The sequence below is a fragment of the Coregonus lavaretus genome (genome assembly GCF_964263955.1).
Source record: "Coregonus lavaretus genome assembly, contig: HAP1_SCAFFOLD_2152, whole genome shotgun sequence".
Taxonomy (NCBI): Eukaryota; Metazoa; Chordata; class Actinopteri; order Salmoniformes; family Salmonidae; genus Coregonus; species Coregonus lavaretus.
Window position 1 is genome coordinate 7,600 of NW_028163091.1, and position 71,846 is coordinate 79,445.

General features: G+C 43.2%; 4 protein-coding genes across 6 annotated transcripts in view; 3 read left to right on the plus strand and 1 right to left on the minus strand.

The window, feature by feature from the left end:
• The window catches only part of LOC311118492 (F-actin-capping protein subunit alpha-1-like), a 6,851-nt gene extending 1,275 nt beyond the window's left edge, over window positions 1–5,576 (minus strand). Inside the window, exons 1-10 of the mRNA XM_084193284.1 lie at window positions 5,360–5,576; window positions 4,068–4,131; window positions 3,564–3,615; window positions 3,346–3,409; window positions 2,813–3,019; window positions 2,488–2,567; window positions 2,305–2,383; window positions 2,136–2,207; window positions 1,841–1,903; window positions 1–188 (exon numbers count right to left, since the gene is read on the minus strand). The exon at window positions 1–188 is cut by the window's left edge and continues 1,275 nt beyond it. Of these exons, the coding sequence (XP_084049410.1) occupies window positions 48–188; window positions 1,841–1,903; window positions 2,136–2,207; window positions 2,305–2,383; window positions 2,488–2,567; window positions 2,813–3,019; window positions 3,346–3,409; window positions 3,564–3,615; window positions 4,068–4,131; window positions 5,360–5,398 (861 nt within the window). The 5' untranslated portion in view covers window positions 5,399–5,576 and the 3' untranslated portion in view covers window positions 1–47. The remainder of the gene's footprint in view (window positions 189–1,840; window positions 1,904–2,135; window positions 2,208–2,304; window positions 2,384–2,487; window positions 2,568–2,812; window positions 3,020–3,345; window positions 3,410–3,563; window positions 3,616–4,067; window positions 4,132–5,359) is intronic.
• An 18,894-nt stretch (window positions 5,577–24,470) lies between these two features.
• Window positions 24,471–36,486, plus strand: LOC311118489 (acylamino-acid-releasing enzyme-like). 3 transcript variants are annotated; one of them, XM_084193281.1, is made up of 23 exons: window positions 24,471–24,786; window positions 25,662–25,791; window positions 25,883–26,009; window positions 26,097–26,184; window positions 26,407–26,482; window positions 27,095–27,186; window positions 27,319–27,396; window positions 27,508–27,645; window positions 27,759–27,850; window positions 27,958–27,998; window positions 28,092–28,213; window positions 28,341–28,401; window positions 28,503–28,600; window positions 28,692–28,743; window positions 28,900–28,988; window positions 29,162–29,300; window positions 29,402–29,485; window positions 29,706–29,786; window positions 32,654–32,742; window positions 32,984–33,174; window positions 33,750–33,852; window positions 34,011–34,117; window positions 34,834–36,486. In XM_084193281.1, exons 1-23 carry the CDS (start codon window positions 24,775–24,777, stop codon window positions 34,937–34,939), a joined length of 2,196 nt encoding a protein of 731 aa, XP_084049407.1. In that variant the 5' UTR covers window positions 24,471–24,774; the 3' UTR covers window positions 34,940–36,486. The 3 variants fall into 3 exon arrangements, with proteins under 3 accessions (XP_084049407.1, XP_084049408.1, XP_084049406.1); XM_084193282.1 differs by lacking the exon at window positions 24,471–24,786 and adding an exon at window positions 25,153–25,176; XM_084193280.1 differs by lacking the exon at window positions 24,471–24,786 and having other exon boundaries at window positions 25,541–25,791.
• A 4,558-nt stretch (window positions 36,487–41,044) lies between these two features.
• On the plus strand, window positions 41,045–44,637 carry tlr9 (toll-like receptor 9; the record flags this gene model as incomplete). The annotated part of the gene is made up of 3 exons (XM_084193279.1): window positions 41,045–43,702; window positions 43,931–44,290; window positions 44,431–44,637. 3 exons carry the CDS (start codon window positions 41,045–41,047, stop codon window positions 44,635–44,637), a joined length of 3,225 nt encoding a protein of 1,074 aa, XP_084049405.1.
• A 12,086-nt stretch (window positions 44,638–56,723) lies between these two features.
• On the plus strand, window positions 56,724–68,569 carry LOC311118487 (ERC protein 2-like; the record flags this gene model as incomplete). Its single annotated transcript, XM_084193278.1, has 3 exons — window positions 56,724–57,425; window positions 60,449–61,276; window positions 68,437–68,569. Coding segments are annotated over 3 exons (1,663 nt in total), but the record flags the coding sequence as incomplete, so codon positions are not given.
• Window positions 68,570–71,846: the final 3,277 nt, after the last annotated feature.

The following is a 71,846-nucleotide window of genomic DNA, read 5'->3' on the forward strand; positions in this document are numbered from 1 at the left end:
GTGTGTGTGTGTGTGTTGCCAGCTCAGCAGTGTCAGTCTCTGCTCCTCTATGCATTTTGCATCTCCTTGCCAATCTTGTAGCTGAGGATCTTGTTCCAGTCGATCTTGGTGCGCGTGACGGGCAGCTGGCGGCGCAGGGCCTTGAAGGTGGTGTCAGACATAGTCTGGTAGTTCTCACTGATCGCCGTCTACAGGGAGGGGAGGAGATTTTACAAGAGAAGTATATACACTGCTCAAAAAAATTAAAGGGAACACTTAAACAACACAATGTAACTCCAAGTCAATCACACTTCTGTGAAATCAAACTGTCCATTTAGGAAGCAACACTGATTGACAATAAATGTCACATGCTGTTGTGCAAATGGAATAGACAACAGGTGTAAATTATAGGCAATTAGCAAGACACCCCCAATAAAGGACTGGTTTTGCAGGTGGTGACCACAGACCACTTCTCAGTTCCTATGCTTCCTGGCTGATGTTTTGGTCACTTTTGAATGCTGGCGGTGCTTTCACTCTAGTGGTAGCATGAGACGGAGTCTACAACCCACACAAGTAGCTCAGTTAGTGCAGCTCATCCAGGATGGCACATCAATGCGAGCTGTGGCAAGAAGGTTTCCAGAGCATGGAGGCGCTACCAGGAGACAGGCCAGTACATCAGGAGACGTGGAGGAGGCCGTAGGAGGGCAACAACCCAGCAGCAGGACCGCTACCTCCGCCTTTGTGCAAGGAGGAGCAGGAGGAGCACTGCCAGAGCCCTGCAAAATGACCTCCAGCAGGCCACAAATGTGCATGTGTCTGCTCAAACGGTCAGAAACAGACTCCATGAGGGTGGTATGAGGGCCCGACGTCCACAGGTGGGGGTTGTGCTTACAGCCTAACACCGTGCAGGACGTTTGGCATTTGCCAGAGAACACCAAGATTGGCAAATTTGCCACTGGCGCCCTGTGCTCTTCACAGATGAAAGCAGGTTCACACTGAGCACATGTGACAGACGTGACAGAGTCTGGAGACGCTGTGGAGAATGTTCTGCTGCCTGCAACATCCTCCAGCATGACCGGTTTGGCGGTGGGTCAGTCATGGTGTGGGGTGGCATTTCTTTGGGGGGCCGCACAGCCCTCCATGTGCTCGCCAGAGGTAGCCTGACTGCCATTAGGTACCGAGATGAGATCCTCAGACCCCTTGTGAGACCATATACTGGTGCGGTTGGCCCTGGGTTCCTCCTAATGCAAGACAATGCTAGACCTCATGTGGCTGGAGTGTGTCAGCAGTTCCTGCAAGAGGAAGGCATTGATGCTATGGACTGGCCCGCCCGTTCCCCAGACCTGAATCCAATTGAGCACGTCTGGGACATCATGTCTCGCTCCATCCACCAACGCCACGTTGCACCACAGACTGTCCAGGAGTTGGCGGATGCTTTAGTCCAGGTCTGGGAGGAGATCCCTCAGGAGACCATCCGCCACCTCATCAGGAGCATGCCCAGGCGTTGTAGGGAGGTCATACAGGCACGTGGAGGCCACACACACTACTGAGCCTAATTTTGACTTGTTTTAAGGACATTACATCAAAGTTGAATCAGCCTGTAGTGTGGTTTTCCACTTTAATTTTGAGAGTGACTCCAAATCCAGACCTCCATGGGTTGATAAATTTGATTTCCATTGATAATTGTTGTGTGATTTTGTTGTCAGCACATTCAACTATGTAAAGAAAAAAAGTATTTAATAAGATTATTTCATTCAGATCTAGGATGTGTTGTTTAAGTGTTCCCTTTAATTTTTTGAGCAGTGTACATCCATAAAGAACAGAACACACATGTCCATTGAAAAAAGGTGATGTAAATTACCTGGTAATCATTTTCAGCATTCTCAATGATATCCACAAACTCCTTGGCAGTCTGGCTCTCATTCTGTTGGCAAATTATTTTAGAAAAAGAGTCACCTTTCTCCCACAGGTAATTGACCATAACCTGAACTGACCTAACCTGTTCAGTATACCGGTTATACAACATAATGGCAGAAGTTGTTATTTACAGTTTGCTTCCTTCTCATGTTTACATTAAAGGGATAGAGTGAAGACACTGAAGCAAAATGGGTTCTAATTGGCTGTTGCTGAATAGAATCAGTGTTATGTCCACTCACAGTCACTGTTATAGACTCCTCCACTTCCTTATGGCTGACCAACTGCACATTACCATCTTCATAGTAGTGCACCTAGAGAAAGGAGAGCGAGAGTCTGTTTAATTATTAGACTTTAGGGTGTTTATTATCTTCAGCATTTGTTTCTGTAGTAAATATCAGGATTGCCCACCTGTATCTTCAACACTCCCACTACATGAGCAGTGGACTGACCAATGGTGAACTTCCACTCTGACCTACAGCGCCCATTCCTGATAGAGAAAATGCAGAAGAAGAATGTGTGAAAGAGATTTCAAGTCACATAACATTCTGAACTTGTAAAGACCAATGTATAATGATGCAGTTGGGACTGTACCAGAAGTTTTTGGGTTGAAACTGGTGTCCCTCAATGCAGGCAATGATGGTTTGCTGGCCATCAACTGTTTTCCCATATACCTGCAGTGAATAGGGATTTCATGATTAGCCTAAAGGCAGATTAGTGGCTTGAAGTAACGACATACAGTGGCGATATCACAAGGTTCAGGGTTAACTGAGTTAGCAGCACAATTTTGTTTCTGTTCATTGATGCTAGTGTGTGTAGTATCATACAGACTCTGGGGTAGTACTCTGACGTATGTGCTGAGTGAGTGTGGTCGTGTATTCGCACAAGGTTATGAATTTGTGTGTGTGGGTGGGGTTACCGTGCAGACTCCGCTGGGGTAGTGCTCTTTAACGTAGGCGCTGAGCGCGGTGTCGCAGGCCTCTCTCCAAGCTCTCAGTGAGCTGTCTCCGTCGTATGGCTGCACATCGCTCACCTCCTTCCTTAGGTGGTCGAAGCGGAACGACACCCGGTTCCGAGGGTCTAGGAAGCGCCCCTGACCCAGATCCCCATGCTCTGTAATCAGGACCTGGAGATGGAAGAGGATTGTTAACTGTTGTTGTTGACACACGGTTTGTTTACAAGTAAACTGTACTAAACAGACTTAATTTGATAATATCAGTAAAAATTGTCCTCTGTAGCTCAGCTGGTAGAGCACGGCGCTTGTAACGCCAAGGTAGTGGGTTCGATCCCCGGGACCACCATACACAAAAAAAAGAAAAATAATGTATGCACGCATGACTGTAAGCCGCTTTGGATAAAAGCGTCTGCTAAATGGCATATTATATTATTATTAAATATAGTGTGATCATCAGACTGCGGCTCTAGATAAACTCAGCCTTATATCACTCTTACCTGTTCATCATAGCCCTCAAGTTTGGCAGGGGTGAACTGATCCATGTTGTACTGGGCAAAAGCACTGGGGAGAGAGAATACATAATGAATCATGCACAGAATTAAATAGAACATAGGATCTTTATGGAGTCATACACCAATAATGATGACTAATGATAAGTAATGACATGTGGTTGTTTCAAAATGTTGACATCACATCGTGACAGGGTGCTACTCACTGAGCCGCGCCCTCCCTGAGCAGGTTGTCATTGTTGAGGAGAATCCGCACATCTGTAACGCAAAGCATATATCAACATCAACTTGTCAGTCTGTAAACACAAAACTTAGCTTGTAAGAGTTACGCCAGCTAAGACTTTTTAGCTGTTAAAGTCAACTTTGGTTCGGTTTTGTAAATATTATTTATTTTGTCATTATCCTACATCTTAGGATCTATTCACCTGTAAATATGGACTCCTGCACTACCTTTGCCCTGCACTCTTCACATGCGAACAAACATCTTGCACTTGAAGAAGCTGTCTGCCTGCCTTCCTGCAACCCTCTAAGTCATGGGTCCACTATCTTACAATACATCAACAACTAGTTAGTCAGACAGGAAACTACACAAAACACACATTCACCTTCAGTCAGGAAACCCTTACAATCACAAACTACATGGAACCATCTAAACAACAATGTGATTGTAGGCTATTCTTTGTTCTTTGTAGCAGAAAACAAAACCTCACCGTTGAAAACTTCGTTGAACTCTCCAGGGGGTGCATGGGTAACGAAGTTAGCCGCTATGCGGACCTGTGGAGAGAGGACAAATCAGTATCCTACTAGTATCCTACATCAATTTAATTGATGATTAGATCAGGCAGAGTGGGGGAAATCGCACTGAGCTAGGAAGACTTTTCTAGGTTTTAAACCCAGTAAGCCATGCATACAGCGATTCAGACTGTATCCTGTCTATGATGTTCACAGAGAGGCCTACTTGAGGAGATTGTGAGAGTGGTGTAAGCTGATACTTTAGGCTAATGGACAACACACTGGAAAATTGCATTAGATAGCCTAAGTTCATTTATAAACACATTAAACACAAATCCTGGTCATTAGAAACCAGTGTCAGTTACAGCCACTGATTTTGACCCAATAGCTGCAATTGCATGGCCTCAAGAGATTGCTGCTTATCCAGTTTCTATGGAAACAACCAGTCTTTACTGATTCTCATGCCTGTAACCTGAGCTGCATTCCACACAGGGCATACCCCAATTTCCTCCCTGTACAGAAACAACCACTAGACACTTGTGTAGATCTGATATAGTCACTACATGGCAAAATTTCTGAGGACAAGGTGGACAAAAAAAAAATGTTTTAGTCACACACACACTGGATAGGTGCAGTAAAACGTAAATTAGGCCTAGAGGGTTGGGGGTAGGGACTAGGCCCTAGGGTTGTTGGTTTCTGGACAGGGTCATGGCACTGTACTTCAGTTAAGCACTTGCACCACTACTGTGGGGTCTACACAAAAGTGTCGGGTGTGTGTATACACGTCCTCTCTTCAGGGCATCTACAGCTAGCAGAAGCATTTGAGCTGCCACTGTATCTGTTTGACCTAGAAAACCTCTGATGTAGGTAGCTAGCTTAGCACTGCACTACTGCTGGAAATGGTATCAACGTTTTATTTTGCCTAACAGCTAGCTACTTCCTGAATTGGCCCAACAGATCTAACCATATCCAAAAAGTAGGATCATGGCTTTCCATTAAACACACTGGAACTTTGTTCCTGCACATAGCTAGATAACTACTAATAGTTACAATTTCTAGCCAGTAAAAGTTGGCCAGTGATGTTCAGGCTAACGTTAGCATAGTTAGCTAGCTACACAAGTAAATCGTCTCTTTACTGAAACAGCGCTAACGCTAGTAGCTCTAAAATATAGTACCCATTTACTGTTGACCATTCAATAATAGGTGACATACAGTAACTTCCGAATTGAATAATAGAGTAACTTGTGAATAAAAATCATAATATCGTTACCTTCTCTTCTTCTGATAGAGGCTCCTCAAAATCGGCCATCTTGGCTTGTTGTGTGACCCCACCTACCCACAGTCAGAACACTAAGCTGACTAACGCCACAATCATAACAAAACCCAGGGGGTGGAAGTGAAATTATAGTGGAATTATTTTTGCATGTACCTACTTCTCACTTGAAAGAAGTGAACCTGATGTTATTTTGTTGCTTTTCAAATGCTGTAATTCAAAGTATGCACTAGTAAGGTTCAGGTACCTACTTATTTTAACCAGCAGAGGGCGTCTGATCTGAATCACGTGCTAGAGTGTGTGTACCCCAGGGTTGCCAGCGCTTACAACATTTCTGAATACTCAAAACCAACGAACAAGGCCTGAAAACTAGCCCCCAAAATGTTTTGGCAGCAAGAGAGGGGTTGACACATTTATCCGATAGGTGCAGTGTTGCCATGTTCGCAGTTTTCTGGCTAATTGGGCTACTTTGAAAACGATGTCGAGGGTGAAAATGTATTGGTTGCGGGTGCTAGTTTTTGGGCTATTTCTAAGTTACACTGTGACCGTGATGGCACTTGACTTCCAGGCTGGCTGTTGCTAAGTGAGTGAGCGATGGGGAGGACGGTAAGAGTGTGTGTATTGGGGGTGATTCGTGCCAGAATTAAGCCTCTTGAAGCTACTGATACCTCTCACCAATTCACGTAAGGTCTTCCTAGGGCCATAAAATACCCCCATGAATTAGCATGGACTTGCTTCTTCTTCTGTGGGTTTTATGGCGGACTACATCCAAAAGATGTCCAGTTGGTGGCGGCAATACGTTTTGAAACCAAAAATAAAAATATTTAAATCCATACTTAGTGATTCTAACAATCCACCTTAATAAAAAGAGTACATTGCCAAAACAAACAAAACTCCCACTTCTTCCTTCTTTTAGTTGTCCATATCTCCCTTATTAGGCTCTAGGACAGGGGTGTCAAACGTCCGGTCCACGGGCCGGATCAGGCCCGCAAACGGGTTTAATCCGGCCCACGAGATTATTTTGAAAAAATAAAAATAAACAAATAATATTTTTTTTTTTGTAAAGTATAAAAATGCGCTGCAATTTTTCAATAAAATAAACTGCTGTTCCAATTGCGTCCACTGGATGGCGCAATAGCAATTGTGTTAAGCAAGCAAACTGTTTATACCGGGGCAGAGCAAGTAGGTCAAGCACGTGCAGCCAATGAGCTACTTTGTTTTGCCCGCGATATTTATTACGGCTTCTACTTTTAACATTATGTGCTTTGGCACCCTCATTGCCCCAATATGTCTCTGTCAAAAAAGAGAAAAGTGGACGCAGAGTGCAGAGTGTTCCAAGAAAAATGGTCATCCTATTTATAAACGGAATTGAATGGGAAAGCTGTATGTTTGGTGTGTTCAGAGCATGTTGCAGTGCTGAAATAATATAACCTTCGTCGCCACTATGTGAGTCTTCATGCCGACAAATATGACAACTTTCAAGGACAGTGGAGATGAGAGAAGGTGAATGAACTGTTTGCGGGTCTGAAGAAACAGCAGTCTGTGTTTACTCACAGCCGAGACATCAGTGACGCTGCAGTGAAAGCTAGCTACCTCATTGCTAATGAAATCGCAGTGGCTTCAAAACCATTTAGTGAGGGTGAATTTGTAAAAACATGCATGATGAAGGCAGCGGAGATTGTGTGCCCTGAAAAGCGGCAGGCTTTTGCAAATATCAGCCTGACAAGAAACACAGTTGCAGACAGGATTTCCGATCTTTCAGTGGATTTGGACAGCCAGTTGAAGCAAAAACTAAAGTCATTTATTGCGTTTTCGGTTGCAATTGATGAAAGCACGGACATTACAGATGTTGCACAACTGGCCATTTTCATCCGCGGAGTTGATGACACATTGACCGTCACCGAGGAGTTCGTGGAGTTGGTGCCGATGACAGATACAACGACAGCAGCTGATATTTTTACCGCACTCGTCGGCGCGCTGGACAGGGTCGGAGTGGACTGGTCCCGCGCTGTCAGCCTGGCTACAGATGGTGCGCCCTCAATGATCGGGAAAAAAGCAGGCATTGTGACAAAGTTCAGAGAGAAAGTGCAATCTGCAAATGGAGGACGTGATTTTTTGACTTTTCACTGTATTTTGCACCAGGAGGCTTTGTGTTGCAAGTCATTAAAGATGGATAACGTCATGAAGGTGGTCATCCAAACTGTTAATTTCATCCGATCCAGAAGCCTGAATCACCGTCAGTTTGACAGCCTTCTCAGAGAGAAAGACCACATCTATGGCCTGCCATACCACACTGAGGTAAGATGGTTAAGCCGAGGTGCTGTGCTGAGGCGTTTCTTTGATTTACGAGAAGAAATTGAACAGTTCATGGAAGAAAAGGGCAAACCAGTGTTAGAATTTCATTCCGCAGAATGGATGCAGGACCTTGCATTTATGGTGGATGTTACAGAGCACCTGAATAACTTGAACAAACAGCTGCAAGGGCGCAACAAAGTTGTCACGCAGTATTATGACAGCATACGTTCTTTCAAGTTGAAGCTGTCATTGTGGGAGACGCAACTTGCCGGTGGTGATGCAGCTCACTTCCCCTGTCTGAAAAATGTGTGCGCGACCCAACATGTGGCAGACATGAAGCGGTTCAAAGATAAAATAACGGGACTGTTACGGGAGTTTGAGCAACGCTTTCAGATTTATGTTTATATGTTTTTATGTTGATGTGCTATTGTTTTTAATGGATTTTATTTTATTTGTATATTTAACCTATTCTTGACTCTGTGGTTCTTGCACTTGTTTGGGGAACAGGATTTCATTATTTTTATCTACATTTCTGCCTGAGAAATGACACCCTGATATAGTTCTGTGATATACTTCTGTGAATCACTGAGGCATTGTGTGTTTGTGTGTTCTTTGTCCTCAGAACTTTCAAATAACTTGAGGTGTTTTATGATTAATAGTGATGTTGTGCTTTTGGACACTGTCCTCAGGCTCCAGCTTTATGTTTATATGTTTTTATGTTGATGTGCTATTGTTTTTAATTGTTTTTATTTTATTTGTATATTTAACCTATTCTTGACTCTGTGGTTCTTGCACTTGTTTGGGGAACAGGATTTCATTATTTTTATCTACATTTCTGCCTGAGAAATGACACCCTGATATAGTTCTGTGATCTGTGATATACTTCTGTGAATCACTGAGGCATTGTGTGTTTGTGTGTTCTTTGTCCTCAGAACTTTCAAATAACTTGAGGTGTTTTATGATTAATAGTGATGTTGTGCTTTTGGACACTGTCCTCAGGCTCCAGCTTTATGTTGTATGTTGATCGTATTAAAACAAAGAAAACAATCTGAAGTTGTTGTTTTTAAGTTATATATACCATGATTTTTCCGGTCCGGCCCACTTGGGAATAGATTTTCCTCCATGTGGCCCCTGAGCTAAAATGAGTTTGACACCCCTGCTCTAGGACCTGAGAAGGTAGTATGACTTTTGCTAATATTCCATGTAACTCCTTTGCTGTGAAATCTTTCAGCCCCAGGAACCGCTCTGGTGCAATCACAATGATTTACATCTTCCTAGATCTTTTCTCCACCTTGGCAGTGCCATTTATCACCATTGTGATAAAGGGCACAAAGTCCACCTTTTTAACCTTTAAAATGTCAGGATCCTCTTGATGTAAGCATGCAGTGAAGGCATATTCACTACCATGGACTCTTCTGGTGCAACATTCAAACCTTCAACCCTTTTCACAGATTCTGCAATGTTCTGTACGACCCTGACTTTGACCACCTCATTCTCCTTTACCCTTGTGGGGCATTCAGAAGACGTGGCTTCATGATTCCCACCGCAATTACAACATGTCACATTTTCTTCACTTTTATAACACTTAATATGATATTTCCCACATCTTGTACATCTCTGCTTCTCCCTTCTGCAAACACTTTCTACATGACCAAAAGCTTCTCATAAAAAATTAACATTTCACAGTGGCCTGCTGCTGAGTGGTGGGGAGGACGACGGGAGGAGTGTGTGTGTGTGTGTGTATGGGGGTTATTTGTGCCAGAATTAAGCCTTGTGATGCTACTGATACCTCTCACCAAGTCACCTAACTTCTTCCTAGCGCCATAAAATACCGCCATGAATTAACATCAAACATGGACTGTCAATAGAGACACGTTTTTTTTCTGTAAGGCGTCAAACTGCCGACGTCTTCACGTCACGTTCATATCACGTGACACGTACACGTCATGTAGACGTAGTGTTCACGTCGTGTCACGTGTCAGTTTGCTTGTAAGTTTATTATGAAAGAGCTTACCATGAACGCCAAAAAACGTCTACACGTGTTATGTGTCATGTGTTAGTTTAAGTGTCTGTTTAGTTTATTATTAAAGATCTCACCATGAACACCTTACAAACGTCTACATGTACATGATTTTGTAAAAAAAAAAAATTTTGCCAGAGTAATCTAATCAATTTCATTTGTCGATTTAGCTAAAATAGGCATATCACCTCAATACAAAAATGATTAGGCTAGTTGATATCGCAGCCAGCCACCATTACTGTGTAGATTACTATTTCTCACATCAATACAGACACAAGGGCTTCTTTGTTGGAGGTAGCCCTATTCAGAAATAAGAGGTAGCCTAGGTCTTTAGTGGCGCATTCAAAACAACTCAACTCAGCAATCTCTGAATTCCGACTTCAGTGTGTTCAAGACAACTGGGAACTCTGAAAAAAACGAGCTCAGACTGGGATTTTTTTGATTTTTTGAACGGTCATCCAACTCGGAATTCCAATTCAGAAACTCTGGCATCTTTCTCTGACCTGAAAATCACTGATGTCATGATTTGACCTCGTTTTTCCCCCAGAGTTCCCAGTTTACAGACAATCACTTTCACCATGCAATCCTTAGGCTATACATGTCTGTGGGCGGCAGGTAGCTTAGTGGTTAAGAGCGTTGTGCCAGTAACCGAAAGGTCACTGGTTCTAATCCCTGAGCCAACTAGGTGAAAAATCTGTCGATGTGCCCTTGAGCAAGGCACTTAACCCTAATTGCTCCTGTAAGTTGCTCTGGATAAGAGTGTCTGCTAAATGACTAAAATGTAAAAATGATATGTCTTATGGTTAAAAGCAGGGCTTGAATTGAGGGGGTATGTGAGGATATAGGCCTTACCCTTGTTATAGAGACGGGCAAAAAGCATATGTTACCCCTTGGAAAAAACAACGGTCCAGATTATATAAAGAGATCTAGGCTATAACAATGATGAACTCCACGATAGTCTACTAGGTTGTTTTATTAAATGCTCCGCAATTTAGAATATTAGGCTATGCCTACCACAAAATACCAAAAAGATAGAATCGGTATGGGTCTATGCATAGACCAAACAGTTTAACAGATAAGTAGCTCAGTTGGTAGAGCATGGCGCTTGCAACGCCAGGGTTGTTGGTTCGTTTCCCACAGGGGGCCAGTATGAAAATGTATGCATTCACTAACTGTAAGCCGCTCTGGATAAGAGTGTCTGCTAAATAACTCAAATGTAAAAATAAACACTTTTTATTCAGGGAATCACATTGAATTTGGCTATTAATTTCAGTGCAGTTGCGTTCTTACGCATAATCTTAGCCTAAACGGAACCGAAAACACCCCAGCCTGTTTTGATCACAGATCATGATGAAGCCAGAAAATGTCAGCTGTTTGTCATTGATTTAGCTCACAATCGCCAACAGAATTGATACACATGAAGACCTTATTTATTCTGGATTTGACAAATAGCCTGACTAGGATCCTGACTTTTCCCCACATTATATTTGTTACCAATTAGGCTAAATGTATTCGTATTAATATGCTTTTGTTTTCCTATTCATTTGCATAGGCTAACCATCGCGATTAATGTTATTTACCATCTTCTGCTTTTTATGAATAAACAGGCATCGGGGTAAAGAATATCATTTCGAACCCTTAGGTCCTGGAGAACAGGAGCAGAGTATAGGGAACAGGGTAGGAGACAGACATAAACAAGCAAACACACAGGTTACAGGTTTATCAGGTATGTAAAAATACAGTTATTGAATGACTTAACTTAAATCTTTGATTAGACATGCAATAATGTTTATGTCAGACAGAAAATAAAGGATAACTGTCTGTAATGTTTTATGTCAGTGGGGTTGATGAGGAATGTAAGGGATGGTCCCTGGAAAAGATGAGAGAGATGAGTTGTGAGAGAAACTCCAGGGTGATATCATGACCACTGGAGTCATATACCTTAACAGTACCTACCTGGAAGCGGAGGTTACTTAACGTGACCCAGTGGTTAGCCTTGAGATGGACTATTTGGAGAAACCCTTGGCCCAGTGTTGGTACTGCTGACAGCATGGCGATGCCGACCACGAGGAGGCAAATGCAAATAGGTATCATCTGAGATTTTTATATTCACCTTAACGGATGGTGACCCCAGCTAGGAGCAGCAAGGTTTCCCAGGTCTCGCCTTCCTTTCGTCTTTCTTCCAAGCCAAGTCAATCGCTCAGATGTCGAAGCATTTGATCCCCTTCTTGATTCTCCTCCGGTGGCTCTCCTTCTGTTTCTCCTGCACCTTTTCCATGTTCAGTCTTACCTAAATTGATAATATAAATAAATGCAATTATATTTCATATTATTACAAATACATCTCTTACATATCTCTTGGAGGGCCAGAAAATAAATTAACAGCGGACAATAATTTGTACCTGGTCAAAAACCTCCACATCCTTCTCATCTGGTTCGACAACTTCTAACTAGCGCTTAGCCAAGCTAAATTTGGTTAGCATCAAGCTAGCGACCTGTTACACGCTATTTTCATACAAATATTAACACTACCACATTTTATCGTGACTTCACATATATTACCTAAAGTAAACGGAGCCATTGTTAATTAAAAACACAACTAATTGGATCTAAAACTTTGTTGAAAAAAAGTACAGAAAGTTTGGGCGCCATCTTAATCCCTTCTCTTACATGTAAACCATTAGCAACCTAGCCAAACTCCATTACTTACAATGGGGAAAATACCAACCAGTTTTTCACTTGGTTAAAACTCCCTTCAATTGCCTTCAAACATCACCAAACTCATGGACTATGTAGTTAACCATGTTACCTCAATATTTTGAGAGTCATATTGCACATTACATACCTCAATTAATAGGGTAAAATGATGAGACAGAGAAACGTTCGTTTTCAGTAGTAGTCATTCTCCAAGATTGAAGAAGAAACCTCTAAGATCTCATTAACGCACTCCATTGACGTCACAGCTCCCCATAGCGGCAATAACCATATTCATACATTAAATGTAAATATCTGGGAAATAACAAAAATAAATAAAACATAAAAAATATGGCCATACACATTTGTGTGTGTCACATATACACATGGCATATGCTTGGGTACCACCTTGACATCTCTGATCTGCTTGCCTCAATAAATTAATGCTAGAACATTGGTAGCCAGGATTAGCTATTTGTAGCTAGTCTCCTAATAATTGCATAACGGTGCAAGTTAGACACATGTTATCTTTTGTTTGCATGTGAGCAGTGGTCCAGTCAACACATACCTCAGCACACATAGAAGGTTACTTTGCCTGCTTGCAAATGTGTGCTAAAAGTGGGGATGTTTCATTGTATTTCTGATTATCTTAACTCCCCACCACCAGTGAAAAGGTTATTTAAAAAAAATATATATATTTTACAGAAAACCACAGAACCACCACTGCAAAATAGGCCTACACTCAGATAAAAAGGTGCTATCTAGAACCTAAAAGGATTCTTCCACTGTCCCCATAGGAGAACCATTTTTGGTTTCAGGTAGAACCCCTCCTGTGTATAGGTAGAACCCTTTTGGCCTCCATTCCACAGAGGGTTCTACATGGAACCAAAAATACTTCTACCTGGAACCAAAAAGGGTTCTCCTTTGGTGACAGCCAAAGAACCCTGTTGGAACCTCTTTCTCAAAGAGTGTACTCAACAAGTTTAGCCTGTTAAGTTTACACCATTTCATTCTGTACTCAAACATCTGCCTGGTATTCAAGATAACACGCAACATAGTACCACCACCTTTGAAGGTTTTCGTCAACCTCTGCTAAGAATTAAATAGCAGTGTTCCAAGAACCTCCACCAGGGGTGATTGTAGTGTCCTCAAACAGACAAAAAGGAGACACAAGAGGGCACCCCACACTCATTTTATATCCCAAGGGGTCTTTATTTTCATACTGTATGCTCTCACTCTCATCACTATCTCCTTTGCCATCTACTCATGTATTTTTTTGGAACTCATATTTTAGGTGTCCAGCTTTGGCCTTGGATGGATCATGTTGCAATGAGATGGGCACAGAGGTGTGCATGTACAGTCCTTTTCAGCGTGGCGGCAAATTAGTTGAACAGGAGAAGAGGATGTGGTTGCTTGTGGAGGGAGAGCAGTGTGGGTGGTGGGTAGAACAGCTATAGTGATGCTGATTGGTTGCTCTGGCTCATCACTTCTTGACTAAAATAAGATAGATTTAGAAATTAGTTCGACCTTGCCATAGTTTTAAAAAACGCCTTCATTAACATACTCCCAGAGATAGCAAGACATTCAGTATTCACTGAATGAAGTAGCCTACCCATCCCCATTTACAATTTAATTAATCAATTCAATAAATTATACTATAGCACATTCAATGATGTTATTATTGTAGACTATAGGCTACTCCTGTATCTACCTTGTACAATACCGTAATCAATGAATGAAGTAGAGCACCCGTCCACATTTACAATTTCATTTATCAATTAGATAAATAATACTAGCACATACAGTCCCATTATTGTAGAATAGGCTACTCCTGAATCCACACTATATTACGATACCGTTATTATTTCATTGGTCTTGTCAGGCATGATTTTAAGGTCTTCGATCGAAGTTGTATGTCGTACCTCGTTCCCCTATTCAGTCCGAGTGTGAATGTGTAGGCATAGTGACAGTTGAAAAATAAACCAATAGCTTCAGCTCACAATGGCATGTAGGGGTAGTGTATTACAATGTAAAATATGTATATATCCTATAGTACCACGTGTGCATATTTTCATTTACAATTTAATTCATCCATTAAATAAATAATACTACTCCCCTATCGACACAGTAAATAATATTGCCTACGTGCTTTCGACAATACGTTATCAACTCGTTATCAATCAAAAGTTATCAATGTAAAAGTAATTATTTATTTCAAATAAACCAAATTTGCCTTTTCAACACAGTAGGCCTAAATATTTCCTAACAAAATTACAATTTAAATATAGCCATCGTATTCCTCAATCAGATCAAGGGCATCTTGGTAATTATTTTAATCGTCTCTAAGGAAACTATCTGGGGCAGACGCTCTCGAAAATCGAGTCTGCTGCTTGTAAAGAAACAAACAAATTAATGTCTGTGTCTCCGCCGAGCTCTCAAATACCATGCCTGTGTTTCACTCTATGAACCGTCACTGCTATCCGGATTCCTTGGGACGTCCCTACCCTGAACCTTAAACTATAACCCTTAACTAACACTAAACTTAACCATTTTACATTTATACTTGATTGAGGTAGGGACATCCCAAGGATTCCGAATAGCGCCGACCCTCTGGGAAAGCCTATGAACTCCTATATTTGACTGAAAGCCATGGACACAACTCTTATTGGTTGTCTGATGTAGGCTACTGGGAACTGGTAACAACACAAACTGTGATTGGCTAACAACATTTAGATCTTGTGAGATAAGATAACATACCATGACATGAGGTGTTGAGGGAAAGACAGATTACTCATAGATTGAACATAATCTTTTCTAGGCAATTAGCGATAACAGGAACTACACAAGCTGTAGGCTACACTATAGCTCAAGGTGTCTACTTCGTTCGGAATGTCAGTTTGCACAGGAAAAACTGTAAGTTTCTAAAATTAATGGTTGAGATTTAATTAATATAAATATAAACTATGCACCTTATGACTTTCATTAACACGTAGGTGTCACGCAGACGTTAGTAAGGCGTTGGTATGAGGACATGTTAGTTACACGCAGGCGTCATGCAGACGTTAGTAAGGCATTGGTATCATGTCATGTCAGTCAGACGTTCAACGGTAGGCGACAGCCTCACGGTGGTACGGTTGCCTAGACTTAATTCTGGCACATATCACCCCACATATGAGTGTGTTGAGAGCGCAGAACAGTTATTGGCTGAGTGACGTGAGCGAGAGGAGCGCGAGCAGAACGCGCGCACGTTGTGACAACTTTTTACCAGTTGTAGGTTGTAGGTAGGCTATTTAGATTGTCATTATGGAGACACCTACTTTGGACGCACTAGAGCGCATTACATAAATCCGCTCGGAGGTGGTTTAAACGGCATTCTAATGTTGACTGCTTAAAGAAAACGGTATCAAGCGAAGTGCTTTATGCGTGCTCAGTTATTGGGTCACAGGGGCTGCCCTTGTGGAAATATGAAATGGAAGTTATGGAACTCCCTCGCGTGGTTCTTTTTATGGGGGAAAGTCCTCTATGAAACTGACATTAGGCTAAATGTGGAGAATTATACATTTACCTCTGTTGGCCATCAAGTAGCCTATTAATGTATATGCCATTGTAGGCTACCATTTGATACAATAAATATGTTGAAATGACGATATCACTGGAGTCATTTCAAATCAATTTGTGCCACTTGTGTAGCCTACCTGGAGCTGGCAAACCAATTTAATACATAGCCTATAACTTCAGTTTATTGTTGTTGTAGCCTTGTGTTATTATGAACGCATTACACTGACGGTAACAGTAGTCAGATTAGGCTACAGGTAAAATAAAAAATACACTGGCTGTTGTTGACAAGCATATTCAGTTCATAAACATATTATTGATATTTAATTTAGTGAATGAAATTATGACCACATCCTCAGTAGCCTATTCCAGCAGGCTATTGGGAAAGACAAGCACTTTTTATTGCGAAATCGCCTCGCTATTCATGTTGAATAAAGTCCTCTGTTAATTTCAACTAAGCAAGCTGCTAAATCGTTCAGTTTACATCTTACCTACATCTTGTCTAGGCTACTGTGGACTATATTAGATATAGGCCTAAATGAGATGTACAGTGGGGAAAATAAGTATTTAGTCAGCCACCAATTGTGCAAGTTCTCCCACTTAAAAAGATGAGAGGCCTGTAATTTTCATCATAGGTACACGTCAACTATGACAGACAAATTGAGAAAAAAAAATCCACAAAATCACATTGTAGGATTTTTTATGAATTTATTTGCAAATTATGGTGGAAAATAAGTATTTGGTCACCTACAAACAAGCAAGATTTCTGGCTCTCACAGACCTGTAACTTCTTCTTTAAGAGGCTCCTCTGTCCTCCACTCGTTACCTGTATTAATGGCACCTGTTTGAACTTGTAATCAGTATAAAAGACACCTGTCCACAACCTCAAACAGTCACACTCCAAACTCCACTATGGCCAAGACCAAAGAGCTGTCAAAGGACACCAGAAACAAAATTGTAGACCTGCACCAGGCTGGGAAGACTGCATCTGCAATAGGTAAGCAGCTTGGTTTGAAGAAATCAACTGTGGGAGCAATTATTAGGAAATGGAAGACATACAAGACCACTGATAATCTCCCTCGATCTGGGGCTCCATGCAAGATCTCACCCCGTGGGGTCAAAATGATCACAAGAACGGTGAGCAAAAATCCCAGAACCACACGGGGGGACCTAGTGAATGACCTGCAGAGAGCTGGGACCAAAGTAACAAAGCCTACCATCAGTAGCACACTACGCCGCCAGGGACTCAAATCCTGCAGTGCCAGACGTGTCCCCCTGCTTAAGCCAGTACATGTCCAGGCCCGTCTGAAGTTTGCTAGAGTGCATTTGGATGATCCAGAAGAGGATTGGGAGAATGTCATATGGTCAGATGAAACCAAAATAGAACTTTTTGGTAAAAACTCAACTCGTCGTGTTTGGAGGACAAAGAATGCTGAGTTGCATCCAAAGAACACCATACCTACTGTGAAGCATGGGGTGGAAACATCATGCTTTGGGGCTGGTGTAGTATATGGAGAATTATGACTTTGCTAATGTTTTCAAGTGGAACCTGAGAGGATGTTTATTCAGAGGGAGTCTGTTTGTTGGAGACAGGTGATTGGACAGTAGAGGGAGCCACCCATATTTTTGTAAAGATTATAAGTATGGGCTAGAGACAAAGAACATTATAACAGACTTATTATTTTGGGACTCTGTTCTCCGGATGATCTTGACATCTGTAAATTTATGCTGAAATCTTGTGATATGAATAAAACGTATGATCAAAGCTCAGTATAAGCGGACTCCTTTGTTTCAGAGCATAATTAGCAACATTAACTCGACACTACACTGGTTTTCTGCAAAGGGACCAGGACGACTGATCCGTGTAAAGGAAAGAATGAATGGGGCCATGTATCGTGAGATTTTGAGTGAAAACCTCCTTCCATCAGCAAGGGCATTGAAGATGAAACGTGGCTGGGTCTTTCAGCATGACAATGATCCCAAACACACCGCCCGGGCAACGAAGGAGTGGCTTCGTAAGAAGCATTTCAAGGTCCTGGAGTGGCCTAGCCAGTCTCCAGATCTCAACCCCATAGAAAATCTTTGGAGGGAGTTGAAAGTCCGTGTTGCCCAGCGACACGGCCTATCAGTTTGCCTTTATCTAAGCAAACTATGGCTAAATTTAATTAGAATCATAAACCTAGATTTTGGTCTGTAGCCTGTCTATTGAAATGACAAGTCAATCTCGCAAATGGGCCAATTATAACTATTTGTAGTCTTAACATCTGGCACATAATAACATCACAATTGCCAGAAAATAGTCTAACCTTATTTTTTTTATGTTCATCCAAGTTTTTCTTACTCAGAGATTTCGAGATCCTCTGTCCAACTTCCATCACTCAAACTCTCCTGTCGGATTTATCTATAGTTATGCACAAAGGCGATTTATTTACAATTATAAACCTGGTTCGAGCCCTGAATGCTGATTGGCTGAAAGCCGTGGTATATCACGAGTATGACAAAACATTACTTTTTACTGTTCTAATTACGTTGGTAACCAGTTTATAATAGCAATAAGGCACCCCGGGGGTTTGTGGTATATGGCCAATATACCACGGCTAACGGCTGTATCCAGGCACTCCACGTTGCATCTCGCTTAAGAACAGCCCTTAGCTGTGGTATATTGGCCATATACCACACCCCCTTGTGCCTTATTGCTTAGTCATAGCAGTCAAACAAGTTAAATCGACATCCCTTGATGGAAAATTATCTGGCGAGTAATAATAAGGGAGAATTATCTTTTCTCTTGCCACATATTCAAATTCATTTATTATGTAATGTCATGGCTTGAAATTATAGTTTCTGAGGTGGAAGTTGGGAGAGTTATATTTGGGTGTTTCAGTGTAACGTAAGTGAGGGAGGCCCCGCTCTCTCGCTTTCCCAGATGTTTAGTTCATTTCATTCCGATCTCCTTTGCATTATTGTAGCCATTTTCTGTAGCCTGTCAACTATGCGTCTGTCTATCCCTGTTCTCTCCTCTCCGCACAGGCTATACAAACACCTCACACCGCGTGGCTGCTGCCACTCTAACCTGGTGGTCCCTGCACGCACGACCCACGTGGAGTTCCAGGTCTCCGGCAGCCTCTGGAACTGCCGCTCTGCGGCCAACAAGGCAGAGTTAATCTCAGCCTATGCTACCCTCCAGTCCCTCCACTTCTTGGCGCTGACGGAAACATGGATTACCACTGAAAACACTGCTACTCCTACTGGTCTCTCCTCGTCTGACCATGTGTTCTTGCATACCCCGAGAGCATCTGGTCAGCGGGGTGGTGGCACAGGAATCCTCATCTCTCCCAAGTAGACATTCTCTCTTTTTCCCCTGACCCATCTGTCTATCTCCTCATTTGAATTCCATGCTGTCACAGTCACTAGCCCATTCAAGCTTAACATCCTTATCATTTATCGCCTTCCAGGTTCCCTTGCAGAGTTCATCAATGAGCTTGACGCCTTGATAAGTTCATTTCCTGAGGATGGCTCACCCCTCACAGTTCTGGGTGACTTTAACCTCCCTACGTCTACCTTTGACTCATTTCTCTCTGCCTCCTTCTTTCCACTCCTCTCCTCTTTTTACCACACCCTCTCACCGTCCCCCCCTACTCACAAGGCAGGCAATACGCTTGACCTCATCTTTACTAGATGCTGTTCTTCTACTAATCTCACTGCAACTCCCCTCCAAGTCTCCGACCACTACTTTGTATTCTTTTCTCTCTCGCTCTCCTCCAACACTACTCACTCTGCCCCAACTCAGATGGTAATGCGCCGTCGCAACCTTCGCTCTCTCTCTCCCGCTACTCTCTCCTCTTCCATCCTATCATCTCTTCCCTCTGCTCAATCCTTCTCCCTCCAATCTCCTGATTCTGCCTCCTCAACCCTCCTCTCCTCCCTTTCTGCATCCTTTGACTCTCTATGTCCCCTATCCTCCCAGCCGGCTCGGTCCTCCCCTCCTGCTCCGTGGCTTGACGACTCATTGCGAGCTCACAGAACAGGGCTCCGGGCAGCCGAGCGGAAATGGAGGAAAACTAGACTCCCTGCGGACCTGGCATCTTTTCACTCCCTCCTCTCTACATTTTCTTCCTCTGTTTCTGCTGCTAAAGCCACTTTCTACCACTCTAAATTCCAAGCATCTGCCTCTAACCCTAGGAAGCTCTTTGCCACCTTCTCCTCCCTGCTGAATCCCCCCCCCCCCCCCCTCCCTCTCTGTAGATGAATTCGTCAACCATTTTGAAAAGAAGGTTGATGACATCCGATCCTCGTTTGTTAAGTCAAATGACACTGCTGGTCCTGCTCACACTGCCCTACCCTATGCTTTGACTTCTTTCTCCCCTCTCTCTCCAGATGAAATCTTGCGACTTGTGACGGCTGGCCGCCCAACAACCTGCACGCTTGACCCTATCCCTTCCTCTCTTCTCCAGACCATTTCCGGAGACCTTCTCCCTTACCTCACCTCGCTCATCAACTCATCCTTGACCGCTGGCTATGTCCCTTCCGTCTTCAAGAGAGCGAGAGTTGCACCCCTTCTCAAAAAACCTACACTCGATCCCTCCGATGTCAACAACTACAGACCAGTATCCCTTCTTTCTTTTCTCTCCAAAACTCTTGAGCGTGCCGTCTTTAGCCAACTCTCTTGCTATCTCTCTCAGAATGACCTTCTTGATCCAAACCAGTCAGGTTTCAAGACTGGTCATTCAACTTAGACTGTTCTTCTCTGTGTCACGGAGGCTCTCCGCACTGCTAAAGCTAACTCTCTCTCCTCTGCTCTTGTCCTTCTAGACCTGTCTGCTGCCTTTGATACTGTGAACCATCAGATCCTCCTCTCCACCCTCTCAGAGTTGGGCATCTCCGGCGCGGCTCACTCTTGGATTGTGTCCTACCTGACAGGTCGCTCCTACCAAGTGGCGTGGCGAGAATCTGTCTCCGCACCACGTGCTCTCACCACTGGTGTCCCCCAGGGCTCAGTTCTAGGCCCTCTCCTATTCTCGCTATACACCAAGTCACTTGGCTCTGTCATATCCTCACATGGCCTCTCCTATCATTGCTACACAGACGACACACAACTAATCTTCTCCTTTCCCCCTTCTGATAACCAGGTGGCGAATCGCAAGACGGAGCTGCTCTTCCTCCCGGGGAAGGACTGCCCATTCCATGATCTCGCCATCACGGTTGACAACTCCGTTGTGTCCTCCTCCCAGAGTGCAAAGAGCCTTGGCGTGACCCTGGATAACACCCTGTCGTTCTCTGCTAACATCAAGGCGGTGACCCGATCCTGTAGGTTCATGCTCTACAACATTCGGAGAGTACGACCCTGCCTTACACAGGAAGCGGCACAGGTCCTAATCCAGGCACTTGTCATCTCCCGTCTGGATTACTGCAACTCGCTGTTGGCTGGGCTCCCTGCCTGTGCCATTAAACCCCTACAACTCATCCAGAATGCTGCAGCCCATCTGGTGTTCAATCTTCCCAAGTTCTCTCAAGTCACCCCGCTCCTCCGCACACTCCACTGGCTTCCAGTTGAAGCTCGCATCTGCTACAAGACCATGGTGCTTGCCTACAGAGCTGTGAGGGGAACGGCACCTCCGTACCTTCAGGCTCTGATCAGTCCCTACACCCAAACGAGGGCATTGCGTTCATCCACCTCTGGCCTGCTGACCCTACCTCTGCGGAAGCACAGTTCCCGCTCAGCCCAGTCAAAACTGTTCGCTGCTCTGGCACCCCAATGGTGGAACAAGCTCCCTCACGACGCCAGGACAGCGGAGTCACACACCACCTTCCGGAGACACTTGAAACCCCACCTCTTTAAGGAATACCTGGGATAGGATAAAGTAATCCTTCTACCCCCCAATACCCCACCCAAAAAAAACAACATATTTTATAGTGGTTATACCACTGGCTATAAGGTGAATGCACCAATTTGTAAGACGCTCTGGATAAGAGCGTCTGCTAAATGACGTAAATGTAAATGTACATTTTGAGGAAACCCGAATTTTGCTTCTAATGTCGTTACTATGATATTCCTTAATTGGCTCGATAATGTTATGGAAAAAGGGTTTATTGTGTAAATATAGCAACTCCTCTCTTGCTGTGCAAACACAAATTGGCTTAGTTTTCAGGACTTTTGGGCGGATTTTGAGTGGTCATTGTCAGGAAATGTTATCTTGACCTGGCAACCCTGGATAGGTGTGTCTGAATGGGCTTCTTTAAGTGGTAAGGCTGAAGCAACCAATTGCAGACGAAAGTCGAGGAGTGAAGTCGGGGGAGGTGCATCTGCGACAGCCGAAAGTCGGACACTAATGTGGTCGTCCAACAGCAAAGCTCAGATGGCAGTGTTGCCATTGTTTATAATATATATATATATATATATATATATATATATATATATATATATATATATATATAATGTAGAAAGAAACATGTCTCCAACCCCATATCATAGACTCACAAACAAAAATAATATGTGTACATGTAATTTATAACCAGAGTGAGAGAGAGCCTCATATCACATTGATTTGTATCCAGTGTATGAATGACAGCAAAGTTGGTTCCCGTTTCAGTCATGTCTTTGTGTCATGTCATGTCATGTGGTCCTCTGTAGCTCAATTGGTAGAGCATGGCGCTTGTAACGCGCCGCCAGGGTAGTGGGTTTGATCCCCGGGACCACCCATAAGTAAAAATGTATGCACACATGACTGTAAGTCGCTTTGGATAAAAGCGTCTGCTAAATGGCATATTATATTATTATGTCTTTGGCAGGGGCGGTGTGTTCATTAGGGCGATATGGGCGACGCACTGCCAAACGGGAAAAGGAAGGGATTTTTTTTCTAATCAATTATATCACGGCAACAGTAGTTATCAGTGTTCTAATCTAGACGTCTGATCTGCCACTAAATGTCCAATCAGGCTAAAGTCGTGCTTCAAATGGCCCCGCCCCTTTTGGGGCGATTTCAGTCAGGTTGAAAATCGCCCCAGAAGTCTCTCATAGACTCTCATGTAAAATCTTTTTTTTTCAAATATCAGAGCTTTCAATACAATCTCTATGGGTTCCGGGAGGGCTTGCACTTACGCGCTTTCGTCATACGTAACATAACCATGAACGTAACTAAGAAAAGAGCGGGTAGCAGCGTCAATCAATTCACATACTACTGTCAAGATGGCTAGCGTTCAGTGCAACTCGATTGTCTCTTTGAAAGAAGTTCCTTTTTGTCGGCGAACAAATCAAGATAAATTGGCAACGAAACAATTAGGACCTCCCAGACCAAATTTAATAATTCAACAGGTTTCTACTAAAGGGGGAAAGTCCTACACCCGAGGATTTTCCTAAAATTGGTACGAACGAAAAACCTGGCTAGCAGGCTGCGATGTAGCTAATGCAGTCTTCTGCTACCCCTGCTTACTCTTTCACCCTGAAGGCGGCACGGCAGACAGCACCGCTTGGACAGCGACTGGTGTAACGGACATGCACCATCTTTCAGAAAAGATTAAGAAACATGAGCTGTCAAAGACCCACATGGATAGCTGTTTGAGATTGTCTGCTTTGGGGAGAGTGAACATTGCCACTCAACTGGATGAGGGATACAGGCTAGCTGTCCGCCGCCACAACGATGAGGTTAGCAAGAACCGCCACATCCTCAGCCGGCTAATCCAGTGTGTGAAGTTTTGCGGAGTGTTTGAGTTAGCTTTGTGAGGCAAAGATGAAACTGAGGGCTCCACCAACCCTGGTATTTTTCTTGGACTTGTCAACTTTGTGGCACAATTAGATGAGGTGTTTTATGGAAATGCATATTGTTTATGCAGTGTTGAGGAATGTGAAAGAACACCCTTGATTATCTTTACTGTGATAACTCATTTTGCTTTTGTAAGCCAACACTTTTGAGATCAGTCAATAAATGCTTCTGGTATTGACTTATATGCTGCCCCTGTCTTCATGTTGTTGCTGGACATATCTTTTTTTAAATGTGTGTAGGTCACCTAAATCATCAGAAAAATTGCCCCCCCTGAGAATTTTTTCAGGAGCCGCCACTGGTCTTTGGTCACGTTCGTGTGGGTCAAACAAAAACACCCTAAAGATTGGTTGACAATAGAGCCTCCCACATAACACGCGGGATAGACCAAGAGGAAATGCTCTCTTAGGCTGTTTTTTAAGTTCCGTGGCGGGCTACCTTATCACGGGGCCATGACCGACTCATGTCTGCTATAGCTGCAGGATGAAGTTGATGAAGAGCAACTACAGAAACTTGTAGTCGACTGCAGTCAAAACTTCATGACCTTTGATCTCATGATTTTTGTAAAGTACATGCAGTTTACATGTAGGCGGAAGTCGGACAATTTGTATCCCCAAAATGCAACACACTTTGAAAGGGCTTGACAAAAGTGATCCGCGACATCGTTTTCAAATTAGCCCAATTTTCAGGAAAACCACTGACATGGCAACCCTGGTGTACCCTACCAAACAACACAGAAAAAACGACGCTACAATGAGGGTGCGTTCGTAAATTCATTCTGGCTATCTACTCGGATTTCAGAGCACTCTCGTCTGTTGCCAGCAGCAGTTACAGTCACCAACGCTCTGGATAACATAACAACAGCCTAGTCAGAGTGAGGTGTTCTCTTATATGTGTCTGGAAGTAGCTAGAAAATTAGCTTGGGTGCCGTTGTGAGGCCAGAACGTTCGGATCAACCCTACTCCTCGGCCAGAGCGTCCAGTGTGCGCTCTGAACGCTCCGAGAGCGAAACGCTCTGAATTTACGAACATCCAGAGGTCACTCCAGATAGAATTTACGAACGCACCCAGAGCTGTTGATCAGTCAGAGCGGTAATGGAGTCACAGGTACGTTTTATTAGATAGATAGCTAGCTATCAGTGTGTTAAATTCCAGTTTATTTAAATTTATGGTGAGCTTTTACACAAAGCAAACTAGCTAGCTACTTGCTTGTCCAACTTCCCATTATGTACTACCTAGCTAGCTACTTGCTTGTCCAACTTCCCATTATGTACTAGCTATCTAGCTAATTTAACTAGCCAAGTAGCTACCGTATGTTCGCTATCTTTATTTTCCAGATAGTGTAGTGAACTTGAAATGCTAACTATTTATTTTCCAGCTAGTGTAGGCAGAGATAGTGGATATAATGACTTCGTCTCTTCCTCTGGTGTAGTTTTAGGCAGTCATTGGTCTGGCTAGCTAGCTTTCTTATGGTCACGCGCAGAAAGGCACTTCCTGGTCAGTCACGTAAGCCACTCTAGCTATGTTGGATATAGCGTTCTCAATTAAACACAATACTTTATAGCTACAATAATATTTTTCTTCACTAGGGAGGGATAGGAGGCTGATCTTTCTAAATAACTAGCTAGCTAGCCAACTACTGAACTTACTAGCCAGTAACCTACAAGAGTCACATTCCTTGTAGAACAAGGCGTTGTATATTGTTACGTTAGTTAACTAACTTAGCTAGATAACCTTGTAGCATGGTTTGTCACAAAGCCTGTCAGTGTTAACAATGATTCCATTGTTACTTATGTAGTGAGACATAGAAATTGCATGCTGCACTGACTATTGCAATTAGTAAACAAGCCAGTCTACCACTATTGTCTCAGTCTAGGGTCAAGAGAGACAACCAGTAAAATATGAACTCATCAATGCGTGTTGTGAGACATTGTTTATCCCAGACGCGATGTGCAAGTTCCTCATCTGTTGTGTGTGGAAAGGTAATGACTAATCCGGAAGACATCTCCAAACTCTACCTGGAGTTGAGCCGATTTCCCTCCCTGACCCGAGCTGACATAGGGCCAGTCATAACATCCCAGTATGGAGGAAAATACAGCAACATCTACACAGGTGTGTGTGTGTCTGTCCGTCTGTCTGTGTGTGTCTCTCTGTTCGTCGGCCTGTGTTTGGGTTTCCATGCCTTTTATTTTGTGTCCCCTAGAATGGAGTCAGCGGGATCTGGAGAGGAACGAGAATGTCAAGTTCTGTCGGCAGTACATTGTGTTTCACGACGACAAGTCAGTGGTCTACTCTGGACCCTCAGGAAACTGCACAGAGATCAAGGGAGAGTATGTGGACATTTGACAGTTTGACACATGAGTGTGATCTGTGTTCAGTGTGTGTGTGGTTGATTTAGTGTGTTTGCTCTGTGTCAGGTTGCTGAGTAAAGACTCTCCATCAGGAGACATGAAGGCGGTGGTGAGAGAGAGCAACATCAAAGGAGAGGACAAACAGTTTCTGGAGGTGAGGGGCCCTCTGTCGCTCTCTCTATCTGTCGCTCTCTCTATCTGTCGCTCTCTCTATCGGTCTCTCTTTCCCCCCTGGGATGCACAACTGACCTTAGATAAGTGCCTAGCATGGGGCAACCCCCCCTTCGCCCATATATCCTCAACCTCTTTCACTCATTTTGATTGACAGCTGACCCTCTTTTCCCTTTGACCCCTCCTCCATTCGGTGACCCCTCAGATCTGGAGTAAGAACATCAAAGTGAAGAGCATCAACCTGACAGCTCTGAAGAAACATGGCAAGGTCTATGAAGACGGTGAGACATCAATGCCATGTGTCTGTATGTGAGAGACTTCCTGAAGTTTCTGATTCTTCTGTTACTGGCACACAATAAACTGGTGTTTTCCCTAAAGACCCACACAGACTGCACGATTTTTGCAGTCTAATGCCACGATTTGGCCGTCCCAGACAAAATGTACACGCCTTGGGAAAAATAAACTTTCTACCACAGCGACTGTTATTCTTAGGAAGCCTATTTGATTCGGAGTTCGGACATATAAAGTTTGTATGTGAAATCTATTTCTAAGACTTTGTTTTTTCCGAACTCTCTTCATTCGCCCATAAGCATAGAGGGCATGCGCTACTGGAGCTGACACATGCTCAGATCAAATACACTGCTGCAGTTGACATAGCCGACATTGGCTGACGTAGCTCGCAAGCCAATCGCAGAATGTGATGAGGGAACTGAAGCAAATCGTACAATCTGGCCAGGTTGATAGCAAGATTTTAATTTGGTAACATCGCACAGTGTGACATGTAATAATCGTAAAATACTGAATCCGACATACAGTATGGGAAGGCCTTAACACCAAAGTATATCAGGCACATTCTGTAGTTGACCCACCTGTTCGTTTATATCTGTTTCCAGACCAGTTTGGCTGCCTGGTGTGGTCCCACTCTGAAACACACCTGCTGTATGTGGCTGAGAGAAAGAGACCCAAGGCAGAGTCCTTCTTCCAGGTCTTCAAAACACACACCTACAGTTTAAACATGAGCACACTGCACTTTCACAATGCAGTGCTAATAAACTTAACTGCAAAATGTGTTAGGGATTCCCTCTATTTCCTAACCCCCTCCATCTCTACTATATAGTCAGTTTCTCTTGAGTCCTGTTCTCTTGCTGATGAAGAGGAGGGGGTGAAAATGGGCAAGGAGGAGGAGACCACAAAGGTAAGGAGGAGGATTGATCCAATGATAAACTGTTCCATTGATTGACACCCTGCTTTTAAACTAAAATGTATTGGTTCACCATACTGTGTGTTTGCTCCTCCCGTCCTGCAGGGGGAGCAGTTTGTGTTTTATGAGGACTGGGGGGAGACCTTGGTCAGTAAGAGTTCTCCTGTGCTGTGTGTGTTGGACATCGAGGGTAGCAACATCTCTGTGCTAGAGGGAGTCCCGGATAACATCTCGCCAGGCCAGGTCAGTACCCTGTGTGTGTGTGATGTTGGGTGCCATTTCTGTGTCCACAGGTGTGTGTGTGTGTGTTGCAATGTATACATGTGTTGTACCAGTGTTATAACTTGTGTCCCCAGGCGTTTTGGGCTCCGGGTGACACAGGCGTGGTGTTCGTGGGCTGGTGTCATGAGCCCTTCAGACTGGGCCTCAAATACTCGCCCAACCGCAGGTGAGCACTGTGATCGGTCAGAGTGGAGGTTATGAGTGGCAGCTCTGTTATCCAGTAAAGGCCTCTAACTCTCTTCCCCCCCCGGTGTTTCTTGTTGTATAATTCAGGTCCTCCTTGTTCTATGTTGACCTGACTGGGGGAAAGTGTGGTAAGTGTATTTCACTCTGACAATTATATTACACTCTGCGCTATACATGACCATAGTATTTGCTATAAGTGTGTTTGTGTTTCCCTCTCTCAGAGCAGCTTTCATCAGGCTCCAGTGCTGTGTGTTCCCCCAGGCTCAGCCCAGACCAGTGCAGGATCATCTACCTGGATAGTGCTGTCTACGGACCTCACCAGCAGTGTAGCAGGCTCTGTATGGTAAGAGAGAGGGAGAGAGAGGGATGGAGGGGAAAACATATCCAACTGCTCCCAATTAGAGAGATGATTTGAATACTATTGGAATATACCATATGTCATGTCTTGATGGCTGTGTGTTGTGTCGTAGTATGACTGGTACACCAAGAAGACCTCCATGGTGGTGGACGTGGTAAAGAGACCCAGAGATGGTAATGTTTCTTTTTTTGAAAAGTAGAATTTGTTAATATAATTACAGCCACTTTTTAAGTTTGCGAGAGTATGCTGTTTATCCTAACTGTTTATGTTCCAGATGGCTTTACCGGGATCTACAGCTCGTCTCTGTCTCCTCTGTGCTGGTCAGCTGACAGCCAGCGCATCCTGGTCTCCTGTCCACAGGGCAGCCGCAAGGTAACGAGCCCTAGACACTGATCATGTAGAATTAATTATGCCATATGCATGGCCACAATCAAATCATCTTGACATGTTTTGCCTCCTATAGGATCTGCTGTTGGTGGAAACGACCACAGGGACCGTCACCTCTCTGACATCAAGTGAGTGGGTCACACCGTCCTCTGCCCCCTACTCAGATCACTGACAAATACTGGCTCTACATTCTAAAGCTCTAGTACTGTTGGGATGAAGTGTTGATGTTCTTACATTCTGACTGACATCCTAACGTTCTTGTGGTGTTCTGTGTTCCCCCGTAGAGGCTCCAGTGGGCAGCTGGTCATTGCTGACCATAGAGAGAGACCTGATGGTGGTCAGCTGGTCTTCCCCTAACTGCCCCCCCAGCCTGGTAATGTAGAACGCACACACATATACATAGTCAGTATACTTTATGTATTGCTTTGCAGTAAAATAGACACATTATTGAAATGTCTCGCTTTGGATGAGTCATTTATAGCAACGTCTGCTTAATGCCCATTGTCTTATCGTTTTGTTATTAATGACCTCATTTCCTGAGGCTAGAGGGTGGGCTTCCTGCCACCGGGTGGTTCCAGTGAGGAGGTGGACTGGGTCATGCTGGAGGAGTCTCAGACCCAGCCTGATATCGATTGGCAGATCCTCAACTTCACCCCACCCCCAGAGCAGGACAACAGCCAATACCGTAAGAACGTCCACTCTCACACAGTTTGACTTTTTCTCTCTAGCGATGTCAGTTATCAGTAAATCCTCTCCTGTGTGTCTGATATTATCCTTGTTGTGTAGCTGGTCTGGACTTTGACGCCCTCCTGCTGAAACCAAAGGATGTGAAGGAGGGAGTGAAACTGCCACTCATAGTCACCCCACATGGTAAGTTACACACAATATAGTGTGTGTGTGTGTGCGCCCCCCTGTTTGGTTGTGGGGAGGAGGGTGAAGTTGCTCATAGACGCTAATCTTGGGTCAGTTTGGAATTTCCCCCACTAATGGTTGGGGGAAGGGAAGCTGATCCTAGATCTGTACTTAGGGGAAAGATCACCCTGGAGCTGGTTGTGTGTGTGTAGCTACATTCTCTCTCTCGCTCTCTCAGGTGGTCCTCACTCTGTGATTGTAGCAGACTGGCTGCTCTCTTCCTCGGTGCTGTGCAGGATGGGCTTTGCTATCCTACTGGGTGAGTTAGAGCTTCAGTTTATTGTATCTCTGTCTGCATAGTAGATTGTTTCCACGTCAAGATTTTCAATGTGGTGACGTTGAATCATCGTGGAAAACTTGATTGGCTTTGCAAAAAGTAATCAATGTGAAGGAATTTCGTGTTTTTATCTTGTCTATCTATCTTGTAGACAAGAAGCGCTATCCCAAAAGTGTGGTTGGTGCATAAAACCTGTGAATCCAGATAAGCAAAAGGTTGGGTCTGCACTTAAAATGATGTTGCATAAAGTGTAGTTCATTTTTCTATTTGTTAGAATTTTGTACTGCATCAGGATGGCATACACAGGCGTTTCTGATTGAACAGCCTTCTTTTTCCCCCACACCATATTGTCTACACCTAGCCAGTGTGTTTGAATCCAGTAGAGGAAACTAGCTACAGGAGCAGGTCAGGGAATCATTGTGGATCATTAATTGGATGTGTAAGACAGCAGGTAGCCTAGTGGCTAAGAGCGTTGAGCCGGTAACCGAAAGGTCACTGGTTCGAATCCCCAAGCAGACTATGTGAAAAAAATCTGTCGATGTGCCCTTGAGCAAGGCACTAATTGCTCCTGTAAGTCACTCTGGATAAGAGCGTCAGCTAAATGATAAATAATAAGTATGTTTAAGTGGATGAACAGGGATCCTTTCCCCTCTCTGTAGTCAGTGTTGCTACCAGCGATCACAGGCTGTTTTAACACTGACATGGTAACAGTGTTTCCGTTGCAGTCATCATGCGGCGCTATGCCACACCCAAAAAATATGAAACATGGAAAAACAAAATCTGCCGAGGTGCACTTTGAAGATGCCAGAACAGTCCAAATTGACTTTTCCTCTGCAAGCAAAACGAGTAATGAATGTAAAAAATCGGACAACCCCATTAGTAGAATTGTTGATCTATTTACCTAGTCGGCTTGTTGTGTGATCTATGTGAGAGAAATATTCCTCTCGAGGCGCATTCAAGTTGTGAGTGCCATTTGGAGGGAACGCTTTTAGCAATGGCATGGTTAAGCACGTTACCGCTCTGCAATTTGCAGTGTATAGGGGAGAGTGGGGCTGAAGGTAAAATGCCACCCTACCTCAAAATCATTTTTGGGGAGTGACTTATTAAAAAATATATATATATTTTACCTTTATTTAACTAGGCAAGTCAGTTAAGAACAAATTCTTATTTACAATGACGGCCTACACCGGCCAAACCCGGACGAAGCTGGGCTAATTGCGCGCCGCCCTGTGGGACTTGTGATACAGCCTGGAATCGAACCAGGGGGTCTGTAGTGACGCCTCAAGCACTGAGATGCAGTGCCTTAGACCACTGCGCCACTCGGGAGTCCGAGTGATGAGACAAAATACATTTCTAGTTGAGCAAGATTAGTGGCAACCAGGGAAACTGTTGAGGGGGGAATGTTCACTTGTACAGTGGGGTAAAAAAGTATTTAGTCAGCCACCAATTGTGCAAGTTCTCCCACTTAAAAAGATGAGAGAGGCCTGTAATTTTCATCATAGGTACACGTCAACTATGACAGACAAATTGAGAGAAAAAAATCCACAAAATCACATTGTAGGATTTTTAATGAATTTATTTGCAAATTATGGTGGAAAATAAGTATTTGGTCACCTACAAACAAGCAAGATTTCTGGCTCTCACATACCTGTAACTTCTTCTTTAAGAGGCTCCTCTGTCCTCCACTCGTTACCTGTATTAATGGCACCTGTTTGAACTTGTTATCAGTATAAAAGACACCTGTCCACAACCTCAAACAGTCACACTCCAAACTCCACTATGGCCAAGACCAAAGAGCTGTCAAAGGACACCAGAAACAAAATTGTAGACCTGCACCAGGCTGGGAAGACTGAATCTGCAATAGGTAAGCAGCTTGGTTTGAAGAAATCAACTGTGGGAGCAATTATTAGGAAATGGAAGACATACAAGACCACTGATAATCTCCCTCGATCTGGGGCTCCACGCAAGATCTCACCCCGTGGGGTCAAAATGATCACAGGAACGGTGAGCAAAAATCCCAGAACCACACGGGGGGACCTAGTGAATGACCGGCAGAGAGCTGGGACCAAATTAACAAAGCCTACCATCAGTAACACACTACACCGCCAGGGACACAAATCCTGCAGTGCCAGACGTGTCCCCCTGCTTAAGCCAGTACATGTCCAGGCCCGTCTGAAGTTTGCTAGAGTGCATTTGGATGATCCAGAAGAGGATTGGGAGAATGTCATATGGTCAGATGAAACCAAAATATAACTTTTTGGTAAAAACTCAACTCGTCGTGTTTGGAGGACAAAGAATGCTGAGTTGCATCCAAAGAACACCATACCTACTGTGAAGCATGGGGGTGTAAACATCATGCTTTGGGGCTGTTTTTCTGCAAAGGGACCAGGACGACTGATCCGTGTAAAGGAAAGAATGAATGGGGCCATGTATCGTGAGATTTTGAGTGAAAACCTCCTTCCATCAGCAAGGTCATTGAAGATGAAACGTGGCTGGGTCTTTCAGCATGACAATGATCCCAAACACACCGCCCGGGCAACGATGGAGTGGCCTCGTAAGAAGCATTTCAAGGTCCTGGAGTGGCCTAGCCAGGGTATATAACAAAGTATTGAGAAACTTTTGTTATTGACCAAATACTTATTTTCCACCATAATTTGCAAATAAATTCATTAAAAATCCTACAATGTGATTTTCTGGATTTTTTTCTTCTCAATTTGTCTGTCATAGTTGACGTGTACCTATGATGAAAATTACAGGCCTCTCTCATCTTTTTAAGTGGGAGAACTTGCACAATTGGTGGCTGACTAAATACCTTTTTCCCCCACTGTACCTCACTTGTGTTGTTTCAGTGAACTACCGCGGCTCCATAGGCTACGGCCAGGACAGTATCCTCTCTCTACCTGGTAATGTGGGCACTCAAGACGTCAAGGATGTTCAGGTATGGAAACAGGAGGTACACCACACACATACTCTTTTTAGATCATTGTGTGGCTTATTAGTCTATAGTATTCAGCCCTAGAATCAGTCTCTGACTGACTCGTACGTTTCATTTTCACAGTATTTTTGTAGTCTCTGTCATCTCCTCTATCAAACCTCACTGCCTCCTCTCTCACTTCTCTTTCTCACTTCTCTCTCTCTCTCACACTCTCTTTCTTTCATCATTCTGTTTCTGTCTCTAGTTTGCCGTGGAGAGCGTTCTGAGGGACGGGGCGTTTGACGAGCAGAAGGTTGCGGTTGCCGGGGGATCCCACGGCGGATTCCTGGCCTGCCATCTGATTGGCCAGTACCCAGAGTTCTACAAGGCCTGCGTGGCTCGGAACCCTGTCATCAACCTGGCCTCCATGATCGGTAGCACCGACATCCCAGACTGGTACAAACACACTCTCACACTTTCTCACTACGATGCCCACACAAACGTCCATTTACCCATAGGGCCGCGACGATACCAGTATCACGGTATATTTTCCATGGCAAAAATGTAAACACAAAGCTCAGTGGTCCTTTAAAAACCTGTGCTATAGCTTGGAAAATAAATAAATGTGACTCTGGATGACAACCATGATGTTTGTTTCCAACATTAGGGCTGTTTTCCTAAAGAAGTTAAATCCGCTTTGTGTTTTGTTTCCATGCCAGGATACTAAGGAGTATCTTGATACTAGTATCGTCCCAGCCCTACTTACCTATTAACACACAGGCTTGACATCATGAATGACATTTACTTTCAGGTTGGTGGATACATAGAGAGACATACACACTTCAGTCTTGAGGGGGTTGCATAGGCTTACCCAGGATGTGCTGTCTGTCTGTGTCTCTGTAGGGAGAGGAAGGAAGGAATAATTCAAACAATCAGTAGGGAAACTAGATATGACATGATAGAATCCATACTGTTTGTTTTTGTTCCCTTTTCTCTATAAGGTGTGGTTAACCGACGTGTGTGTGTTTCAGGTGTATGGTGGAGGCTGGCTATAACTACAGTACAGATTGCCTGCCTGACCCTGCGGTCTGGGAGCAGATGTTAAACAAGTCTCCTATCAAACATGTCAAACAGGTGAGTGAGTTTTATCCAGCGGAGTGTGTGTTTCAGATTCTGTGTGTACGGATCCAGTGCAGGTGAAAAACGCTTTGCTGACTCTAACTTTGTTTTTCTGTGCCTTGTGTCTGTGTGTTGATTGTAACCCTATATGTGTCGATGTTGTCTCCATTCAGGTGAAGACTCCTGTGTTGCTGACTCTGGGAGAGGATGATAAGCGTGTGCCCCCTAAGCAGGGCATTGAGTACTACAGAGCCTTGAAGGCACTAAAAGTCCCAGTGCGGTGAGTAGACTGCCTTTGTGCTGTTGGCTGCTGGGTAATGTAGTATGTAGGGGTGTGGTGGTCACATTTCAGAATAGAGACCATGAAGCACTTAGTATGCGTTAATGTAATCGGTGTGAAATGGCTAGCTAGTTAGCGGTGCGCGCTAGTAGCGTTTCAATCGGTGACGTCACTCGCTCTGAGACCTTGAAGTAGTTGTTTCCCTTGCTCTGCAAGGGCCGCGGCTTTTGTGCAGCGACGGGTAATGGTGCTTCGAGGATGGCTGTTGTCGATGTGTGCAGAGGGTCCCTGGTTCAAGCCCAGGTAGGGGCAAGGAGAGGGATGGAAGCAACACTGTTACATTAAGTAAAGGTAATCAAGAGCTAACCATTTAATGGGGGTGCATCCCAAAGACAGCTTCTCCTCTTACTATTTGTTTAAAAAACAACAAGACTGTCTTAAACTGAGACTCAGTGATTTAATGTTGCCACGAGCAGCAGGATGAACCGCAGATGAACGCCATGACGTAGGACATAACGCAAGACAATGCACTCAGTATTACAGAGTATCTGCGCATGGGTGAGCTTTAATCTGCTATAAAGGTGATAGCTGCGGCACCAAAACAGGAGAAGTTTAGCCTCACGCTTCAATGGTCTTTCTTGGCAGCCGATATTGTTGTTTACTTCATGCATCGCTGACTCTCATTTCTTAACTTTGCCTGGATGCCTTTCTTTCAGGTTGCTATGGTACCCAGGGAACAACCACTCCCTGTCCAAGGTGGACGCGGAGTCTGATGGCTTCATGAACATCGCTCTCTGGATGACCCAGCACCTCTCTCTGTGACGATACCATTAGCGATAGCATGCTAACAACAGGATGCTAATCTGTATAAAAACGGTGTGAGGGTCAGGCCAAAGCGCTCAGGGTGCACTTCAACCAAAAAGCACTTACTGTAGGCTACCTGCACTAAGTCATCTGTGATTAGGTCATCTGCGTCAGTTTATAGCTTTGTAATTACAATACAAGTTCTTGTCCTATATCAAATATGAAACTTGAAACACATTGATTTTTGCCTGTCATTTACAGTTGAAGTCGGAAGTTTACATACACCTTAGCCAAATACATTTAAACTCAGTTTTTCACAAGTCCTGACATTTAATCCTAGTACAAAGTCCCTGTCTTAGGTCACTTAAGATCACCACTTTATTTTAAGAATGTGAAATGTCAGAATAATAATATAATATGCCATTTAGCAGACGCTTTTATCCAAAGCGACTTACAGTCATGTGTGCATACATTTTTACGTATGGGTGGTCCCGGGGATCGAACCTACTACCCTGGCGTTACAAGCGCCATGCTCTACCAATTGAGCTACAGAGGACCAGTAGAGAGTAGTATAGTAGAGTGATTTATTTCAGCTTTTATTTCTTTCATCACATTACCAGTGGGTCAGAAGTTTACATACACTCAATTAGTATTTGGTAGCATTGCCTTTTAAATTGTTTAATTGGGGTCAAACGTTTCATGTAGCCTTCTTCAAGCTTCCCACAATAAGTTGGGTGAATTTTGGCCCATTCCTCCTGACAGAGCTGGTGTAACTAAGTCAGGTTTGTAGGCCTCCTTGCTCGCACACGCTTTTTCAGTTCTGCCCACAAATGTTCTATAGGATTGAGGGCAGGGCTTTTTGACGCAAATGATGTCAATTAGCCTATCAGAAGCTTCTAAAGCCATGACATCATTTTCTGGAATTTTCCAAGCTGTTTAAAGGCACAGTCAACTTAGGGTATGTAAACTTCTGACCCACTGGAATTGTGATGCAGTGAATTATAAGTGAAATAATCTGTCTGTAAACAATTGTTGGAAAAATTACTTGTCATGCACAAGTAGATGTTTGTTAACAATAACTTTGTGGAGCGGTTGAAAAACAAGTTTTAATGACTCCAACCTAAGTGTATGTAAACTTCCAACTTCAACTGTAGGTACACTAATCCTTCTTTAGGTACACTAATTTTTCTTCATGAAAAGGCTCCGCCTATGATTTAAACAAGGGCTATGGGTACTGCCGTTCAGAAATGATCTAATACCTTTTTATTTAGACGCATACTAAACAGCCGTATAGTTTCATCTTCAAACTTGTGATTTAGTGTGATCATAATATGAAGAGAAAGAAAGTACTTTGAATATTCTTGAGCTAAACATGATGGACCAGGTAATGGTAACCCCCGGTGAAAGCTCTACACTACACATTGTACTCATTACATTTATTCTGATGGTGCTTTCCAAGGGTGCAGACGCTGTATACTCAGACTGATTATAACAGCCAGGGATCTTTCTCTAATGATTCTATCAATAAAAAATAATTTTGTCTATAAAGTTTTTTTTTTTTTTTATCTGTTGAATTTGTCCCTCATTGCCACTTTTCCTTCCACCATTTTGCACTATGATCCTGGGAAAACATGGAAATATGAGGTATTGTCAGTGAACATAGGGTGGTAGGTAGCTTAGCAGTTAGACCATTGGGCCAGTAACTGAAAGGTTGCTGGTTCGAATACCTGAGCCGACAAGATGAAAAATCTGTGTCCTTGAGCAAGGCACTTGACCCTAATTTTCTCCAGGGCAGGGTTCATTAAGTCATGACATTTTTAAATGTTTTCCAGGCCTGGAAAAGTTTGGGGAAATGATCAAATCTGAAAAATTAATTTAATTTCTGTTAATGGAATTTATTTAGACTGTTTTTAAATATTTAATAAATTAAATAAAAATCAACCAATCAGCCAGGATCGGAAACACGTCTGTTTGTCCACCTTTCCTGCATATGTACGAGACGAGTTGGACATTACAGCAGCAGGTACACTTCATGTATGTATGTATGTATGTATGTACAGTTCATTCGGAAAGTATTCAGACCCCTTGACTTTTTCAACATTTTGTTATGTTACAGCCTTATTCTAAAATGTATTAAATGGTTTTTTTTCCCCTCATCAATCTACACACAATGCCCCATAATGACAAAGCAAAAACAGGTTTGTAGAAATTTTTGCAAATGTATGTATAAAAAAAATTATATCACATTTACATAACTATTCAGACCTTTCACTCAGTACTTTGTTGAAGCACCTTTGGCAGCAATTACAGCCTTGAGTCTAATTGGGTATGACGCTACATGCTTGGCACACCTGTATTTGGGGAGTTTCTCCCATTCTTCTCTTCAGATCCTCTCAAGCTCAGTCAGGTTGGATGGGGAGCGTCGCTGCACAGCTATTTTGAACGGAGCAAAGGTCTCTCCAGAGATGTTCGATCAGGTTAAAGTCTGGGCTCTGGCTGGTCAACTCAAGGACATTCAGAGACTTGTCCCGAAGCCACTCCTGTGTTGTCTTGGCTGTGTGCTTAGGCTCGTTGTCCTGTTGGAAGGTGAACCTCGACCTTCGCCCCCAGTCTGAGGTCCTAAGTGCTCTGGAGCAGGTTTTCATCAAGGATCTCTCTGTACTTTGCTCCGTTCATCTTTCCCACAATCCTGAACAGTCTCCCAGTCCCTGCAGCTGAAAAACATCCCCACAGCATGATGCTGCCAGCACCATGCTTCACCGTAGGGATGGTGCCAGGTTTGCTCTAGATTTGACGCTTGCATTCAGGCCAAAGAGTTCAATCTTGATTTCATCAGACCAGAGAATCTTTTTTCTCAAGGTCTGAGAGTCCTTTAGGTGCCTTTTGGCAAACTGCAAGCGGGCTGTCATGGGCCTTTTACTGAGGAGTGTCTTCCGTCTGGCCACTACCATAAAGGCCTAATTGGTGGAGTGTTGCAGAGATGGTTATCCTTCTGGAAGGTTCTCCCACCTCCACAGAGGAACCCTGGAGCTCTGTCAGAATGACAATCGGGTTCATGGTCACCTCCCTGACCAAGGCCCTTCTCCCCCCGATTGCTCAGTTTGGCCGGGCGGCCAGCTGTAGGAAGAGTCTTGGTTGTTCCAAACTTTTTCTATTTAAGAATGATGGAGGCTACTGTGTTCTTGGGGACCTTCAATGCTGCAGAAATGTTTTGGTACCCTTCCCCAGATCTGTGCTTCGACACAATCCTGTCTCCGCGCTCTACAAACTTCCTTCGACCTCATGGCTTGGTTTTTGCTCTGACATGCACTGTGAACTGTGGGACCTTATATAGACAGGTGTGTGCCTTTCCAAATCATGTCCAATCAGTTTAATTTACCATAGGTGGACTCCAATCAAGTTGTAGAAACATCTCAAGGATGATCAATGTAAACAGGATGCACCTGAGCTAAATTTTGAGTCTCAAAGCAAAGGGTCTGAATACTTATGTAAATAAGGTATTTATGTTTTTTATTTTTAATACATTTGCAAAAATGTCTACAAATATGTTTTTGCTTTGTCATTATGAGGTATTGTGTGTAGATTGATGAGGAAAAAATAACGATTTAATCAATTTTAGAATAAGGCTGCAACGTAACAAAATGTGGAAAAAGTTAAGGGGTTTGAATACTTTCCGAATGCACTGTATGCCTAGCCTATATAAAATATGATGGAGAACAGACTAATATTTAGGTAACCAATTCAAAACATATATTGTACACTGTAGTTAACTGTTAAGCTATTATTAGCGTGTATTAATATTTTCTTCATGTCCCAAAAAACTTTCCACCGACACTCGCGAATAAGGCCATACAAAGTTGATTTCGTTTTTTTTTATGAATCATTAATTTAAACGATTCTTTTTGACGCAACGAACGATTCACTTTGCCATTTATTAGTTGAGATTCGGTTCAATCGTGATTAATCGAATCATATGAATCAAAATAATTTGTGAATCGCGAACAGTAATTTTAGGAAAAATTATTTGATGTAGCCTTTCTCTTAGATGATGTTGCTTCAAAACTTGTTTTGTAGATGCAGTACTTCCAGTTGATTTGGGCAGCCAATGTATGGGACATTGCAACTCAATAGATGCTAGTCAGCAGTGGTGTAAAGTACTTAAGAAAAAATAATTTAAAGTACTACTTAAGTAGTTTTTTGGGGTATTTCTATTTTACTATTGATATTTTAGACAACTTTTACTTCACTACATTCCTATAGAAAAGTATGTACTTTTTACTCCATACATTTTCCCTGACAACACCAAAATAACTCTTTACATTTTGAATGCTTAGCAGGACAGGAAAATTGTCCAATTCACACACTTATCAAGAGAACGTCCTTGGTCATCCCTACTGCCTCTGATCTGAGGAACTCACTAAACACAAATGTTTCATTTGTAAATTATGTCTGAGTGTTGAGGTGTGCCCCTGGCTATCCATAAATAACATTAAAATAAGAAAATGGTGCCTTCTGTTTTGCTTAATATAAGGAATTTGAAATTATTTATACTTTTACTTTTGATACTTAAGTATTTTTTTTAGCAATTACATTTACTTTTTATACTTAAGTATATTTAAAACCAAATACTTTTAGACTTTTACTCAAGTACTATTTTACTGGGTGACTTTCACTTTTACTTGAGTCATTTTCTATTAAGGTATCTTTAGGTATGACAATGTAGTACTTTTTCCACCATTGCTACTCACCCTGCAATGTAAACACTTCTAAGGTAGCTAAGATAATTATGACTAAACTAGAAAAGGTACATTTCCTGAAGAAAATGTGTAGGCTTGCTTCAGCTGAATAAAATGATTTGCAGCTTACCACATGTGTTTTATACAGTTCCTAACAGGTATTCTACTTTGTGGGGGGTTAAGTGCCTTGCACAACGACAGGAGATAGTACATGGAATCAAAGCGCAGCCTCCGTGTTGATGCCACATTACACCTACTTTTTTATACATACATAGAGATGCCGCCAATAGTTGGTCCTGGAAATTTGGTTAAAAGTCATGGAGAAGTCATGGAAAAGTCATGAAATTCCATCTGTCAAAATGTGTATGAACCCCGCCGTAGTACTATGGCTGAACCTGTAAAACAACACATTTCACTGCACCTATCTTGTGTTTGTCACAATAAAATATGTATTAATTCTTGTAAGTTTTAAGTATCCATGTATTTGATATTTACATTTCAGTCATTTAGAAGACGCTCTTGTCCAGAGCGACTTACAGTTAAGGAGTGCATACATTTTTTTCCTTCATTTTTTTTCTCCATACTGGCCCCCCGTGGGAATCGAACCCACAACCCTGGCGTTGCAAGCGCCATGCTCTACCAACTGAGCTACACAGGGCCCATATCTGGTCATGACACAGACAGGGGAGCATGACATGCCATTTCAGATTAGTTTTTCAGACGTTTCATTTTGTAAGAAGCCCTGTCAGTTAAAATACATCTGTCTTGAAAGTGTCTGGGAAGATTTCACTTCTTCATTTCTGAATTGTGTTCCATAAGCCCTGGTACTTAACTACTGCCTTTTAGATCCGCTGTGTCATTCAAGTATTTTCTCTCTCGATGCGGGATGCGTTATTTAGAGGAAGGGTCGGCAGAAACTTGTTCGGGAATAAAGCATCGGTCTATTCCATTCAAAACAACAACACGTTTCATTATAATTGACCTTCAGGGGGTTATTGAGGCCCAAAACCTCCCATAGTAAGTGTTATTCTCAGTTTTAATATGCCAGTTAATATCTGTACTAGGCCATGAAAACTTTACATTGAGGTGAATACTCATAATTTAAATTAAATAATTAGTGTACCAGCATTTACTGTTTTATACTGGTTGTCTCATGATTGTACTTTATTTGCAGTTGTGTGGTCATGGAGCGTTCATTGTGGATTTGCATAATTACAATTAGCATCCGGAATCCATTTAGATAAGTCTTGGATCTGGTTTTGACATTGCCAATAGCTGAGACTTGCTGGGAGCAACTTTCATTGTCTGTACTTCTGTGCAGTTATAATTTGACTTTTGAATAAGCTATATTTTGTTGTACAAATGTTTATTTCTCTCTGTCCAGGTCATGCGGGGATATGGAGTTCTCCTCTGCTTATGTCTACTACCACTAGCTGTTAGAACTACAAATCCCAAGTTCTTCCCTTGCGACAACAACCCAGACTCCAGTGTGGTGAACTGCTCTCGGAGGGCGCTCACCCGCATCCCTTTGATCAGGTCAGCCTCCGTCCTTTCACTTGACCTGAGCTATACCGGGATCCAGCAGGTAGGGAAGGATGCATTCTCTGGGGTTCCAAACCTCCAGAAACTGAGCATGACAAGGAACTGTCTCCCTGGTCATATGAGGGCCCTGGGGTCTCCCTCGTGCCATGTTGAGATCCACAAGGATGCCTTCATGTGTCTTAAGAACCTCAGCATCCTCCAACTGGCAGGAAACAGCCTCACCTCTCCCCTCCCCAGACTACCTGACAGCCTGGAGGTCCTTAATCTGGAGTCTAACCATATTTACAACATAACCCAGCCCCTCGGCACACCAAACCTCAAGCAGCTGCTGCTCACCATGAACTGCTACTATGGTAACCCCTGCAACCAGTCCTTCCACATTGACGAGGCAGTCTTCAGGGAGCTTACCCAGCTGCAAGACCTTACCCTGGGTTTTAACAACGTAACATCCATCCCTCCGGGAATGCCTCCCTCTCTGAAGACACTGGAACTGAATGAGAATAAAATTTCTGTGTTGGATGAGTGGGCATTTGCCAATCTGACCCAGCTGTGTAAGCTCAACCTGGGCTGGAACTGCCAGCGCTGTGACCATGCTGCTCAGCCCTGCTTCCCCTGCCTCAACAACACCCCCCTTGACATCAACCCCCGTGCGTTTTACGCCCAGAACAACTCTCTCAAATTCCTCAGCCTGAGGGGAAACTCCCTCTGCAACATCCCAGAGGGGCTCTTCAGTCCCCTGGTACACCTAGAGAGACTGGACCTTTCGGACAACCTACTGGCCTTAGCCATACGCAACGGCACCTTCTTCATAGAGCTGAAGAGGCTCACTTGGATCAGCCTCATCTACAACTATGAGCCGATGAAGACCTTCCAGAAGCTAGTGCTGTCTCCCAACGTGACCCACATGTCTGGCCTGAAAACACTTCTCCTCAGTGGGAACTTCTTCCAAATGGTCTCTGAGGAAAGCGTGGCAGTTCTGGCCAAGTTCCGTTGGCTGGAGGTTCTGGAGCTGCGGATGAACTTCATCAGGTCCTGTAATCTGAGTGCCCTGGCCCAGCTGCCAGCCCTGGTGAGGGTGGACCTTTCCCAGAACATGCTGGAATTTCTCCCATCCTGCTCTACTCAGTCCTCCGAGTGTAAGTCCTTTAAGAGCTTTCAGAACCAGAACCGGTATGCCACAGTGGAACTTCACAACCCACCCATGTTGCTCAGTGACCGGAAGGCTGTCCCAGATGAGCCTTGGCATCGTCCAGGTCCAGTAGTCACTGCAGCCGAGCCAGGGCCAAACACGTTGGCGATACCGGAGGATGAGTGCCGTCAAAACCCAACTATATGTTCCTTCAAAAATCATCTCTGCAATGGTACCATGTCTTTTGACCTTTCCCAAAACAACATCCTCACCCTCAATGGCAGTTTGTTCCTAGGTATGGAGAAGGCAGTCTGTTTGGACCTCTCTTACAATTACATGAGCCAGAGCTTAAACGGCAAACAGTTTCTCCACCTGGACAACCTGGCGTACCTCAGCATGGCCCACAACAGGATAGATCTGTACTATGGAGATGCCTTCAAGGAGCTCAATGCCACTCTGAAGGCTTTGGACCTCAGCAACAATGAGTTTCACTTCCTAATGAGAGGCATGGGCCATCGCTTTGAGTTCATCAAGAACCTCCCAAATCTGGAGGCGCTAAGTCTGTCTGACAACAGCATTGGGATGCGGATAGATCATACATTGTACAGCGACTCTATCAGGTACCTGTATTTCTCTGGGAACCACCTGGACATCATGTGGGACACTAGAAGCAACGACTACATCACCTTCTTCCAGAACCTGACCAACCTTATCTACCTAGATATCTCCAGGAACCAGCTGAGGTCTCTGTCACCAGCAGCCTTCTGTAACCTGCCTGTCAGCCTCCAGGTGCTCCGGGTCAGCGAAAACAACCTGAACTATTTCCCCTGGGAGAACATCACAGCGCTCGGCCGACTATGCCACCTCAACCTCAGTGTTAACTATCTGTCTGACCTTCCCGACAAAGTAATCCATTTTCAGGCAAACTTTACCCTTCTCGACCTTAGTCACAACCAAATCAGCTTTCTCCCCGAAGACTTTTTCAGCGAAGCGTTGGCATTGCGTTTTCTCTACCTCAACCACAACAAACTCAAGCTGTTGGATCGGCAGTCCCTCCCTGCCCCACTGAGGAACGGCAGTGCCCTCCAGATGCTCACTCTGCATGCCAACCCCTTTGACTGCTCCTGCGACACTTCCTGGTTTGCGGACTTCCTGCGTGCCAGCCAGGTGGAGATCCTCCTTCTTACCACTGGCTTGCACTGCGGTTACCCCGAGTCGCAGCAGGGGGCTAATGTGTTGTCCATGGATCCCCGCTCCTGCCAGGAAATCTATGGCAGCCTGGCCTTCCTCTCTATGACCTTCCTGACTTTGGTGTTCACTTCCCTGCCCCTACTGAGGCACCTCTATGGCTGGGATGTCTGGTACTGCTTCCAGGTACTTCTACAAATCAATGTTGTGTTGTATTCCCTCCCTGGTAGTTAATTGATCAAGTAATATCATTGATTTACCAGATAGTTCACTAATATGTTTTCCCAGTGCACGATCAGTCCCTGATTAGAAGACCATAATTGAATAGCCCAGCTGTAAATCAATGTTGTGTTTATGTGTCCATATGTTGAACATCTCTATGCCACATTACACAATTTATTTTGTAACAAACAGGTGCTGTGGGCAGGACACAAGGGGTACACCCAGCTGCCTGGGGGAAACTTCCAGAGTCAGCATGATGCCTTTGTGGTCTTCGACACGGGGAACCAGGCAGTGAGAGACTGGGTCTACAATGAGCTCCTGGTCCACATGGAGAACGTGGGGCGGAGGAGGTTCCGTCTCTGCCTGGAGGAGAGAGATTGGGTTCCAGGTCTGTCTTGCATCGAGAACCTTCACAGTGCTGTCTACAGCAGCATGAAGACCGTGTTTGTCCTGACGAGCGGGGCGAACGGCGGGGGAGCAAGGGTTAGCAGAGTTAATGGGGTGACTCGCCAGGCCTTCTACATGGTCCAGCAGAGGCTGTTGGATGAAAAGGTCAGACTTGCAATGCGTTTGTGTCATTGACAACTAGACTAAATTCAAGTAATATCTTCACAATAAAGCAAAAACAACAACAGGCAACCTCCCTACCACTGACTCACTCTGTACTGTCTTATCCGTTATCTCATCTACAGGTGGACGTGGCGGTGTTGGTTCTGCTGGACGAAGTGTTTCCCAAGCTGAAGTACTTGCAGCTGAGGAAGAGGCTCTGCAAGAAGTCTGTTCTGTCCTGGCCCAGGAACCCTCAGGCCCAGCCACTGTTCTGGAACCACATGAAGACAGCATTGGCCTCCGACAACATCCACTCCTACGACAGCAAAGTCAGCGAGAGCTTCATATAGGTGGGTCGATCCACGAATAGAGTGCCTTTTATGTCCTTGTGACATTGTCTGTAAATGTTGATAATACTCAATTTAAGAGTTCGATAACATACAGTACATCTATAACTAAACTAAGCCATGTTAAAAATACCAATAGTAGTGTGTTTCATTCAAGTAAATTAGTTGTTTTCTCTGAAAATCCCCATTTTGGCATGTCCCACGTCATGTTTGTCTGACCTCTACGCCTATTTTCACCCACTTCATCATTGTAAAGCCCTAGGTAATGTGTTGCTTTGTTAGTCATTTCGGAAGATTATGTGATTGGAGATTCATTTACATTTGTCCCTCAGATTTAAAGTCAACCCTGTTATGTGAACTCTCATTTTAATATGGTAAAACTATTCCTTAAAAAAAAAACATTCAAAGAAACATTGAACATCTAATAGTTTTTCTCTTTGTGTCCATCAACACATCAACCCTGCTACCCATAAATAGATAAGCTAGAAATGTTTTAACAAGTTTAGAAAAATGGCACACTATTTGTGGAATGACCCAGGTATACTAATAATGGAGTTTATTTACAGTATAGCACATTTCTATGTGCTAGAAGTGCTTTACACTGTCAGGAGGAGGTAGAAGGGGCCCTCACTCACAACATTTTCTGAATTGAACTCTATTTTTATCTCTGTGGCTATCAGATGGGATTATAAAATCCAGGTGCATATGTGAACAGTACATTTACAGAATTAGTTTGATCCTTCAAAGATAGTTGCTTATATTGGGTTGGTGTAACTTGTTGTTACAGTTTGAAGAAATGTTTCAGAAATAAATACATGCATTTAGTTAAAGGATGGATTTAGTCACGTGTTTAATTTTGATCAGTATTTAACCGATTTCAACATTAAAGGCCACACACATATTACAGAGAGGGAGCAAAGTCATTATTGTGTATTAAAACTCATTCCATGCAGAAGTTTACCACCATATCAAGGGTATTGTCGTCATCTAGCCCACACTACAACTTCCACTACATATAGACGGGAACAACAGGTGAATAAGTGTCATTTTTTTGCCACAAGACTATCTGTTTCTAAAGGAAGTGAGAGTAGGAAACTCCCAAATGGCAGCACAGCTGCATCTGTTACCCAGGCTTTATTAGTCAGCAGCATACCACCCTGCATACCACTGCTGGCTTGCCTCTGAAACTAAGCAGGGTCAGTCCTGGTCGGTCCCTGGATGGGAGACCAGTTGCTGCTGGAAGTGGTGTTGGAGGGCCAGTAGGAGGCCCTCTCCTTAGACTCTCCTCTGGTCTAAGGAGATCCCAATGCCCCAGAGCAGTGAAGGGGACATTGCCCTGCGAAGGGTGCCGTCTTTCAGATGGGACGGGTGTCCTGACTCTCTGTGGTCATTAAAAATCCCATGCCACTTATTGTAAGAGTAGTGGTGTTAACCCCGGTGTCATGGCTAAATTCCCTAGCTGGCCCCATTCCATCATGGCCACCTAATCATCCCCCTCTTTCCTAATTGGCAGATATAACTCCTCACCTGATAGCTGATGTGTGGTGAGTGTTCTGGCACAAAAATGGTTACCGTGCATCACCCAGGTGGGTGCCAGACATTGGTGGTGGATGACGTGAGTTTCCCCCTTACAATGTGAGGTGCTTTGAGTACCTTAGATGGTAGAAAAGCGCTATATAAATCCAGTCAATTATTCAATCGTGGCAGTCTCAGACTAAAGTATGTAGCGAACGACAGAGTAGCGAAATAATTTAGTGTGAGTCGGCAGGCTGGTAGTTTACTACAAAAGATGAGAGTTTGCGCTGATGATGCCCTATGCTGGTGTCACGGTGGGATAGTCTGACTCACCTCCTACCAGTGGAGGCTGGTGGGAGGAGCTATAGGACGACAGGCTCATTGTAATGGCTGGATTGGAATTAATGGAACGGTATTATCAAACATGGAAACCAAATGATTGACTCCGTTCCATTGACTTCCATTCCAGCCATTACAATGAGCCTGTCGTCCTATAGCTCCTCCCACCAGCCACCACTGTCCACTACACTGGAAAACTAGATATAGGGGAAGGATCATTTGTGTTCAGGAAGTCTGGCTTAACCACCCCAAGACAGACAGGCAGACAGATGGACACACACACTGTCTAGTGATCTGACTTCAGTCTTGTCTCTTGTGTTGTAAAGTTAATGAAAGTATGCCTGTGGTACACAAGTGGTATACAGTATTATTTTATTTTTATTTTTATATAAGGGGGCATCAAATCAACTGCCAATATAATGTTGTAGTGGGCAGAGAAATACCATGGGCATTGCAGAGGAGGCTAGTGGGACAAGCTATAGGAGGACTGGCTCATTGTAATGGATGGAATGGAATTACAGTTGTTTTCAATTGCTAAAAAGCATCGGTCAATACTGAAGCCACTTTGTCAAAACTCTTCACACAGTCTGCATTACCAACATGTGTCTTGGCCAAACAGTTAATCTCAACTCCAAAACTCACTCAAACCACCAAAACACTTCATATGTCTCAAAATAAGCTTGTTCGACCATAACGCAGGCAACAATTCTCACTCAGAAAGCATACATTGTCACTCATAACACACTGACCGAAAAAACACTAACAACAGGGAGCATTACATAAATGATTAACATTTCTCTTAGAAGTTTGAATGATTTTTCACATAAATCAGTATTTCATTATAGAATAAGAATAACACCTTTTCACTTTATTGACTGTACTAAAGTATATGTAACAAGAATGATTCAGAAATCCAGCAATTTGCTTCAATAGCTTTTTTTTCTATATCTTTGCAAATAGTAATTTACTTGTGAAAAATATAAAGTTGAAACAAAAAACAAAAACCTGAAATTCCAGGGCTGCAATAATAAAAAAAAACAAAAAAAACATCAACATGTATAGTATAATCCCTCATACTGTACAGTACTGTGAGGGTTCTAGTTCTCCCTCTCTCCTGCATTTGGCCACACGTTCTCATCAACGTCACATCTTATTTATTCTGTGGCGATGCATCTTGGAAAGTATCTTCTGAAATGTCTAACCAACCCTGGCAGTCTTCAGGAGAAGTGTCTCTACACCCTGCATTCATGGCATCCAGTAAGGACATCTGGTCATGTGGATGGTGGTCATAAACCTTCCACCTCCATGCAGAGGAAAAACTCCTGTATGGGGTTTAGGTAGGGGGAGTATGGAGGCAGGAATAGTACTGACACCCTGGGATGTGCAGCAAACCAGTCTGTGACTGCAGCAGAGGTGGATGGCCACATTATCCCACACAACAACGAAGGTAGGGGAGTTTCTTGCCCCTCTCTCCTCCGCTGGCACAAGACGATTATGCAGGTCATCCAGAAAAGAAATGAGCCTCTCTCTATTGTAGGGGCCAATGAGTGGTTTGTGTAACAGCAAACCATCATTGGACAGTGCTGCACACATTGTGATGTTAGCTCCTCTCTGGCCTGGGACATCCACGGTTGCTCTCTGTCCAATCACATTTCTTCCCCTGAGGCATGTTTTTGCCAGGTTGAATCCAGCTTCATCCACAAAGATGAATGTCATCTCCATTACTTTCTAAAATACAGTATTATGCATAGCTGTGTATGTGCCCTGTTTGGTTATTGAACAGACATCTTACCTGGACATATTGATACCGGAGTTCTTTCACACGTTCACCGTTTCTCTCAAAGGGTACAGTGTACAACTGCTTCATCCTTATTTTATGTTTCTCTAGGACTCCGGCAATTGTCGTTGTGCTGACCGTATTCACATTCCCAAAAGCGATATTGTCTGTCAGCACTCTGTCCCGAATTTGCCACAGTTTTATTGCATTGTTGCCAATTACCATGTCAACGATGGCAATTTCCTACGCATCTGATAATATTCTGTCTCTCCCTCCTGTGGGAGGCAACCTTTGGATCCTACTGAAAAACACAAAACAATCAATATATTTCAAAATGTCAGTACATGTAAAAATGTGAACATACAGTATTGTACTATATTATGTAGCTCAATTATCATTGAAGGGATGCACATCTCAACTGTTGTTTTGCAGGTAAATTCGTACTATTGATGCAACTGTTGAACGCTGCAGATTTGGTTGCACCCTTAAACCAGCCTCTCTCAAAGAGAGACCACGGTTTACAACATGGTCAGTAATTGTGGCCCTTATCTCATCAGAGACCACCGCTCTTGGTCTTCCTCTCCTTTGTCCTCCACGCATTCTCCCTCTCCCTGCCACTCTTCTTTCCCCACCAACCTGTCTTCCTTGATCCATGTTTCCAAACTAAATCATTCCGAAGCCGTCCTCTTTTGTCTGTTTGGTAACGAGACTAAAAACAGGACACTTGGGTAGGCTTTCAACTGAAATTACAATCAGCTGTGTTTGGAATGATTAAATATTCTGCTGAGATTTTCTATATGTTTCAATCTGGTTACTGCAGAAATGCACGACATTTGCCATCATTCTGTTTGAATGTGTTTTTAACAGTTTTGAAAAAAGTGTGTTAACATTTGCAAATATATAGTTTTGCAGGTGGTGGAGTATGAATGAGAAAATAGTTTATTTGACCAGTGAGAGACAGAATAACAACAAAAAATGTTATAAATTGATTTGCATTTTAATGAGGGAAATAAGTATTTGACCCTCTCTCAATCAGAAAGATTTCTGGCTCCAAGGTGTCTTTTATACAGGTAACGAGCTGAGATTAGGAGCACACTCTTAAAGGGAGTGCTCCTAATCTCAGTTTGTTACCTGTATAAAAGACACCTGTCCACAGAAGCAATCAATCAATCAGATTCCAAACTCTCCACCATGGCCAAGACCAATGAGCTCTCCAAGGATGTCAGGGACAAGATTGTAGACCTACTCAAGGCTGGAATGGGCTACAAGACCATCGCCAAGCAGCTTGGTGAGAAGGTGACAAGAGTTGGTGCAATTATTCGCAAATGGAAGAAACACAAAATAACTGTCAATCTCCCTCGGCCTGGGGCTCCATGCAAGATCTCACCTCGTGGAGTTGCAATGATCATGAGAACGGTGAGGAATCATCCCAGAACTACACAGGAGGATCTTGTCAATGATCTCAAGGCAGCTGGGACAATAGTCACCAAGAAAACAATTGGTAACACACTACGCCGTAAAGGACTGAAATCCTGCAGCGCCCGCAAGGTCCCCCTGCTCAAGAAAGCACATATACATGCCCGTCTGAAGTTTGCCAATGAACATGAATGATTCAGAGGAGAACTGGGTGAAAGTGTTGTGGTCAGATGAGACTCGAAACCTTAATGACTTGGAGAAGATCTGCAAAGAGGAGTGGGACAAAATCCCTCCTGAGATGTGTGCAAACCTGGTGGCCAACTACAAGAAACGTCTGACCTCTGTGATTGCCAACAAGGGTTTTGCCACCAAGTACTAAGTCATGTTTTGCAGAGGGGTCAAATACTTATTTCCCTCATTAAAATGCAAATCAATTTCTAACATTTTTGACATGCGTTTTTCTGGATTTTGTTGTTGTTATTCTGTCTCTCACTGTTCAAATAAACCTACCATTAAAATTATAGAATGATCATTTCTTTGTCAGTAGGCAAACATACAAAATCAGCAGGGGATCAAATACTTTTTTCCCTCACTGTACACTTCTGTTTCGCTGACTGTGCGAAGAGTATTGACAATGTGACTTCAGTTTTGACCAATGCATGTTAGCAATTGAAAAAAACTGTAATGGAACAGACTCCATATGTGGTTTCCATTTTTTTTATTTTTATTATTATTATTTTTTTAGTGGGAATGGATCAGCTTAATATTGCAGATAGATTGTATCTTCTATCAATGTAATTGTCTGCATCACTTCCAATCCCCCATGTTTTATTTTTATTTTTATTTTTTTATATATATATACTCCCCTTTATTACTTTTCAACCCCACCATCCTTTCCCTACTTGGAGTAAATTAGTGAACAACAATGCCCAGGCCTCTACTTCCGGTCTATACTTACTATCTACACCTTATGGACAGAGTTAATTTTACAATAATTCTATTATATATATATATATATATATATATATTTTTTTTTTTTTGCTCCTGAACTTCTTCTACTCTCAACCTCTCCGATCATTTTCATGATGTCCATCCGGTTTGCTTCTATATGCCATATCTTTCTAACTGTGCTCTTTCCCAAAAGCTCCCAACATACAACCTATATACTTATTATGGACACAGTATGCTTACATTTTTAGCTATCTTTGTTATTATTTGTTGTTTTTTGTTATTAGTCCCATCCTTCAACTCTATTCAATACCTCCCATCTATCTCTTAACACCATCCATATAGGATTTCTATTTGCCATATATATTTCAACCGTACTGTGATGTTTTACAAAAGTTCTGAACCTTTCTATTCTCATTGCTTCTACAGATTGTGAATTAAAAATAAACATTTTTGCTAAAAGTATTATTATATTATTGATTGATTGACTATGACTTTTCAGATCACCCAGTAATGCTATCTGCAAGGTTAGTTCCAGGTAAATATTGCAATCCTTTAGCCATTCCTGGACCTGTGTCCAAAAACAAGCTACAAATGGACAGAACCAAAACAAATGATCTACAGAACCAAAACAAATGATCTAATGATTCTGTCTCTTCACAGCAAAATCTGCAGAGCTGGGAAGATTGTATCCCCCATATAAATAACATTCTATTGGTAGCAAGAATTTTATATAATAATTTAAATTGAAAGATTCTAATTTTTGAATCCGGTGTCGTTTTGCGTGTCAGTTCATAAACACTATGCCATGGGATCGGTACGTCAAAGATCTCTTCCCAACTATTTTGCAATCTATATGGGACGGCTGTCAATCCTTTGGTCCTTAAGTGAAACTGATATACTTTTTTATTTATCACAGTTTTCCTTAACCAATTATGTTCTTTAATGCAAGGCCGACAGACAAGTTCCTTACTTTCTCCCCCTTCCACTTTCCTCTTCCACATTTGCGGTAAGGCTGCAATTATTTGGTTGTAATTTTGGGTAGAGCAGACATTTCCATATGTTTTTGTTAGTTGCATGTGCGTCATAACTCCACCCGTCCTACCGATGATATCATTTACGAAGATTATACCTTTTTTAAACATTCTGTCAAAAAATAAAGGTTTTTTGTCAATTAGTATATTTGAATTTAACCACAATATTTGTTGCATTATTTGTTCTGTCGTTTCTGGAGGATTAAATTGAAATTGCAACCAACTTTCTATGGCTTGTTTTAGAGACATTTGGGAGATTATTTCCTTTTCAAATAACTGAAAGTGAGAGGTTGTAATCTGAATAAAGGGAAAAAGGCCTTTCTTGAACATTGGGTGAGACAATCTTACTAATTTGCTTGAGAACCAGTTCGGATTTAAGTATAACTTTTGTATGACTGAAGCTTTTAGTGATAGGTCTAATACTTTAATATTTAATAATTTATGTCCTCCGAATTCATATTCATTATATAAATATGCTCTTTTAATTTTGTCTGGCTTGCCGTTCCAAATAAAATTGAATATTTTTTTCTCATATAATTTAAAAAACTGTTCGCTAGGCGTAGGCAAGACCATAAGCAAATAGGTAAACTGGGATAATACTAAAGAGTTAATCAGGGTGATTTTTCCACAAATTGACAGGTATTTTCCTTTCCATGGTAGTAAGATCTTATCTATTTTTGCTAACTTTCTATTAAAATGTATTGAAGTGAGATCATTTATTTCCTTTGGGATATGTATTCTGAGTATATCCACATCACCATCAGACCATTTTATTGGTAAACTACATGGTAATGTAAAAATTGTATTTTTTTGTGATCCAATACGTAATATAGTACATTTGTCATAATTTGGTTGTAATCCAGAGAGGTTAGAAAATGTATCTAGATCCTCTATGAGGCTGTGGAGGGATTCTAGTTGTGGATTTCAAAGAAAACATGAATCATCAGCGTACAATGACACCTTTGTTTTTAAGCCCTGTATTTCTAATCCTCTGATATTATTATTGGATCTGATTTTAATAGCTAACATCTCGATGGCCACAATAAATAGATTGGTTTCCATATGTTTGATGTGTTTGATACCATTCCATTTATTTCATTCCAGCCATTACAAATGAGCCCATCCTCCTATAGCTCCTCCTACCAGCCTCCTCTGGGACATTGGCATAGAAACAGTTCAATATTGTCAAAATGTTGTGAACTATTATGTGACAGTGATGTTGATTGGTATTATTTTCTGTTGATAGTAGGTACCAGCTTCAGATCACCATGGCAACCTCACCATCCCTCTCAACTCCACTAATGGGCCCCTTCTCTCACTTCTACTGTATCTACCACAGACACACTGTCAGTCAATCAACATTCACTTCTCTGTCAGAGGGAAAAGTTGCAGAACCTTATAGTAGTCTGGGTTGATTTTTGTCAGTTGGTTGATCTAAATCTCTTGCAAGGATGAACAATAATATCCTACTATGTTCTACCATGTATATAAAACTAAATGACCAAATGTGGCAGTATTTCCTGCCACAATAGTCGACTACCTTTCAGGCAGTCCTTTGTGCTCGTCCCATCCACTACGCTCACGGCATAATCTCCATCTCCGATCATCCCTGTCCCTTTAATTGTCCCCACCGCGGTGGGAGAGAGTTTGCGCGTGCTTGTGGCCAGACAGCAGGAGAGGTCGAGAGAATGCTGGGACTGTGGAGCTCGCGCCAAGGGGCTTGGACACGAGCTGGGCTTTCCGGTGATGGAGAAGGGCCGGTCTGTTGACGGGTAAGAGAGCGACCGAGGCTGCTTTTACGAACACCAGCGCTGGCGTCTTGATTTTAGGGCAGCTTTGTTGTTTTTTTATGATTCAAAATGCGTTGTTTTTGTTACTGAGAGGCTTAATTCTTATGTAATGTAGAGATACATACAGCCACGGATAGGAGAAGTAGCTTAATCCCCCTACCCGTGGTCGCACATAGTTTCTACCCTACAGGATCTGACACGGGCTGGGTGGAATACATCTTTCACCGTGACTGTCTCATTAGGCCTAAGTGTTTCCACTTCTGAAGGGATATCATACAGGTTGTTGGATTGAGAGTTTCCCCTACATCCCTATCATCAGGCACCACCCAGCATCAGGCCAAGCATGTTGTAAAATAAACTGTAGCAGTTTCCCCCGGGCTACTGCTGTGGCCAACTCAGAAACGGCAAATGAGTGATTCTGTGGAGTGGGGTTTACCAAAGCTATGTGTAGCTGCAGAACTTTGGGAATATTGTGATTTTCTTTTGGATCGATATAGGAAGTGATTTCAACATCTTCCAGTCCATCAAGCCAACGTGATTTAAATTTGACTGACATGTTATGGTGCGTAAACTTCATCCGAGCTGGGTAGAATTGACGCACAAGCGCCGAAAAAAATATTGTCCCCAGTATTGGGAAGGGGATTTCATAGTTTTTCTTCAATATGATGTCCTTTTTGATGTTGCGGATCACATTAGGTTCTAACAGGTTTATTTACGATACTTTAGCACAAAGCTAACCTTTGAATGTTTGATTTTTTCAAAGACAATTGATTCACTCCTGTTGCGTGCGTCATTGCATGTAGTCTAGGCCAACTCTATCGAATAAATGTATTCAAATTTAATATTGAGTTCTATGATACTGGTTTATGATCATAATATTATTTAGGAGCGATTGCTGTCAGATAGCGTTTATTGTCTCTCATCCATTGACAGAGAACGGATTGACAACTCGGTAGATTGACACATATCTAAACCAATGGTGTAGCCGTAGATGACCTCAACGCCCAATCTTCTTAGATAAGAGGAGGGATTTCTGGCACGGATTTGCATAGTATCCGCTTCCCAGGCAGTCCTTTTCAGGGGAAAAACGCAAAACCGTCTTTAGATCAGTGTCAAAGCGGAAGCAGCTGAGCTGGTTGTGTGAGGGCGCTTTCAACCGTGCTGAAACGCCCAGTGTTTCGCTGCCTAAACGGACAGTAGGACCTGGGGGATGTTGGTAGGCTTCAGTGGTGTAAAAATACTTTTAAATACTTTTTTTGGGGATATCTGTATTTTACTATTTATATTTTTGACTACTTTTACTTCACTACATTCCTTAAGAAAATATTGTACTATTACTCCATACACTTTCCTTGACACCCAAAAGTACTCGTTATATTTTGAATGCTTAGCAGGACAGGAAACTGGTCCAATTCACACACTTATCAAGAGAACATCCCTGGTCATCCCTACTGCCTCTGATCTGGCGGACTCACTAAACACACATTCTTCGTTTGTAAATGATGTCTGCATGTTGGAGTGTGCCCAAGGCTATCCCTAAATTATATATATATATATTTTTTTTTATGGTGCCGTTTGGTTTTGAATTGGAAATGATTTATACTTTTACTTTTGATACTTAAGTATATTTTAGCAATTACATTTACTTTTGATACTTAAGTATATTTTAAACCAAATACTTTTAGACTTTTACTCGACTAGAATTTAACAAGGTATCTTTACTTTTACTCCAGTATTACAATTGGGTACTTTTTCCACCACTGGTAGCCTACTTGTTATGTTAGCAGCTGTTTTTTTTAATTTTCTCTCTCAATGCTAAATATTTTCTTGGCGGAATAGAGAAAGGAACATACTTCAAAACTGTAACTTTCACTCCACCCACAAGGCAAAACATCTTTCAAATGTTCTCTCTCATCCCTTACCCTGTCTCAATCTCTCTCTCTCTCTCCCTCTCTCATTTCCTTTTTCTTCTGTCTCCATCTCTCTCTCTCTCTCCCTCTCTCATTTCCTTTTTACTCTGTCTCAATCTCTCTCTCTCTCTCCCTCTCTCATTTCCTTTTCCCTCTGTCTCAATCTCTCTCTCTCTCTCTCCCTCTCTCATTTCCTTTTTCCTCTGTCTCAATCTCTCTCTCCCTCTCCCTCTCTCATTTCCTTTTTCCTCTGTCTCAATCTCTCTCTCTCTCTCCCTCTCTCATTTCCTTTTTCCTCTGTCTCAATCTCTCTCTCTCTCTCTCTCTCTCTCTCTCTCTCTCTCTCTCTCTCTCTCTCTCTCTCTCTCTCTCTCGCTCCCTCTCTCATTTCCTTTTTCCTCTGTCTCAATCTCTCTCTCTCTCTCTCTCATTTCCTTTTTCCTCTGTCTCCATCTCTCTGCCAGTCTCTCCTATCCACTCTCTTCCTCTTCTCGGTGCCCATCTCCACCTCTCACCCTATTTTATTTCATCTTCATCATCCCTCTCTCTCTCTCCCAGTTTCTCCACTCCTCTCTCTTTCTCTTCTCTCTCTCTCTCTCTCTCTCTCTCTCTCTCTCTCTCTCTCTCTAGCTCTCTCTCTCTCTCTCTCTCTCTCTCTCTCTCTCTCTCTCTCTCTCTCTCTCTCTCTCTCTCTCTCTCTCTCTCTCTCTCTCTCTCTCTCTCTCTCTCTCTCTCCCAGTTTCTCCACTCCTCTACCTCTTTCTCTCTCCCTCTCTCTCTGTCTCCGCATCTCCCCTCATTCTCTGTCTCTCTATGTGATTAGACAGTGTGTTTGTGTGTGTGTGGGTGTAATGAGGGGTTGCCTAGACATAGAGAAAGCTTTTCAGTATATAGTAGAGACCCACTCCCACTCTGAACCCAATATCTCAGGATTCCTGCCAGCTTAGACCTGTCTAAGATCTCACTTCTCAATCGAAATAGCACTGTTCTCAGAGGGGTGATATTGTCTGTGCTGGTGTGATTTTGTTTTATTGGCACTGTGCCTTTTCTCTACCTCTTTCCATCCATTTTTATTTCCCTCCCTCCTGCTCTCTTTCACAGTATCCATGGTACCCTCCAGTGTTGCAGTGAGCTCCAGAACAGTGACTAGCCTGTATGAGAGATCAGCAGCCTGCTGTAGTGGAACTGGGACTGTCTAGAACCACCAGTGACAGAGATGAATGGCAGTGAGTAAAACAAATCCAAAGACATAAGGAGCACCGAGGACAAGAAAGACGCCACCTCGTTACATACTTGTTTTTATTTCTGGCCATGTAGCTGCCGTGTTTCTACATTAAAACCCAGCCGTCATCAGAGCAGGATGCATGGCAGTGCCAAGAGCACCGGGCACGGAGAAGGCAGCTCCGCACGATCAACAAAGTTACAGAAGAACCCGAAGCAGGGGTACCGTAAACTGGGCGTGGCTAGTGGGTCAGGGTCAAAGTCAGCTGGGACAGGGTCAGGGGGTAAAACCTTGTCTATGGAGAACATCCAGTCTCTGAATGCAGCCTACGCCACCTCCGGCCCCATGTACCTGAGTGACCGCGATGCCTTGGCCTCCTCCGGTGGCTACCCTAAAGGAACCATGACTCTGGGCCGAGCCACCAGCAGGACTTCCTACACGGGCCGGGCCACAGCCATGGGCAGCAGCCCCAACATCACCACCACATCAGATGGCCAGGACTACGGGGACCAGAGCCACACCCAGCACCTCCAGAGAGGGGGGCCCTCAGGGCTGCTGAGGCAGGCTGGACGGGGTGGAGGAGGAGGGGGAGAGGACATCCAGGCTCAGCTTAGGGAGCTGCAGAGAGAGAATGAACTGCTGAGGAGAGAGATGGACGGAGGGAGGGATGGGAGGGTGGGGAGGGATGGGAGAGAAGGGAGGATGAGCTCTTCTGTCAACAGTGGAAAGCACTTCTGGAGCCCGGAGGTGAAGAGTCGAGACAGAGGGATGAGGAAAGAGGAGGGAGCCCTTACGTCCATCCTGAAGGAACAGAAGTGGGCCTCTCCAGAGGAGGACCAGGTGAGAATAACTGGGGGAGGGAGGAGGCTTGATAAAGGCCCATGATGGTCTTAACATGGGGACATAGCATCCGCACTGTCTGCCTGGAGGTTTCTGTGTAGAAATGAATAACTTATCCCTATGGGTTTCTGGGTGGTTTTTAGACGGATATATAAAGACTATGCTAGACATGACACTCTCACTCTGTGTTACCATGGGAACGTGCCCAACGGCTGGCATTCTAGGTGGCAGCTATAAAAAGTCAGTTATCTGTGAAATTAGAATGAATGGGGGAAGGGGTTCTATAGACCGCTCTTGAGGTCTGTGTAAAATCTGTCTGTCTTCTCTCACTTTCACCCCCTCTTTCCTTCTCCCTTTCACTCTGTCCTTATCACAGAGGTTTGTTTTATTTGGCTTAGCTACTTCTCTCTCACACAGCTGGGAAGCCTGCCCTGCATCAATGTTTACCTCTGTCTCACACTGTTACACTAACTGCCCATAGAGAGTCCACTGGGCTTTTACAATGACACACACACACACACACACACACACACACACACACACACTCACATACTGTTTTTACTCATCTCACTCAGATAAAGAACAGAGAAACATTGACCCTTTTGTATTTTCATTCATAGTGACTCTGAATACAGCCCCATTCTACAGACAGCTTCCTTAGTGGTTATAAGCCTTGCTGCTTTGTTGAACTAATCCTACCCACAAGATTTTCAATGTATTCACTTACTGTACATTGATAATAACTACTCTGATGCCATAGCTAGCATATACTGTACACCGTACCCTACACATTCTCCTGAAGACATGTCCTAACATAACCTGATAGGGGTGGGGGTCGGGGAGAGGGGTCAGGGGGATTGAGGTTGAGACAGTGAGTTTTTTTTCTACAACCTTCCTTTTTATTAGTGTGGTTCTTTGTACAGTCCTTAGGGTGGATGGATACCACTAGGCATGATCCAAACATCATCAAACACAGCAGCTTGGCTAATAAGGCAAAACAAAAACGTAGCGTGAAATAAGTGCTCTGTGTTTAGAAGATTATGGTCTTGGGCTGAGGGTTGCTGGGTGTTTGTTTGCTAATGGGGTCTATTGGAGCAGTGTGTGTGCTGTGTGTAGGGAAAGGGGGATACCTAGTCAGTTGTACAACTAAATGCATTCAACTGAAATGTGTCTTCCGCATTTAACCCAACCCCTCTGAATCAGAGAGGTGTGGTGGGCTGCCTTAATCGACATCCACATCATCGGCGTCCGGGGAACAGTGGGTTAACTGCCTTCCTCAGGGGCAGAACTACAGATTTTTACCTTGTCAGCTCGGGGATTTGATCCAGCAACCTTTCGCTTACTGGCCCAAAGCTCCTACCCAGCAGGTTACCTGTACATGATGACAGATTACATAGCTGTTCTTTAGCAGAAATGATAGATATCAGTAGACCGGAATATTGGTGATATTGAGGTTTTGGTGTTCTGCAGTCAGTACAATCCTCTTTAACAAACACACACTGTAGGATCAATACACTCTAATTGAGGAGGCCAGACCGCGGTTGCACCCTTTATTGATTCCTCTCTAAACTTGTACCACACTTCCCTCGCCCCTCTGATTTAACTTTTAGTTTCTAGTAATATCTTATCGTCACGACTGAAGCCACTATTATCGATTGTCTGCCAACGTTTCTCTGCCCTCTCCCTCTCTCATCCCCTTCCTCCCTCCTTTCTTTTACCCCTTCCTTTCTCTCCTCTCCTTCTCTCCATTCGTGTTACTTCTCCCCCCTCTCTGTATTCTCCTTCCCTACTTCCCTCCTCTCTGGAGACAGTCAGAGGGAGTCCGGTTGTGAGACAGGGAAATATTAGCATTAAAAAGGTCACCTTTTCCTTCATTCAATTGACAACAAGACTTGTTTTTCACCTTATGTTTGTCTATGTGTATGATTGTGTGAATGTGTGCGTCTTGTGTGTGTGTGTTGGTGTGTGTGTGTACTCTGTGTGTGGGTTGGTTCTGCTCAAGTATTCAGTGTCAACTTTACGTTCTAACATCTCCTACTGCACCCCATCGCTGTGTGTGTCTGTGTTGTTGGTGTTCCTCGTTCTATGATGGGAGGAATGTTCCAACTGACGTCGTTCAGGGAGTTTGAGCTTCCTGCATAGCTGAAAGTATTTATTTTGTTCATTCTTGTAGGCTTTGTATTTGATAGTTTTTTATTTGCTTTTGTATTTGTGTGAAAACTGTGTTTTCGGGTCTGTAACAAGTAGCTGTTGTTGCCATGGCTTCTAGCGAGCCTGTACTTCTCTGTTTTTCACCAGTAAAGCTAAGATGTGACAGTTTGAACTCAGTAAAGCTAAGATGTGACAGTTTGAACTCAGTAAAGCTAAGATGTGACAGTTTGAACTCAGTAAAGCTAAGATGTGACAGTTTGAACTCAGTAAATCTAAGATGTGACAGTTTGAACTCAGTAAAGCTAAGGGTTGTTAAGTTCAACTGACCCTTGTGGCTACAGAGCCATCATCCTTCCTGTAAGTGGTGTCACCCTGTCTGGCCCTGTGTTCTGTCTTTATGAGTGGAAGTGTCGCCATCTACTGGAGTGTGTTAACATTGCATTTATGTGTGAATAATGACAGAGATTAAATCCACTCTAACATGCTATAGTAGAGCATTCAAGATATGCAGATGCTTACCTTTTGATTATAAATGTAATGATTGTATACTTTAGCTAAAAGTGCTTAATTTAGCCCGCAGGGAGCAAGTCTGTTCTGTTTGATTTTGCTTGTTACTTTTTAAAACATAGTTTATTTTGTTTATTTTTTATTTTTAACTTCACCATATCATGCTGCAGGTTTGGGAACCTAGAAGAAACAAGGTGTGTCCTGAGTTTGCCCCTATCCTTTTGTGTTCAGCCATGTGTGTGTGTCATTGTCCTCCTTGTGTGTCTGCGTCTTCCCTGTGTGTCTCTTCTTTTTAATGGCTCACCTCTCTCTCTCTCTCTCTCTCTCTCTCTCTCTCTCTCTCTCTCTCTCTCTCTCTCTCTCAGCACCTCCAGTTGTCAGTGCATGGGCTACAGGAAGAGCTGAGAAGCCATAGAGAGATGAACAGTCGTCTGCAGCAAGAGAACTCGGGGTCTCACACAAACATCTCCAGTCACACCGGCTCGAACCGAGACCTCCATATCGAGGACCACCGGGCAGGCATCAGCCCTGGACACAGCCCTGGTCTGGGCCCCAGTCACCTCCACAGCCCTGGGCAAAGACACAGCCTTGGCCCTGGCCTAGGAGCCAGCCCCAGACACAGCCCCAATAACACCTACAACCCTGGGTCCAGAAACAGCCCTGTCCATCCCCACAGCCCTGGATATAACTCTGGGCCTGGCCCCAGACACAGCCCTGGATATAACTCTGGGCCTGGCCCCAGACACAGCCCTGCTAACACCCTCATCCTCGGGCCTAGAAACAGCCCCAGCCACCTCATCCACAGCCCTGGCCGTTGCCTCAGCCCTCCCAGCAGCCCCTGCATGGTCCCTGGGTGCGATGGCTTCTCCTCTCCCCCTCCCCTGGATCTGACGGAGGAGAACTTCATCCGGCTGCAGTCGGATCACGAGCGTCAGGGCAAGGAGCTGTACCTGCTGAGGAAGACCCTGGAAGAGATGGAGCTGAGGATTGACTCCCAGAAACAGACGCTGGGGGCCAGGGACCAGTCCATCCAGAGGCTGCTGGAGATGATCCAGGGAGGAGGGAGGGGCCAGAGAGGCGAGAGGTCAGAGATAATCACCATGGCAACGGCACGTGAGGAGGCAGAGTCCCAGCTGGGTCATCTGGAGGAGCAGCTGGACCAGAGGGAGAAAGAGAACCTGCATCTGAGAGAGGTGTGTGTGTGTGTGTTTCTTTGTGTTTTTCACTATAGCTCAGGGGATCCTAAACTTTTGACCCCATTTTGATATATGAAAATTCTCGCCACCCCAACCATGTGAAAAAAATTATGTAATTACAGCCAATGTTTATTTATTTTTATTTGGGGCTATGGCAGTCAATTCAAAAACATTTTAACAGTATTTCTGATTGTCTTCTCAACTCACCATCACATACTTTTAATGTGGGGCTATGTAAGTCAATTGCACATTAGTCTGACATAATGCATCTTATCTCACCACCACTAATGAGATGCGTGTGCTTGATGCATGTCGCGTCGGAGCTTCTCAAAGTCAGGGTGTGTGGTCAACAGTGCACACCTCATCTCTGCTGTCACATCCAACCTGGATCGATATTTGGTTTTAATGCAGACGAGAGTGCAGCTTCACGCATACAGTACCAGTCAAAAGTTTGGACACACCTACTAATTCAAGGGTTTTTCTTTATTTTTACTATTTTCTACATTGTAGAATAATAGTGAAGACATCAAAACTATGAAATAACACATATGGAATAATATAGTAACCAAAAAAGTGTTAAACAAGTCAAAATATATTTTATATTTGAGATTCTTCAAAGTAGCCACCCTTTGCCTTGATGACAGCTTTGCACACTCTTGGCATTCTCTCAACCAGCTTCACCTGGAATGCTTTTCCAACATTCTTGAAGGAGTTCCCACATATGCTGAGCACTTGTTGGCTGCTTTTCCTTCACTCTGCAGTCCAACTCATCCCAAACCATCTCAATTGGGTTGAGTTCGGAGGATTGTGGAGGCCAGGTCATCTGATGCAGCACTCCATCACTCTCCTTCTTGGTCAAATAGCCCTTACACAGCCTGGAGGTGTATTGGGTCATTGTCCTGTTGAAAAACAAATGATAGGCCCACTAAGCGCAAACCAGATGGGATGGCGTATCGCTGCAGAATGCTGTGGTAGCCATGCTGGTTAAGTGTGCCTTGAATTCTAAATAAATCACAGACAGTGTCACCAGCAAAGCACCATCACACTTCCTTTTCCATGCTTCACGGTGGGAACCACACATGCGGATATCATCCGTTCACCTACTCTGCGTCTCACAAAGACACGGTGGTTGGAATCAAAAACCTAATATTTGGACTCATCAGTCCAAAGGACAGATTTCCACCGGTCTAATGTCCATTGCTCATGTTTCTTGGCCCAAGCAAGTCTCTTCTTCTTATTGGTGTCCTTTAGTGGTTTCTTTGCAGCAATTCGACCATGAAGGCGTGATTCACAGTCTCCTCTGAACAGTTGATGCTGAGATGTGTCTGTTACTTGAACTCTGTGAAGCATTTATTTGGGCTGCAGTTTCTGAGGCTGGTAACTCTAATGAACTTATCCTCTGCAGCAAAGGTAACTCTGGGTCTTCCTTTCCTGTGGCGGTCCTCATGAGAGCCAGTTTCATCATAGCGCTTGATGGTTTTTGCGACTGCACTTGAAGAAACGTTCAGTTCTTGACATTTTCCGGATTGACTGACCTTCATTTTTTAAAGTAATGATGGACTGTCGTTTCTCTTTGCATATTTGAGCTGTTCATGCCATAATATGGACTTGGTCTTTTACCAAATAGGGCTATCTTCTGTATACCAACCCTACCTTGTCACAACACAACTGATTGGCTCAAACGCATTAAGAAGGAAAGAAATTCCACAAATTAACCTTTAATAAGGCACACCTGTTAATTGAAATGCATTCCAGGTGACTACCTCATAAAGCTGGTTGAGGGAATGCCAAGAGTGTGCAAAGCTGTCATCACGGCAAAGGGTGGCTACATTGAAGAATCTAAAATATATTTTGATTTGTTTGAACACTTTTTTGGTTACTACATGATTCCATATGTGTTATTTCATAGTTTTGATGTCTTCACTATTATTCTACAATGTAAAAATAAAGAAAAACCCTTGAATGAGTAGGCGTTTCCAAACTTTTGACTGGTAGTGTATATATAGTATGAATGTGTGTAGGAATTAGGAAATTCTCCCGAGACCCCATTTTCATATCAGGAACCCCTAGTTTGGGAACCGCTGCTATAGCTCTTTACTGTATGGCTCTCTGATAGTTTTGACTCATTTCCATGACCTACTGGACATTTATATAAATTACACCCTATCATTTACCACAGACTGATGTCAATGAATTATAGACGCAACGATAGTCGCGGATATATTGGTTTTGGTTGAAGCTCATTGTTAAATTCAAATCTCTCCATCACCATATCTAAGCCAATATGACACCAATCTATATGACAATTCGCGAATCAACTTGATTGGTGGTACACAACACACTCCCCGCCTCTCATCATGAGCCGTCCGCCCATTACCGAGAACTACATATCAGATTTTTTAACAGGGTGGTTAGCAATTTATTTTTAAGAGTATTTATTGCACCTACCTAGCTCAAATTCTAGACGTCGGATTAAAACGAGACTATAGCATCCATAAAGTGACCATTGGACTGTAAAAATGCCGGATTTACTAAATTTGTAGGTGCAGCAGTTTTTATTAAATTGATAATTTGTCTCACGTGCTCATTTCTGTTCATTAAGAACCAATGATGTGCTACCTTTTTGTAGTATTTCTGACAATGCTAACATATTTTTTTCAGCTGAATCTCAGAGTTCTAACACCAGGTCGGTTGCTCGGCAACAACACAGCTACTTGCACCATGCTGCCAGTCAGAAAAAGTGTATGCTAACAATCCTAGGTTACTGTAGATAGCTAGCTATATGGTGGTATTCAAGCTGAGGTTAATAAATAAATGCAAACAGATACAGTGAGGGAAAAAAGTATTTGATCCCCTGCTGATTTTGTACGTTTGCCCACTGACAAAGACATGATCAGTCTATAATTTTAATGGTAGGTTTATTTGAACAGTGAGTGACAGAATAACAAAAAATTAATCCAGAAAAATTAATGTAAAATGTTTTATAAATTGAGGGAAATAAGTATTTGACCCCTCTGCAAAACATGACTTAGTACTTGGTGGCAAAACCCTTGTTGGCAATCACAGAGGTCAGACGTTTCTTGTAGTTGGCCACCAGGTTTGCACACATCTCAGGAGGGATTTTGTTCCACTCCTCTTTGCAGATCTTCTCCAAGTCATTAAGGCTTCGAGGCTGATGTTTGGCAACTCGAACCTTCAACTCCCTCCACAGATTTTCTATGGGATTAAGGTCTGGAGACTGGCTAGGCCACTCCAGGACTTTAATGTGCTCCTTCTTGAGCCACTCCTTTGTTGCCTTGGCCATGTGTTTTGGGTCATTGTCATGCTGGAATACCCATCCACGACCCATTTTCAATGCCCTGATGTTTCCACCTCCATGTTTGGCGGTGGGGATGGTGTTCTTGGGGTCATAGGCAGCATTCCTCCTCCTCCAAACACGGCGAGTTGAGTTGATGCCAAAGAGCTCGATTTTGGTCTCATCTGACCACAACACTTTCACCCAGTTCTCCTCTGAATCATTCAGATGTTCATTGGCAAACTTCAGACAGGCCTGTATATGTGCTTTCTTGAGCAGGGGGACCTTGCGGGCGCTGCAGGATTTCAGTCCTTCACAGCGTAGTGTTTTACCAATTGTTTTCTTGGTGACTATGGTCCCAGCTGCCTTGAGACAAGATCATTGACAAGATCCTCCCGTGTAGTTCTGGGCTGATTCCTCACCGTTCTCATGATCATTGCAACTCCACGAGGTGAGATCTTGCATGGAGCCCCAGGCCGAGGGAGATTGACAGTTCTTTTGTGTTTCTTCCATTTGCGAATAATCACACCAACTGTTGTCACCTTCTCACCAAGCTGCTTGGCGATGGTCTTGTATCCCATTCCAGCCTTGTGTAGGTCTACAATCTTGTCCCTGACATCCTTGGAGAGCTCTTTGGTCTTGGCCATGGTGGAGAGTTTGGAATCTGATTGATTGATTGCATCTGTGGACAGGTGTCTTTTATACAGGTAACAAGCTGAGATTAAGAGCACTCCCTTTAAGAGTGTGCTCCTAATCTCAGCTCGTTACCTGTATAAAAGACACCTGGGAGCCAGAAATCTTTATGATTGAGAGGGGGTCAAATACTTATTTCCCTCATTAAAATGCAAATCAATTTATAACATTTTTGACATGCGTTTTTTCTCAATTTTGTTGTTGTTATTCTGTCTCTCACTGTTCAAATAAACCTACCATTAAAATTATAGACTGATCATTTCTTTGTCAGTGGGCAAACGTACAAAATCAGCAGGGGATCAAATACTTTTTTCCCTCACTGTATTTTGATTAGCTCGGTAGCTAGCTAGCAAACGTTACCTATCTAATGTTAGCTTGATTGTACAAATTCCAGCAGCTAGCTAGCTAAGAGCAGTCAGCTGAAATCTAGCTAGCTACTATAATGAACAGGCAAAAAAAGGTAGCTAGCTATATTTGTTTATGGAAGGTTTGTTACACAAATAACTTCAGCCATTAGCTAGCTAGTTAGAGCCAGACAACAACAGCTGAAGCCATCTAATGATAGCTAGTTCACGTCCAAATGACAGTCCTACATTTTTTCCACAAAACATAGCTAGCTAGCGAACTTACATTAGTTCAAAACCAACACCAAACTTTTGACAAATTGTCAAGCTGCTACCTTACTATGCATGCAATGGGCTTTTGCAACACTAGCTAGCTAGCTACTCCATAGTCCAGGCTACATTAGAGCTAGCCACATTTCACTATCAGACAGGACACACCTTTTTGCTAGCTCACAATAACATTAACAGCGCCTCTGCTCTGGCTCTGTTGTGCACTGACTGCAGTGTGCAAATGCATGCTTGCTAGCATCAGAAAAACTCACCAGTTTAACATCCATAATACATTCCAGTACGCTCCTTCTCCTGTCTTCTTGACATTTTAATCTACGTGTGCTGAGCAACAGTGCCAAACTAACAACTCTGCCATGTGTTGGATATTTTTCAACTCTGCCGTGCACAGCTAGCTCAATAAGGATTAGCCACAATAGTGGAATTTGCGGTTTGCCTTCAAAGTAACAGTGAAAGTGATTCAAACTGATACAAATACAGTGCCCTCCTGAATTATTGGCATCCTAGGTAAATATGTAATTGTTGTTATTCAGCTTGCTCTTACACTCAAAATATCATATCAATCTAACCTTTAATTGAGTTAAAATTGTTCCCCCCCCAAAAAAGTAATCAATAAATAATTATTACCTAAACACAATTGAAAACCTGTGGGGTGAACTGGAGAGAAGAGTCCACAAGCGAGGACCATGGACTGAAGGATCTGGAGAGTGTATGTATGGAAGGATGGTCTCAAATCCCTTCCTATGTGTTCTCCCACATCATCAAACATTATAAGAGACGACTCAGAGCTGTTATCTTGGCAAAGGTAGGATGCACAAAGTGCTAAATGCAGGGGTGCCAATAATTGTGACATGCATGTTTTTGAATAAAATAATTATTTATAGATTATTTTTTTAGAACAATTTTAAATCAATTAAAGGTTAGATTCATATGATATTTTAAGATGAAGCTGATAAACAACAATCACATTTTTTCACAGCCTTTCTTTGTTCATATTTACATAGGGTGCCAATAATTCAGGAGGGCAGTGTAGTGGAATTATGCCATATTTGGAGTAGATAATGCTAAACAAGGTTGGGATGTTGAACAGCCCTTTAGCCGTGGGATATTGGCCATATACCACACCCTCTCGGGCATTATTGCTTAATTATAATGTTGTATATTTAATGTTGCAAAATCACTTTCCGGTGTAAAAACCATGGAAATTAAAAACTAAAAACTAAGTTTTAGGTGAGAATAGGAAATTCACATGAGCACCACAATGCCTATTCCACCCATGCTCTACCAAGGTTTTCCAGCACACAGCTTTGACCTTCTACAGCAGCTATGTTGGTATTGTACTTCAAACTATGTGTAGGCAGGTTGCTTAGGATTCACACCTTCTCAAACAACCTAAGTCATACTCTTCAGAGGGATACTGGACTTTACAACTAATCGGAAGGATACAACACTAACCCCGCCTACTCTGCAAATGCACTTCCGCGTTGTAGTGCTATTTGTTGCGACTTGGCTACCTGCCAAACTTGTAATTTTTTTCTTTTTTAAATAACCGTTTAATCAAAACTCTGCATTTAACACATTTACCAACATCTTAGTTTTTTCCTCGCTGTACTTTTTTCATTCAACTATTTCACCCCGGATGCTTTAGTACCTGGATAACAACAACCGAGCCAGGCTACGAAGAGCTCAACTCATACAACACTCTCTATAAAACTACTAAAGACACTGGGACACGCCTGACACAGCTCTGAGAGGCTACACCGAACACAAACACTCAGCCGGGCCAGTGGGTAGAAAGGAACAGCTGGCGACCTGCCTCTGACAACCGACCCAGACATCACCTGCCCCCCTGCGCTTCTCTCTCGCTCTGACATTCAACGAGAGACAGACAACAACACAGTTGTGGGGGCATCCGAGGCCATGGAGGGAGCATCTAAGTCCCTGGCGGAGTAGGGAAATGTTTGTTCCCTTGGACTGTCGGCATGCAGCAATGTGAACTGATTTGAATCTGCTGGGGACACGTGAGCTATTAAATGTATAATATGCGACATGTTCGTTGTTGTCACAGGGAAAGGTCTGATGGATACCTTCATTTGTGAAACATTTATTAAACTTAATGCAGCTAAAGAAAGGATTATTACGCTTCATGAAGAAATACAACATTTGACCAATTCCCTTGAACTGAATAAGGTTTCTATGAGAATATCGGCATCTTTAAATGCTTCCTATCAAAACATCCAAGAGGATCATAATGGGACCTTCCTGGACTATGATCAATTTCCGCCACTGCACCCCTCTACTAGCTTGAACCAGAAAATGGCTGCTCAATGTTCGACTCCAGGTGACCGTAAATCGATGCGTATCAGAACCAGAAAGTAGGAGAATAATCGTTCTCGGCGCGCCTGCCTTCTCCCCCCGCGTCCAGACTTAAGAGTTTCAAATCGCTTTGAGCCCCTGTACCAGCTGTCCTCTGTCAGGGGCTTGGGTGTTCCCTCCATGGCTGTGGATGACCCTCCAGCTACCTCTCCCTGTCCTAGTCAATCAACTGCCTGGGCACAGCCTGGACCACCGCGGCCCCCCTCCGCTGGGCCGTGCTCTCTGGATCAGAGCTATGTCCCTTTGGTGGTTGTGGCCTGCACGCAGCCGGCGTCTCAGCAGCCCTCTTCTCAGGTGAGTTCTGTGGCTCTGGCCTCGCAATCTGCTTCGAGACACAGCAGAGGCCGGATCATTCCGGCGATTGTGATAGGGAGTTCGATGGTGAGACATTTATCTGTACCTGGGGCAAAAGTTCAGGAGATCACCAGGTTGCTTCCCGAGGCTGTGAGTCAGTCACCGGGGGCTGATACTGTCATGGTTCATGTGGGGTCAAATGACATTATGAAGGGCAGCTCAGAACAGCTGAAGATGGATTTTAAAGAACTGATTGGGTCTCTACTTGACACCAACAAACGCCCCATAATATCTGGCCCTCTGCCCTCCCTAAATCGTAGCATTGAACGGTTCAGCAGACTTTTAGCCCTCCATAACTGGCTACGAGACTATTGCAGCTCTGTGGGTGTAACATTTATTGACAATTTTGATACCGTGTGGAAACAAAGCTTGTATTATAAGGAGGATGGGATCCACCCAAATCATTTGGGTTCCTGGATCCTTTCACAGCATTATAAGGCTGCGTTGAGACAATGACTTACCAATGACCCCAAGTCCAGCTCATTTAATCCCTACCATTGTGTCGCTGAGTTGTCATAATGACTCAGCAAATGTACATTATCCTAGGGGCGTTGGAAGACACAATGTAAATAACCTAATTTATGTCCCTCTTACTGCCCGGAATTCCTCTTCTGATCCTACAGCTATTATATGCAGTAATCATATGCCTATGAACCAGAGTAATACTGTTAACACTGAGGTGGTGTGCCCTAGTAGGAGGTCCACTGTGTGCAGCTCACCCTGCACTAATAAAAATAACCTGAGGATGTCTACCTCTGCTAAGCTTCCCAGTAAAGCAAGAACAATAATCAGGCATCCCAGAAAAGTGTAAAAATAGCCCATGTTAACATATGTAGCTTAAGAAACAAGGTTCATGAAATCAATAATTTGCTAGTAACAGATGACATTCATATTCTGACAATCTCTGAAACTCACTTAGATAATACCTTTGATGATAGCAATACAAGGTTATAACATTTACAGAAAATACAGAAATGCCATCTAATACACATCTAAGTTTATCTGACCAAATTATGAAAGACAAGCATTGTAATTTTGAATTCCGTAAAGTAAGTGTGGAACAGGTGAAAAAAGTACTATTGTCGATCAACAATGACAAGCCACCGGGGTCTGAGAACTTGGATGTAAAGTGGTGTATAAGTGGATAATAGTGGACGATATTGCCACTCTTATTTGCCATATCTTCAATGTAAGCCTACTAGAAAGTGTGTGCCCTCAGGCCTGGAGGGAAGCAAAAATTATTCCCTTACTTAAGAATAGGAAAGCCCCCTTAACTGGCTCAAATAGCCGACCAATCAGCCTGTTACCAACCCTTAGTAAACTTTTGGAAAAAATTGTGTTTGACTAGATGAAATGCTATTTCACAGTAAACAAATTGACAACAGACTTTCAGCACGCTTATAGTGAAGGACATTCAACAAGCACAGCACTTACACAAATTACTGATGATTGGCTGAGAGAAATTGATGATAAAAATATTGTGGGGGCTGTTTTGTTGGCCTTGGCAGCAGCTAATGGGGATCCATAATAAATACAAATACCGTGTCCTGCTATTAAAATTATTTATACCTGTGTGTGTGTTTGTATATTAAATTATTATATATTATATTGAACAAAAATATAAACGCAGTATGTAAAGTGTTGGTCACATGTTACTTGAGCTGAAATAAAAAATACAATAAATGTTCCATACGCACAAAAATATTATTTTGCTCAAATTTTGTGCACAAATTTGTTTAAATCCCTGTTAGTGAGCAATTTTCCTTTGCCAAGATAATCCATCCACCTGACAGGTGTGGCATATCAAGAAGCTGATTAAACAGCATGATCATTACACAGATGCACTTTGTGCTGGGGACAATAAAAGGCCACTTTAAAATGTGCAGTTTTGTCACACAACACAATGCCACAGATGTCTGAAGTTTTGAGGGAGCGTGCAATTGGCATGCTGACTGCAGGAATGTCCACCAAAGCTGTTGCCAGAGAATTGAATGTTCATTTCTCTACCATAAGCTGCCTCCAATGTCGTTTTAGAGAATTTGGCAGTACGTCCAACCAGCCTCACAACCGTAAACCACGTGTAACCATGCCAGCCCAGGACCTCCACATCCGGCTTCTTCACCTGCGGGATCGTCTGAGGGGTGTGCTGAGGAGTATTTCTGTCTGTAATAAAGCCCTTTTGTGGGGGAAAAACTCATTCTGATTAGCTGGGCCTGGCTCCGCAGTGGGTGGGCTTATGCCATGGCTGCTCCCCAGCCAGTGATGTGAAATCCATAGATTAGGGCAAAATGAATTTATTTCAATTGACTGATTTCCTTATATGAACTATAACTCAGTAAAATCTTTGAAATTGTTGCATGTTGCGTTTATATTTTTGTTCAGTATAATTTGGCTGTGTTTATTTTTGGATATAGGCCTATTGTAAATGTGTATTATTGTTGTGCCAGCATCTTTATTGCAAAAATAAATACAAGAACTAACAACTTTAAGCTACATATTATTTTGACAGAGGTAATGAACTGTCCATTGATCAGCACAGCAATTGATAAAACAGGACCATGTTCGAAACACAAGTGGTTCTGAGCTTAATTCAATATTACACAGGTAAACTATCAGTTACAGAAATCAGTAATGCAGACAGACTCTATCTGAGCTACTATGTCCAACACACCACCACCTGTTGTTATGTTGTGCACGTACTGACCAAAAAAGGATGTTATTAATCAAATGATATCAATCAAATGTATTTATAAAGCCCTTTTTACATCAGCAGATGTCACAAAGTGCTATATAGAAACCCAGCCTAAAACCCCAAACAGCAAGCAATGCAGATGTAGAAGCACGGTGGCTAGGAAAAACTCCCTAGAAAGGCAGAAACCTAGGATGAAACCTAGAGAGGAACCAGGCTCTGAGGGGTGGCCAGTCCCCTTCTGGCTGTGCCGGGTTTAGATTATAACAGTACATGGCCATTTTTCTCCAAGATGTTCAAACGTTCATAGATGACCAGCAGGGTCAAATAATAATCACAGTGGTTGTAGAGGTTGCAACAGGTCAGTACATCAGGAGTAAATGTCACTTGGCTTTTCCTAGCCTGGGATTTAGAGGTTGAAATAGCAGGTGCGGAAATACAGACATGCTCCATATTACTACAAGACAAAACAGCTCAATCAAGCCTGATGGTCTTGTAAGTACTGTATAAAAGCAAAGCTTGCATTCA

What these genes read in the sequence shown, in the direction of transcription:
- LOC311118489 (XM_084193280.1), top strand. Translation starts at nt 25,581, where the DNA reads ATGAACTCATCAATGCGTGTTGTGAGACATTGTTTATCCCAGACGCGA. An exon ending in AGGCAGAGTCCTTCTTCCAG is followed by an intron (nt 27,187 to 27,318) that starts GTCTTCAAAACA and finishes TCTACTATATAG; the next exon opens with TCAGTTTCTCTTGAGTCCTG. An exon ending in CCTGACTGGGGGAAAGTGTG is followed by an intron (nt 27,999 to 28,091) that starts GTAAGTGTATTT and finishes TCCCTCTCTCAG; the next exon opens with AGCAGCTTTCATCAGGCTCC.